This window comes from Cryptomeria japonica, unplaced genomic scaffold, assembly GCF_030272615.1.
Source record: "Cryptomeria japonica unplaced genomic scaffold, Sugi_1.0 HiC_scaffold_507, whole genome shotgun sequence".
In the NCBI taxonomy this organism is placed as follows: domain Eukaryota; kingdom Viridiplantae; phylum Streptophyta; class Pinopsida; order Cupressales; family Cupressaceae; genus Cryptomeria; species Cryptomeria japonica.
The window spans coordinates 27,849-99,937 of NW_026729323.1; the positions used below are offsets into that span (position 1 = coordinate 27,849).

Sequence of the window (72,089 nt, forward strand, 5' to 3'; positions counted from 1 at the left end):
AATCTTCACCTCTCCTCCTTGTTTACCTAAGATATTAGGTTGATTTCACTAACTAATCTTGTGACTATAGAATGTACAATCACTTAGACATCATCAAAGAAAATAAATTGGACATAACTTTCTAATAAAAGTCCACATCTCCTTTGAGTGTGTCAAAATGCCTTCTCTAGTGCTAAACATGAGAAAACAACTCTCCTCTTAGAGTCCACAACATACAAAACCTCAACCAAACATGAATACATTAAATGCACTGATAAAAATTTGTCCTTCTTGAAGGGACACAAAGAATTCCAAGCCTCCTCTTTCCTTTAGAGATAAAAATATGAAATGTGCTTCCCATGTTATAAATCATCCCTTAGTTAGAAGCTAGATCAAGATGATAGATGTCCTCGTCCCTCTATTTCCTCCAATATTCAGTTGGACCTTGATTTAATTTGTAAAGAACACAATCCTCATCAATATCATGGCGTGGTCAATCTTTTCCATGCATTACAAATTCACAATATTGTGTTTCACCGTTAGTTTTAGTGATAGCTTTATATTACTCAACTTACCAATGATAAGATCTTTAGCCTGTTGAATACAATTTGTTTAAAAATGTCCACTTTTTTAAAAATAATAGCATTATTGTTGAAATTTTAGGCTTCTTCTTAATAAAAAAGAAGTTTTATAAATAATTGAATTATTATTTTTAGCTCTACTTTCTTCATCAATCAAAGATGACATCACAATTTTCAATCTAGGATTTGTTTGTTTAATGTAAAAATAATATAATCAAAACTTGAAGACACACTACTTAGTAACCTTATTTTTGCATTATCATCATTGACTATAGAGTTTAAAGTTGCAAGTTGGTTGTAGGAAATAAAATATACTATGTTGAATAATATTATCTCCCTCTTTCATCTTCAAACTAAACTTCTATTTATTTATGGACATTTAAGGACTTGAAGCCTATAAACCAAATAAATATCTAAGCCCCTCTTACATTTTCTTTGATATCATTGTTATGTGAATATGATGTAAATATAAACTAAGATGAATCAATACTATGACCCTACAATATTTATCTATTAATTTTATTCTGATTAATTAAATGAGAGAGAGGGAACATGCCCTTAATATAACTAGGAGGAACTCACAAGCAATGAGACCACCAAACACCCAAAAAAGAGGACACAATTTTAAAAAATAGGTCTTTTTACTAGAGCACCCAACTAATAGGAACAAGGGTCTCGAAGCCTCAACAAACTTTCATTCTTAGAATAGAGGGGTTTTAGAGAGAACCCTTAACATTAACCCAAAGAAAAACCCTTACAATGATAGAATAGTCAAGGAAACTAAAACCTAGCAACGAGTTTTAGAAGGCATCCTGCAACCTTAAAGGGACACCTAGCCATTCCTACAAAACATAAAACATACTCAAATGGACTAATCTAAAAATACTTAAAGGCACCTCAATAAGCCACCTAATCACATTAGAACTTAGAACCAATATCTCAGAAAGGAAGAGCACCTAGGGAGAGGCCCTAGCAAAAAAACAAGAGAAGCAAAGATCCCAAAATGTTTTGCAAGCAAGAGATCTAGAGAGAAAACCAAAAAGGCACAAGTGATAGGGGGAGAAAGGGGTAGAAGTAGAAGCCCTCGACAATGAAAATAACCTTTAAAAGAAGCAATATTATAGTACTATAGAAAACACACAAAAAATAGAGCCCTTTCTAGTTATGTGCTCCTAGATTAACTAGCCCTTAACATCCATCTCAAGTCCACCCACCATAACACAAGGAAAACTACCACCAAAAGAAACATCGCCATCATGAAAAATGAAGACAACAGCCCACAAATTCCCAACATCAAAAGAAACCTTTATGAGCATTACAACTTCAAGGCGCCCCTCTAAGGGTCATCAAAAGGAGTAGAGCAATAGACATATTCAGAACCCAATCCAAAAAAGAAAGGAGGACTGAGAGACAGACTCACAAAAGAAAGGAATAAGCTACCCATTTGAAGAAACCTGAAGCACTAAAGGACACCATCCGTTATAGTACAAAATTCCCCCTCCATAGGACTATCAACACTGAACATAAGAGTTTGAAGCATCACGCAAAAATGGAAGCCAAGCACTTACACTACCAACAATAGGGCATACCCATAGTAGGCAGCCAAACAAAAAACACCCAATGTGACATCCCAACCTAGAGCACATACTACACTGAGAAAGCCTCACAATCACAATTCTTACCCACCCACCAATAGAGAGGAGATGTAGGAAATCACATAACCTCAAAAAGCATTTTCATCCAACCAACAACAACGACAAGAGAGTGGGGAGAAAAACACTAGCATCTCAATTCAGGCAAGCAAAAGAAAAGTGATAAAACTCCATAGAAATGGAGAAACCTCTATAGCATTCCAATAATGCATCCCTCTAGTGAGAGTTCGGAACATAAACTACAAGCAAGGCTAAGACTAGGAAAGAAACTCGACCATTATCCATACAAGCCACAAACCCACAAGGAGTAGGGAAACTCACCTTTAGGAAATAGTAGCAATACAACTTAATGCATAGTAGAATGCAACACCATACCAAAGCGTATTTGAGATAAGCAAAAGGAGAGATTAATGTCCAAAAACCATGAACCCTGCATACGGTGTACAACATGAGTGAGGTGATCAACAATCTTATAGGGAATTAGAATACCCTAGATAGAAAAAATAGAGGAATTCCACACAAAGATTCTACAAAAGGAACTGGAGTACTAATAAGTTAGCACAACCCAACTTTCACCAAATTGATCACATACAAGAGGGTTTGTAATTGGCACACACCAGCAAAGAAGGTCCCACAAAGGAGAAGGGGTAATACCAAGATGAAGGGGCAAAGAATCGCACACCCCCATAGGAGGGCACATCACATGGGCGAGAAAAATGAAGAACAAAGCGGGTCAGTGCAAGAAGCTGAGTCCACATTTTGGCAAAAAAGTGGAAGTGTTTCCCTCGATTTTCAGATTTTGCCACATTTGAGCTAAAAATTTGAAACACTTAGAGATTGAATATTGAAAAAAGTTAGTAATACAAAATATATTACTTCGAGTCTACTTTCCAAATATGTAATTTATTTCAATACCCACAAATAGAAACTGACTTTCAAAATGAATTTCTAAAAAGAACTTTCTAAAAATGTATGTTTTATGACCATACCATGTACATGTATGAAGCAAACTTTTTGACACAAATAAAAGGCTTTTTTTTCAAATCATCTTGGAAATTAATTTGTAATACACTCAAGATTGATGAGCATATTTTTTTGTATTTATTTTTTTGAATATTTAATTTTTAATTTTATATTGGCCCTAATTATAGGTATAAAAACTTGACATGTACGACCCACATAATTTGACCTAAACTTGTCATTTTTTGATTTTTTTTGTTTAAAGAGAAAATAATTTTGTGTAGATTGATGACATATAATTTTTTTTCAAAAGACTTTGAAACAAAAAGTTATTAAATAAATAAAATTAGTTGATATTTCAAGTTTATGGACTAGATTCAGTATAAATTAAATTAAAAATGCAAAATAAATCAAAATTTAAAAAAATTTACATAGTCAAAATATGCACAATTTAATGTGAAATGGGTTTTAATTTTTTGAATATTTTTTCTAATAACACATGTAAAATATTGTAGAAGTTTGTATTTGTGCTTTCAATTATCCAAGTTTGACTTTGTAGGTCCAAGTCTAAGGTCTGGGCATTCCATTCTTATCCCGGACATAAACCCAAGGTAGAAGGTGGGTTGTGGGGTCCTTTTCTTTTTTTTTACCTTAATTTTTAATAACGGACCTCCGTTTTAAAAAAAATGGGGGGAAAGTGTATTTAAAAACGGGTGCCCATTTCTTTTACATAGCAACCCCCCATTTTGAAAAGGAATGGGGGCTTTTTTTTTTTTTTGTCCGGTCCTCGTTTCATTTTGCCTCATGAGCCCAGAGCTAAATGGGTTCCCATTTAAAAAAAATGGGCCTCCATTCCTGGCAATGGACTTCCCAATGCATGGACTTCCCCCTAAGTGGTGCTCATGTTCTTGCACTTACCCAAGCCAAATAGAATAGAGTCAAGGCCCAAGGGGAAACCAACGCTTGCCTCCAAAATAGTAGAAGAGAAAAAACCCACCGAGCAAAGGAAATAAAACCAAGCACCAAAGCAACCCAACGAACCAACACAATTTGATAAGTCCAGTCACCAACACCAAGACCCTATATAGGAATAGGGTAGAATCTGAGAATGCTAGGCCATGGGCTTGTCCATCTCTATCCCCCTTTTCGGAGTTCTCTGGATCTATGGAATATGGTATATGAGTGTCTTTGATCTTGGCTATGATAGATATCAATACAAAGTTTTTTATAATTGAATGTCTTACAATATGAAAGTTGTAATTTGATATGAAATTATGAAATATGAGTACTAGGGATAATGATACAAAATTAAAACTAATCAACATGAGCATATAATTTTATAATTTAGATATGCAGACATCAAGTATAGATCAACAAATGGGATGCAAAGAGGAATCTATGTCTTAAATCTAAACTCAAAAATGCAAATAATGGGGCCAGGACATCTTGTTCCAAATGTGTTTGATGTATATATCAAAAATAGTTTAGGATAAAGATGTCACTTTGAATATATTGCTAAAATTTCATTGAAAAACTTTCAAACTTTGAGACTAGGTGACATTGTCTTATCTTTCTCACTTGTGTGAAATCTAGTCCTACATGTCTTAGTTTTATTTTTTTGGATATGTATTTGTTCTATCTAGAATTTGTCACTTGCACATATAAGAGGGGAAATTTTTTGTTGGGTTGATAGTGGTTTACCTAGGTCAAATCCGGGGTTTGGAATTAAATTCTAGTGATAAATTGAAATAGAAAAAGATGGTATTCCTTTATGGGGTAGATGCTAGATCTAAAATTGAAAATGTGTGATTTAAATGTTATACCTTTATAAATTTTCCTTTCCGTCTTGATGAAAAGTTTGATGTTTCCATGTAGTCATTCATGAATGTTTTCATAAGAACTTGGTCATGGATTTCATCTTGAATGCTTGAAATTTAAATATTTGACTTCTCATTCAATACTCTAATGATGCTTGACTACTTTCTCACTTGAATTTGAATCTTCTCTTGAGGAATTGAATTGGAAACTTGTGGAGAGATTTTTCAAATGAGGTGGTAATAATTGATTTAATACCTATTGTAATGAAATTTGTTGAAAATAAAGAAGGCCAACATAAAAAATTAATTCCCACTAATTTTTTTTTTATCATTAGAGGGTTCAAATATAGACCCTTTTGATCTGATCAAAAACACCAAAGTGAGGCCCAAGTGAGTATGAAATTGTATGCATATATGATTTACAACACTACACTTCCCTATGTCAATGATTAATTAAATAGATAGAAATATTATTTAAGATAACCAAAACTTCCTCTAGCTTTATTATTTTCTAGTTTGTTTAATGCCTATATCTCAAATAGAGAGTCACCACAATTGAGCCAAATTTGATAATAATATTATTGAGGTTATGTGATTTATTCAAATATAAGACAAGTAGTGCCCGAGCCTCTACTTTTCTTTTAGTTTCTTACTTTAATTTTCTTTTTCTTTTTCACTTCGATCACCTTTCTTGAAGAATCCCAAATAATTCATCTAGCAACAAATGGTCTTGGGTTTCCTCAAATGAATCATCATAATTCAATATAACACATCTAGCAGCAAATGGTCTTGGATTTCCTCAAATGCATCATCATAATTAAATTTTTATTTACTTGGTTGAGTCATGATTCATGTGCCTCGTGAGTGATCATATGAAGCATTTATAGGATAAAAAATCCCATGAATGGGAAAGAATAGCTATATGTAATTAATAACATTAAAATTTATTTTTTTTTGTTTATTTTAAAATAATAATATTGTGAAGACAATCAACATTCTTAATAAGCAATCAATAATAATATTATTAAATAAAAGATAAAATTTTATGTAGTTTAATATTACAAGTGAATAAGTGTCTGCGATGACTTGTAAGAAAATTTGGCAAAAAATTTGAAAAGAGGGCAAAACCGTATGCCGAGCTCTCCTGTGTACATGTTGGAGGAGAACAAATTTGAATGTCTAGATCATCTTCCTATCCCTAATATAGGTAGATATCATGTTTCTTAACATTCTTTGGTTTTCCATGGGAGGGAACAGTGGCCTCATAAACAATACCTAAAAAAATTATCCAATGGAAGCAATGGAAATGATTGGCATGATTTCTTAAGCAGGAGATCTCATAGGCTATTGTGGGTTTGAACTGATGTGACCCAGGCCAAGTCCTCTGGTAGTTTCGAGAAGGTGCATATTGCCCCCATATCCTCATTCATACCCATTTTTTCTACAAGTGCCAATGTGATTCCCCATGCTGGGAGACGAACCCCTATTCTTGGTGCTTCTTCGCCCCCTTGTCGTATATCTCAAACAAGATCTAGCAATGATGCTATCATTCAAAGAAATACAAACAAACCAAAAAATGCAAATCCTAGACCGAAGGATGATTTGTTATATGTCTTCAAAGAAAAATTCACAAAGGGTTTGAGGGAACATTGCAAAAAGTATAATTGGTTTGCTAAATGGTGTGGGAAAGGGGACTTAGTGGAATCTATTGTCCATTGGTTCGAAGATACTTATGTGGTTTAGGTAAGTATTACTATCCTCCCTAATGAATTTTTTTTTGTCGATTGTATAAGTAAAAACTTTAAAAATGGATTTGTTAACTACTAAAGTTGTATATTATCATAGCTATAATTTTAATTTCATAGATTGGGAGCCAAACTTCTACCCTAGCACGTATAAGTTTCAGAAAATTTCAAAATGGGTTAGATTTAAATACATCCCAATAGAAATTATGCATGCCCAAATCCTGATAAAAATCAAGGATAGCCTTGGGGGTTTAATTGGCCTTGAGAGGGACTGGTGTCATTATTTGGATATCAAAATGCTTATTAATTTGGACTCTCGCTCACTTCAGCTTTAACCAATCATCTTCACTACTGCTAATTGTAAATACCATTTAGAACCTAAAATTTATGAAGGTCTAGTATTGAACCACTTAGCCTTTAACTTATCACCCTCCTCTCTTGTAATTAAAACTCCCAATCCCTCACTAATAAAGCCCCTGAATTTGGCTAATTCAACTATAATGAGGTAGGGCTCTGAGGGGCGTTGGGTGTCCATCCAGGATGAACAAGGTGGCCTCTGTCCCAAACCTTCCCTCTTAAATTGAAGAAGGAGAATCAGTGTCGGATAAGGTACCTCTCTTTGCTTCCCCACTAGCACTTGATAAGCCCCCCCAAAAAAATGAGACTTTAATTTATGACAGTAATTGTCCTATTATGGGATATGCCCAGCCGAGTCTGGTTAATCCTTTGCATGATAATATTTCAACACCATCATCTCATAAGGAAGACCATAATCAGGAGTTGGACAGAACTGAGGAGGAGATTATGAGCGGTCTTAGTAAAATTTTAGAGACCAAGGTAGGGGAAGGTGGGAGCTAGGAGGCCTTTCCTAAGGACCCCACGAGGGCTATAGAGATAATCAATATTACTGAAAGGGTGGCTTGTGATGACGAGTTGGTAAATGGGCACCCGAAGGTGCTGGAGGGAAGAGATAACATGTCACCAAGTGACAAGGATGTGTCATTTGCAGAAAGGAAGGATGATTCAATCAACCAAGCCTATAATGAAGTCATTAATGATCTTATGGATAGATTTATAGAGAAAATTGCAAATGAAGATGAATTAGCTCTCTAGAAACAAGCCTTAATTGTGGAGATTATGGAATTAAAAGATATGGTAGGGGAGGCTAGAAATCTGAATGAGCTAGGGGATGGGTTGGGCAGCGAAGATGAAGAGGTAGGGGAATTGAGGATGGAATTTTTGGAGATTGATCAGAAGGAGTGGGGCCTACAAATCCTAGATTGTGCTAGGCAATGTAAAAGAAGAGGCAGGAAATATTTATCAGAACTAACAAATATGGATGGGTTTGCAGAAGGCCAGGTAAAATTAACTTTAATGTTTGATACAGGGAAGGGGAAGTACCTTCCCAAGGAGCCATGAAACACCTCTCGTGGAATGTTAGGGGCATGAATGCCCCTAACAAGAAGCGGATCATAAAATGATGAATTACATCCACTAGTTATGAGATAGCTAAATTACAAGAAACCAAGTTGAACTCAGATGATATTGCAAACTTTAAGAAAAAATTAGGCATTAGGGAGGTGGTAGGAAATCTGGCTAGTAGAGCCTTAGGCAGCTTGGTGATTATATAAGATCTTAGAATGGTCTCATTTGAGATGGTTAATAGCCAGGTACATTGGATAAGTGGTTGGGTTAAAAGTATTAAAAACAACTTTCGGTTCATGCTTATAAATGTAGATGGTCCAACACAAAATAAGGATAAGAGAAGGAAAAGGAGGGACCTAGATCTATTTCTAAAAACTATCCCAAACAAGGCTTGTATCATTGGGGGGGACTTTAATGCCATCTTGGACCTAAAAGAGAAATGTCGGGGATTTAGATTAAGAACACAATCAGAGAAGGATTTTAATGATTGGGCACAAAGAACTAGTCTTATGGAGATTAAGATAGTAAAGAAAACTTACACCTAGAATAATAGATGGTTAGGCTTTAGCTTCATAGCAGAAAAATTGGATAGATTTTTTATCTAGGGAAGGTTGATCGACTTCCCTAATTCACGTAAGGTAAAAGTCCTTACCATCTCTGGCTCTAATCATTATCCTATTCAGTTATCAATTATAGAGGAATTCAAACCTAGAAGATGTCCTTTCAAATTTGAATTGATGTGGTTGAAAGAGGACAAGGTCTTGGGAGTGATTGACCAATGGTGGAAAGAGTCAGAGTCCATAGGGTCTAGACTTTTTAATGTTGTTAGCAAGATGAAGGTGGTTAAGAATAATTTGTTGAGGTGGAATAATAAGAACTTTGGTAATATTTTTAAAATAAAAGCTAGATTAGAGGGCAAGATCAGTGCACTCAATAGGATAGTTATGGATAAATGAATGGATTAGACTCTTTTCATGGAAGAAAAAGGGTTAGTAGTGAATTATGAGGATATACTAGCTAAGGAGGAAGTTTTTTGGCACCAAAAGTCTAGAGAGCTATGGTTAAGTGATGGAGATAGGAATTCTAAGTTTTTTCACAATAGCACTAAATAGAGGAGGTCACTAAAAAAAATAACCAAAATTAGATTGGGTGACGGCTATTATACAGAGGACCCTAACCTAATTGTAGTAGAGACAGTCAAGTATTTTGAGAATATCATAAATAATTGGGAAGGCTCTAACCTAAGCTCCTGAGATACTATCCTGGATAGCATCTAAAAAATTATTACTAATGCACAGAACAAGAGTCTAAGTGCTATTTTTATCAAAGAATAAGTGGAAGTAGCCCTTAGTCAGATGAACCCTGACAAGGCTCCTAAGCCTGATGGCTTCCCAACTGCCTTTTTTCAAAAGTGTTGGCATTTTATTGGGGATGATGTAACGAGGGCACTGGAGGGAGCCAGAAACTTTGGTAAGGTGCTCAAGGAAATCAGTAACACTTTTATTATCCTTATTCCTAAGAAGGAAAAGGTAGAGAAATTTGACGATTTGAGACCAATATCTTTTTGCAATACTATTTACAAATTTCTCTCCAAAACTATTGCCAATAGACTGCAAAAATTGCTCCCTCTCCTTATAAGTGAAGATTGAATGGGTTTTGTCCAAGGCAGGTCTATTTTTTATGGTATTATCCTTGCCCAACGGGCCATTTATTCCATCCAATAAAATAAGGAATTAAGTATGCTTATCAAGCTAGATATTATGAAAGCTTATGATAAAGTGTACTAGCATTTCCTTTGTAAATCTCTCAAAGCCTTTGGTTTTGCGAAATCATGGATAAACCTTATTTATGAATGCATTTCCTCCGCTAGAATGTCCTGAGGGCTTGTTTGGAAATTCAAGGGGGTTAAGGCAAAGGGATCCTATTTCTCCCTTCAGCTTTATCATTTTGGCAGAATCTATGGGCAGGTCAATTTCAAGAGCTAGAGAGAGGGGGTCGTTGACAAGAATTAGAATAACTAGGGGGGTAGCTCCCATCACTCATCATTATTTTGTTGATGATACTATGTTATATGGCCTAGGCAAGAGACATAAGGTATGCTTGTTCAAGGTTATTCTTGATTCCTATGCCAAGGCTTCAAGGTAGGAAATTAACACCGAAAAATCTAAAATCTTCTTTTTTAACACTGATAAAAATGAAGAATATGTAATCTGCAATATTTTGAATTTTAGGGCAGGGGAATTACCATGTAAATACCTTGGCTTACCCTTAGAAATATTTTGTAGATCTTCTAAACATTGGGATCATATTATCAACAAAATAAAGCCCAAAGTGGAATCCTAGAAAGGAAAATGGCTCTTCTCCATAGGTAGAGCTACCATGATAAAATCACTCCTCTCTTCCATGCCAATTTATCAACTATCTTGTATTGACCTCCTGACAGCCAAAAATGAGGAGCTAAACAAACTCCTAAGAAATTTCTTCTGGCAAGGGTTAGGAGACAAAAAGAAATAAGCATTAATGGCTTGGGATAAAGTTTACAAGCCTAAGGAGAGTGATGGGGTTGGAATTAAGAACATGAGAGATAAAAGTAAGGCCTTAGGAGCAAAATTAGTGTGGAGTATGCATAAATCCCCTCACCTTAAATGGGCTAGAATCCTACATCATAAATGTTTGAATAGCATCAACCTTTCAAGAGCATCTTTAGAACGACTAACCCCCCAAGAGGGTCACGCATTTTGAACTTCATGATTGATTGCAGAAGTATTATTTTGGAAAACCTCACATGGAATCTAGGAGAGGGCGGCTAGGCCATGTTCTGGTCAGACTCATGGGGTGGCTATCTGATAATCAACAAGATGGCTAATTTCAAAAATGCACAAACCATCCTGGAAGATAGATGGGGAAAACATTTCAAGAATTTTTTTCAAGTAGAAGATGGAAGCATTAAAAAAAAGTGGAGATGGAAATCTTTGGATAACATAGATATTCTTACTTGAGAAAAACACGTGTTGATTTGAATCCTAGAATCGAGAATCATATCTTTCCAGCTCAGCCATGATAAACTAGTGTGGGATGGATCCAAATTTGGAAGCTATAACACCAAGGAAGGCTTTAAACTTCTGGCTGAAAAACAACTAAGTCCAAAATGTGACATTCCATTAAAGTTATGTTGGGATAAAAATTGCCTCCCAAAGGCAGGTATGTTCTCATGGTTATCCCTATAGAATAGGGTCCTTACAGTTGGTATGTTTAAGAAGTGGGGTTATGAAGGCCCAAGTAGATGCCCTCTTTGTGAGAAGGAGGAGGAAAATATGGATCACTTATTATTATCCTGTTATTTCTCACTTCAATGCTGGAATTGGCTCCATAATAAATTGGGATGGGGTTTAGCAATACTAAGCTATGTTTTGAACATGTTTCAAGCTTGTCCTATAAGAAACATGAAGTGCTTGTATGGAATTTTATGGATCATTTCTCCATATATTGTTATCTAGGAAATTTAGAAAGAGATAAATAGGAGAGTCTTCAAAAAACAAAAGTTGGGATGGGAACAACTTACTAACAAAATAGAAGGTGTTCTTATTGAAATTTTCAATAACAAAATAATGAAGGGTCACCATGGGGAGGCAAATAAGTCCTTATAGGATGAGAAGATTAGGGGACACTGGAATAGCTTGAAGATTCCCTCTTACATTGGACCAGGGCCCAAGCTAGGTAAAGGTAAAAGGGAAACTTGTGTTTGGAAACTACCTAAGATGGGCTGGTTTAAGCTAAACATTGATGGAGCCTCCATAGGTAATCTAGGACAGGCTGGCATTAGATGCTACCTTCACAACTGAGATGGGACAGAGGTGGCACAAAGAGATAAACCAGTAGGCATTGAAACTAAAAATAGGGCATAATTCATGGTGCTAATCGAAGGGCTCAAAATGTACAGGGCATTAGGAGTGGATAAATTGGTTGTCAAAGGGGACTCGGCCATTATAATCAATGCTATGAGAATAGGATCCATTCTAAACTGGAGGCTAGATGTGTTTCTCAACAGAGCTTTAAACTTGAGCAAGGCCTTCAAGAAGATCATATTTAATCACATCTTCCACGATGGTAATTCTAAGGCTGATGAATTAGCTAATATGGGGACAGATGGGAAATACATAGACTATCAGTAACATCATGTATATAGCCTAAAAAATTATACGATCATACCTCTCTCTTGCTCCTCGATCTATAAATGGATGGCAAATAAGAGGCTTGCAAGGTGGACATAGATTATATCTCATTACCTTACGTTAATGACACCTTTACACTCCTCCCATTTTTTCTAAAGAGAAAATATTCATTATGTTGATATATAGAAGAACTTTATATATTCCTTCTTTTTCTCATCTCAGTGCTTCTTAGACACATAAAAATATAAATATAAACATATTCATATATATATATAGGTATATATATATAAAATATAGATATAGAGATATATGCATATATATACAATATAGATATAAACATATAATTATAAGATGCATATTTATGTATACATATATTGAAATATATATATATAGAAATTAAATGTTGCATATGTTGATATATATTTGTATATATATAAATAGGTGTGTATATATATACTGAACACATATACATATATATAGAGACACACACACACACAGATATATATATATATATAGTGGTATATAATTCTCATATCACTTGTTCTTAGACATATAAAAATAGAAATATAAACATATTCATATATATCTATATATATATATATATATATATATATATATATATATATATATATATATATATATATATATATATATATATATATATATAAATAGATACAAAGATATATGCATATATATATATATATATATACAATATAGATATATACATATAATTATAAGATGCATATTTATGTATACATATATATATATATAGAAATTAAATGTTACACATCTTGACATATATTTGTATATATATAAATAGGTGTATATATATATACTATACACATATAGATATATATATAGATATATGCACACACACACATATATATCTAATTATATATATGTATAAAAATATATATAGTGGTATATAATCATACATATATATGCTTATAGGTATATATATATTCTTATCGATTTGTTTGTGCATGTGTATAAACATCCATACATTCATATATATATATTAATCTATAAGGTGTCTTGTATATCCTTCTCTTCTACTCAAATTAAAACCTCTATTTTGGTGGCATATACAAAGATGTTGATGTGACCTTCCTTGTCATGCACGCTAGCTATGACTAGTATGTAGAGAGCTCAATTAACATCAACGGTATTGATTACCTTGATCTTGGAGATCAACTTTCACCATTTTCTTTGCATCCTAACCCTTCATTCCTCCCCCTTTGACACTCATAAGTCATCAAACTGGTCCTTTTTTGAGATAGCTGAGTTGTATTTTACGATGCCTTTCATAGCACAATTAATATAGTAATGGCTTCATTTATCCTCCTCTATAAAGAAGCCTATTATCTCAGTATAATCGAGGTTTTCTAGTGATCTAAGTGAGTTGATCTCATTATGGATACACCATTGAAGCTAGTGGGGCTTAAGCGACAAATTGCATTTATAGGGCACATCAAAGAAGATAGATTGAAAGGCATTCTTGTCTTCCCAAATGTCCTAGTTGTTCGGGCTGTCAAGAAAATATTAGTGGAAGAGTATATTAAGAATGATGACCGCACTAGGGCTAATTCTGATATAGCTGCAATGTTTCTAGTGGTGGCCATCCACTTGGAGAGGGATAGGGATGTGGTTGTGAAATTATACAAAAGTGTCTTTAAGAAGGAACTGTTGGGTGAACTAGATAGGGTTTTCATCAATATGGATGAGGATTTAATTGTTCCCAAGCCTTGCAACTATGACAGACTCATATGGAAAAACAAACCAGTGCCAATATTTCCAATCTTGGAAATAGAAGATGATGCAGCCTTTGCGGCCTATAATTCAATAAGGCAGAGGAAATTTTTCCTTCTTGTGTGGCTTCTACATGTTAAAAAAATGCCTTGTAATAGATGGTTGGCTAACTATCTCGAGGCAGAAGACACTGAAGTAGTCCCCAATGATATGGAGATCCCCTCCGACCCTCCCTCTAGTCCAAGTGAACATCTTGTTAGTTAAAGGATGGTGGCAAGTAAGGTTCGGTTGAGAAGGAGTTGGGCTCATCCTAAGTCCTAGGACTTGATCCCTATCTACAGGATAGTTTTTATGTTTTCTTTTTGGTTTACTTTATCGTCTCTCGTGGCTACGACTAGTTTCCTTTGATACTTAATGGTTTCTTATACTTTTAGTTTTGATATAAGTAATATAGACATTTGGATGTTAAGGTTAATATTATATTTATCTTATCTATGTTATTAAGTTGTTTTGTATCCAGCTTTTTGTTTTTCTCACATAAAATTTATTTAATTGTCTCCTCTTATTTGGATGCATTCTCAGAATTCTACATGATAAAGATTTGGCTGATTTAATAGGCCTTGCTTATGGGTTTAAGCGGATAATTTTATGAATATACAGATCCATACAATTATTACCAAAATGTGATTTATTCATCCTCTCGATGCTCACTCTAGAGCAATCCCCCACTTGCTTATCTCTGCTCTATGTCAAAATTCTTTTCCTTTTTATTTATGTACAGATACATACATATATGTGTGTGTGTGTGTGTGTGTAGATATATATACATATGTATATATATTTATATGTATATATATACATATATATACATGTATATATATGTATATATATGTATGTATATATGTATGCATATGTATATGTACATACATATACATACATATACATATATATACATACATATATATATATATATATATATATATACTAGATATGTATATATATAAATACATATACATATGCATACATATATACATACATATATATACATATATATACATGTATATATATGTATATATATACATATAAATATATATACATATACATGTATATATATGTATATATATACATATAAATATATATACATATACATGTATATATATGTATATATATACATATATACTATAAATATATATACATATACATGTATATATATGTATATATATACATATATACATATACATGTATATATATATACATATATATATATATATACATATATATATATATACATATATATATATATACATATATATATATACATATATATATATATACATATATATATATACATATATATATATACATACATATATATATGTATATACATACACACACACACACACACACACACACACACACACACACACACACACATATATATATGTAGGTGGGGATTGTCACTACTTTTACAAATTCTCAGAGACTGGATTGAGAGACATGAGATTGGGATTAATTTTAAAGAACAAGAAGAAATTTGTAGTTTGTTGATAATCCTTATGAAGGTAGCCCTTGGGTTTATAATTAGACATCTCTATCTTCCCTCTTGTATTCTCCATCTCACGATGAATTTCTAGCTAATTTTGAAAAATAAATATTATAATTATCGGACCTACTTACTATTATGACTTGGTTCTCTTAAGAACCAGGGTAACCCTGGTATAAGGTTGAACAAGTGTTTTAAAATATTCTTGATGATTCACACAGGTTGGTACTCTGGGACTTAGACCCTTCACACACATAGTCTTTGAAAAGGATCTGGAGGTCATCCTTTGTGGAAATAAAATGAAATCTCCTGTTAACGGAAACTAAATAGGATTGAAACTTGTTGTGGATGAGTGATATGGTATTTCATCTCTTTAGGGACAATAGATTATCCTTTCTTTTCAGCCCCTTCCTATGTTAATATTCTGTTTGACTTAATGATATAGAAGGTGTTATCTTGGAACTAATGATTTACAAGGATTTATTAATGATCTATTTGACAATCACGACAGGGTCACTTCTCACAATTCTATTGTAACCTAGGTAATCTTTCATCTTGTAGTCAACACTAAAAGGATTTCTTTGTTGTCTCAATATAAAAGATGTCATGGTTGTAATAGTAGTAGGGGAAAGTGTTACGCAAACCATGTTATATGAGAATGGTATATTTTTACATATTTGGGCTAACAAATCATGAAGTGGTGTGATTTAGGGATATGTTGAGATTATTTTGCAGGTGATAGAGCTAGCAGAAAGTCTAGGAGTCAAGATAAATGAGGAAAGACACTAGCGAGATTGAAGGCAGAATGATGAAAGGAGCATTCCCATGATGGGATACTTACACTTAAAAAAATAGATGAGAAAAACATCTGGACCTGTATGAGTATGCTTAATCCAGAAAGAAAGATCCATTATCTAACTGGACTTAATGGAGAATGCAATCTTGTTTATAAAATAATAAAATATTTTGACTTCGGCCTTTTATCGATCAAAAAAAAAATTATTAAATAAATAATTAAGAATAGTAAGATATTTCAATTTTTAATCAATAACTAATTATTAAAGTCAAATGATTTATTATGTATATTGGGCAATCAAGAAACACACCATTTCCTCACCTCACCATTGTGCTCAACCAATTGAACTAAAACACGTTAACAAAAAATATTAAAAAGCTGACATAGCTCTTTAGTGAATAAACTACCTTATATATAAATACACACATACACACACAATATATATATATATACATATATACATATATATACATATATATATATATATATGTATATATGTATATATATATGTATATATGTACATATATACCTATATATGTATATTTGAGAATATCTATTTACCCGAATTTAGTGTACTCGCCTTTCTACTTCCCGTAAGCGAGCCTGAGCTTGCTCAAGTTCATTAGCAGCTCCTTTACATAGTTCTTCAGAACTCTGAATAGTACTTGATATTTTATGTTTACGGTTATCTAATCTATTACTTAATGAAAGTAGATTATCTATTCATAAGTTGAACGAATGAATAATCTCTTCCCAAACTGAACACAAACCTTTCGATTCATTCAGCTCTCTACCTTTTTTTTTATCGAGTCTACCATTTTCATTCATATTATGTATAAAAATAAGATCAATCTATCAAAGACCAAAATCTACGAAGGGCTCTTTTGCCAAAAGGGATTTTTTATTATCAACAAAGTTGTTTTTTTTTTTCTTCTTTTTTTCTTTTCATTCATATTTCCTATTTACTTTTTCTTGAATAAATTCGCTTTTGTGTAGGTCATTGGTTTCGCATTTAAACCCAAAAAATTGGATGGGAGATTAGGAATATTTTTCAGTAGATAGATTGAATAATTCCATTGATATGAATTTTATATATCGGATCAACCTCCAACTATGCCTTTGAACCCTTCTCATATTGAAATTGATCACATGAAAGAAAGAGATCAAGAAATGGAAAACTACTGATATCTTCTACAATCTTTGCTTGATTGTCAATATGATACCAAGGGTATATTTGAAGTATACTAAGTATAGCTAGCCTGCTTCTAACATTTCAATATAATTTTGCCTAACATTAAAAGAGAGCAGGATAGAACCATCCTACTAGCTGCCAGTTACTCCAGCTCTGTTTGATCAACTTAATTCAAATTTTATTTTTTTCACTAAACAGAAATGAGCGAATCTCGCATATTTCAATTTAATAATAGCTTCCGGAAGGAACCCTGTCTCTATATTGCAACAATTGGATATGTGGATCATGGGGAAATTAATTTCATTTGAGCATTAATAATTGTAATGGCTCTCACTTCCACAGGTTACTTTATCACTCGAATACATGCATATCGTTTTAAGAAGATTAAGGAGTATCATTCATTATAAATACAACTCATTGAAAATATTATACTTTTTCTTTTTCTATTTTGTTTTTATGTTATTTATATTGTGTATTTATAATACTATATGAACTTAATGACTTCTGTAGATAGCACTTTGAAGTGTCAATGACTGGACTTCCTCCATGATTCATATAGTTATAGAAGTATATGGCCAGGATGCTTGGTGGTTAGGTGCAATCACTGCGCCAAGTGCTATGTTAACTCATGGTTTTACTACTTTAGGTCTTCCAGATAAGATGCAGCAATCTGCAATGTTAGTACCTGCTTTACAATCTCAATGGTTAATGATGCATGTAAGTATGATATTGCTCAATTATGCAACTCTTTTATGTGGATCTCTATCATCGATAGATCTTTTGGTCATTATGTCCCAAATAAATCAAAAGATTTTTATTAATGTGAAGAATTAATTTTTATTCAATAAAAATGGGAATTCACATGACCAAGAAAAAAAGGAATTGAAGCATACTTTCGGCCTTTCATTTATAAATTATCATAAATGGTTATTTACTAACCAATTAGACCAATTGAGTTATCGTGTCATTGGTCTAGGATTTTCTCTTTTAACTATAGGTATACTTTCTGGGGAAGTATGGGCCAACGAAGCATGGGGATCTTATTGGAGCCGGGATCCAAAAGAGACTTGGGCGCTAATAACTTGGATTATATTTGTAATTTATCTACATACTAGAATAAACAGGGGTTGGAAAGGGGAAAAACCAGCAATTGTTGCTTCTCTAGGATTTATTCTAGTTTGGACCTGTTACTTAGGGATTGATTTATTAGGAATAGGGTTACACAGCTATGGCTGGTTGATTTAGTAGAAATTAAAAAAGACTACATCTTTTTATTTATGTACTCAAATTATGAGTAGATAGTTTATTTAATTTGACTTAGGAGGATACAATTGTTCTTATGGAACGGTGGAGAGCAATCGACATTACTGCGAGCAAATAAAACACCTTTCAGTAATATTAATACAGTCACATGGACAGTAAATGCATGAATATGGTGTACTAAAAAATCCATAGTTCCTAATGGAATAGGTAACAAAGCCACTTTCGCACCTACTTCTACCAAATCACCACCTCCCTAGGTTAAGCTGGTGCTTGCTATTGCATCAAGAGCTGTCAAATTGGGTGCTAAAGCATGAGTGTTTTATACCCATTGAGCAAAGATAGGTTGTAATTATATAGCAGTATCTAAAAACATATCTTTAAGATGTCCTAAAGCACTCATAGTATCATTATGAATATTGTAAAGCAGAAAATCGAACCCTAGGTGTTCCCCCCACTCCAAGGAGAGAGAAAGGAGGTCACTAGGATTGACGGTTTTCACTTAGGAGAGACTTCACATTCAAAAGAGGGGTTGAAACTCACAAGATCCAATCCCACACAATGCAAGATTGAATTCTAAATGAGTTTCAAGGGTTGAGACATCAAGGATACCCTCTTTTGTAAAGAATGTAGATAGAAGGATTGAACTAGGAGTGTATGTAACAGTAAGAAAGATTCGCTTGTAGACAGAGATAGGGAAATGGGATGAAGCTATGGACTTGAAATTAGTAATAAAATGTCGAGATGATACTGTACTACAAGTTTGAATGAAAGTTGATAGGACGATGGCGCCTGGAGTGCACATGGTCCTCCGAAAAATCTGCGAAACGAAGGGGGATCTGTTCGTCTCTGCACAAGGATTCCAGATCTTCAATTACTGTCGTGTACCTACAACCTACACATAGAAAAGAGAGGACGATTGGGGGGTTAGGGATTAGGGGTTTGCCTTCAGGTCAAACCCCAATTTTTGGAATTAACCAAGAAATGAGAATGCTATAAATGTAAATGTTTGTAATGTAATCAAGTATTGATACCTTGTTGTAAGAATGTTTGTATTCTTACATGCAAAGGTGTAATGATGCTGTATGTTGTATGTTATAGGTGATCTCCTCTTCAATGGTTGAATCCTTGTCTTGAATGCAACACCTAGCCATGAATGGAGACTTAGAATGCTCAATTGCTTGAAGGGATGCTTGAATGCTTGAATGTTTGAATGTTTGAATATCTCTTCCGCCTCTTGCACACATATGTTTTCCTGTCCTCATACATATGTTTTTTTCTCTCCTTTCCGGGAGGGGAAATGTAGTTTATATACTTGTCAATTAGGGTTAGGAGACTGATTTTTCTGACCTTGGGCCGACCTAGGAACATAATTTTCCAAATTGCAAACTTGAAGACCCGATGCCCAACAAGAGACTGGGCCCAAAATAGGGCCAGGAAGCAGGGCGCTGGGCGCCATGGTCCTGAGGGACCAGTGTGCTAGGTGCCATGGTCCAGAAGGACCAGGGCGCTAGGTGCCATGGTTCATAAGGACCAGAGCATTGGGCGCCATGGTCCCACCTCCCGGGACAACAGGGTGCAAGGAGGATCAGGCCAAGGTGCAGAAAGATGCAGTTTTTGATGTCATAAATAGATTTCGGGGTCTCCATTCAGGTTCAACATTGTGCCGCCATCGTGAAGACCCAAATGTAGTCGAAATTGCAAGTGTCACAATTTTACAACGCTACATTTAGCCCCCACTTTAGCAGGAGTATAAGCGTAAGCCCATACTTCTGGTAAAGTACAAGGAAACAACATTGAAAGACTTTCAACACGTCAAGGAGGCAAGATACACCAAGCCCCCAGTGGACTAAGGATCTTACGACTTCGATTGACAAAGTAAAAGGGAAGATCACGAGGGAGAACCATGACTGTCAGTAGTAAGGTTCCCTCACTGTGAGTCATGCAAGTAAAATACCAAAAAGTTTCAAGGCAAAAGTAAGTTCGCCAAGAAATTTTCAAGTATCTTGAAGAGATATGAAGGGAGTGTATGCCCCCTACGTTAAAGCGATCGCACATGCCTCATCGGGGGTGATTTCTTTAAGGTAGTGATACACATAAGAAATGAGAAGGGAAAGGAGCATGTTATCACAAAGATTTAGCCCCCAAGTGTGAGATAAACCCAAGGATAATAGACAAAAAACACAAAGCACAAGGTGACTTCACTTTCCTTGGGGTCAGTATGCTATATGATAATTCATGTATATCATATGTATGTATGCATAATTGTTCTTCATTCCCCAATCAAGGAAGGTCACCTAGAAGAAGGGAATACATGTGTCTTTTGAGTCAACATGAGAGAGACCAAAAGAGATCTCAATGCTTGGCATCATCCTCAAGTAGACAACACTAAGGACAACAAATAGAAGAATGGGAATAACACATAGAAGAAGTAACAAAAGAGATCAAGAGAGGAGGAGAGAATCTGCTATGCTAATGAGCTAGTCTAACACGTCATCCACCCCCCGATCTTGCTGATCAATATTTCAGGAAGGCAGGAAACACGCTAGAGGAGGAACATCCAACACAGCAGATGGAGATATCACAAGATCCAAACAAGGGCTATGTTCATGTTCCAAGCTGCGTTGTTCTTGTCTAGGAGCTAGGATAAGTGCTTTAGAAAATTCGTTAGATAAATGGTTATTAATATCAACATATTCATATTCACTATTAGAAGAAAGAGGAGTAACATTTTCATCATGAATAACATTTTCATCTATATCATCATCAAGATTTATAAAAATAGGATCTTTAACTTGCACAGGATCAAAACCATCATGCATCTTATGTTTAGGGGATTTTGGCTCAATTTTCGGCTGAGGAGAAAATGGAATAATACTAGCTGAAGGTGTTTTTGGGGATTACAAAGTTTGGGAAACAGCTGCACGAGCTCTAAGACGATGCTTTCATTGGTGTTTGCACCCAGAACGATTTCATCTAGTCTTAGTAGGAAGTTGAGAAGATTGAGGAGGAGGAATGTTCTCATCCTTATCACTTGGGTGTTTAGGTTGTGGTCTCTTAGGTTGAAAAATAGGAGAAGAGGAAGGTCTCTTCTCTCTATAAGAGGAAGGAGGAGGAACTACTCCATATAAAGGAGGAATATTTGGTTTAGGAAGGAGACCAAGTCCATCATGACAAGGAGGTATAGGTCTACCTTTAGAAAGTTTATTAGTCATAGACATAGTCACATCCATAGGGATGGGTTGGGAAACTTCTTGAGGAAAGACATTAGTTTTATCTTTCAAAGGAAGAACTTCCTTCTCAAGAATGATAGGAATATCAAGTTTGGGTGTTCTAGGTTCACTTAGAGATAGGATCATATCTTTTTTCCACTTTTGATAAGATTTGAAAAGATGATCACTTCGTGGTGGAAGAGATTGAAATTGTTTAGGCCAAAAATAATCAATAGGAACGCTAGAAGTTCTTTCAGCTGGTTTAAAGAGACTATGATTGACAGTAACAACTTCACCATTATGAGGAAATTTCAAACACTTGTGAATAGGAGAAGCAATAGCTTTCATGGAAGATAGCCAAGGATAGCCTAGCTTCACACAAAATTGTTCGGATGATGGAATAATAGCAAAGCTCACATCAAGGGATTTGTTATGGACCTCAATAGGTAATGTAATAGAACCAATTGCAGGAGAAGAAAATGCATCAAATAATTTCACAACCACATTTGTTCTATCATAGATCACTTGATTCAATTGCAAAGTAAAAAGAAATTCTTCAGTAATGACATCAACCATACAAGAGGGATCAATAAGCACTCCACGGCAAGGTGTATTCTTGACTTTTGCAACTATATATAAAGGACCATCAGGTGCCCTAATAGTTTCACTGGAATCAAATGTGATGGAAGGTTCTTTAGGGATTTTCTGCTGCTCCACAAAGTTAATCACATTTGGAGTCATAGACACAAGACCATCAGGTGAGAAAGAGGAATCATTAGTCCCAATCACATTAGAGGTATGAGAAGGTAATGGATCAGTAAAAATCTTAAGATTTTGGTTAGGAAGAGCTACAGATGTGTTGCCTTTATCATTCACACCTGAAACAAAGATAGTATTATTATCAATCAAATCTTGAATTTTACCCTTTAAAGCAAAACATTTTTCAGTATCATGCCCAGGTTGACGATGAAATTGACAAAAAGATTTGTTATCAAAATAGGGTGAATTAATCTTTGCAGGATCTATTTGCTTTATAGGAGGGAGGGTAAGCACATTTCATTCCAATAACTTATTCATAATACTATGCAATGATTCATTCAAAGGAGTAAACTCTCTTTCTTTCTTGAAAAACTTAGAAATAGGAGGCACACCTGATGCTGCATTCACATTGTTGTTGGTGATGTTTTCATTGAACTTAATGAACTCTCTATTCGGTTTAAACTTCCCAAATGGTTTTTGACTACTATCACCCTTATCACTCGGAGCCATAGGATTTGATTGTTCCATTTGACTCATAGTCAGTTGATAATTGTAAAGAGTTGCACACAACTATTGGAAAGAAGTAAACTCAGAAAACAAAAGTTTTTCTCTAATATCTTTTTGTAAATTAGAAATAAAAATTCTTTGAATATCATTGTCAGGTACTAGAAAAGAAATTTGAGCACACAAATGCTTATATCTACCAATGAAATCAGTCACTTTTTCTTTAACACCTTGTTTACAATGCATTAAATCAATCAAAGTAACTTTAGGACTTATATTGTTTTGAAATTGTTGAATAAAAGCATTTGCAAGTTGTTGGAAAGAAGTAATAGAATAGGAAGGCAACGAGCAATACCATTGTGGAACCTTATCTCTTAATTTTCTAGTAAACAGTTTTGCAAGCAACCTTTGGTCATGAGCAAAATTGGTACATATTGTTTGAAAGGTCTTAACATGTGTTAGAGGATCACCTTTACCATTATAAAGCTCCAACTGTGGGACTTCAACATGCTTAGGGGGGATAGCTCGAACAATGTTAAGAGAAAGTGGGCTCGCAACATCAAATGTGGGCACACTAAACTTAGATTGATTCATAGAGGCAATTTGTTGCTGTAAAGAAGAGATAGTTTGTGCAAGATTGTTAATGGTCGCTTCAGTCGAAGAGTTCATATTAGACATGTTAGATTGTGATGAAGGTATTATGTTATTGAAAGAAGGTATTGATTGAGAGTAAGGTGGCGGGACACTATGATAGTTAGTCATAGGAGATGATTGGAAAAAAGGAGCACTACAAGGAGGAATGGAATGGTTAAATGAATTGCCCCCTTGCGTCATGTTCATTTGTGGAGATGTAATAGGGACACTCATTGAAGGAATGAATGAAGAAGTCAGATTGAATGAAGGAAGAGGGTTGATTGAAGAAGAAGGGTTGCCCCCATGACTGGTGATCATAGGTGGAATGTTTTGTATTGAAGTAGTCATTATGTTTGATTTAAAAATAGGTATACTAGCAATAGAAGTTGTCAAAGGGGTAGAATGATTGACTTGAGTAGGAGGTTGTGTATAACCTAAAGTTTCGGCACAACTCTTCATAGGCATCACATTCAAATCCACGATGTGTACAATACTATGCAAAATATCAATTCCATTCTTATCACTTTGAACCATACATTTTAGACCCTTAATTAATGAAAGAGCTTGACTATCAGGGTATTCTTGAGACATCCATTGCTGAAAATCATCAAATTGGTTATCCAATTTTGAAAGTTGTTCTACAGAAACCTCATGGAGAGCTTCTTCATCATTAAGAGGATTAGAGGAATTACCCATGTCCTTGTTAAAAATGCCATTCAAATTAGGTTCCATCTCCTCGGTAATTAAACCTTGGAAAGACTTAATTCTAAGGCTTCATCTAATGGGAATAGTGTAAGTAGGGCTTATTGTTGTAAAACTCATGCACTAGAGAGAGAGAGAAGATTTTGAATTTTGAAAATAAAGTTGGAAAACTTGAATAATGAGATAATGATAATCCAATTTGAATTTTGTGAAAGAAGAGGGAAACAGAACTTCCAAGAAAGGTAGGCACAATTGAAAATTAGGGCCAAGGGGGTAGCACTTAATTTTAATTGTTATCTTGAAAATTGAGATCTTGAATTTTGAATTTATTTTCGAATTTAGAGGTAGAAAATTTCAATAAAATCAGCCAATCTCCTAGATTTAAGCTGTTAAATGCAATCATGACAATCTCCTAAAGTTTCAAAAAAAATGTCGGGGACCGTGGCGAACGGAGTGCACACGGTCCTCGCAACTTTTTTTGAAATTTTTCAGGGATGAAAGTTATGATGATTTTAAAACTAATCTAAAAAAATTGAGTGATTTTACAATCTGTACATAGGCCAAATTAAAGTTGCAATCTCAAAATTGAACCCTGCCAAGATTGTTGAAAAATGCAAAATTTGAATTTTGAAAAAAAAGGGAGGGAAACTGAAATTTTGAATTTTATGATTTTAGAGGGAATACTAAAAGCAATGCAAGATTTGAAATTTAAAAGTTGACTCAATTTCATGCAAAATTCAATTTTGAAAGTGGAAATCAAGGTTGTTGCAATTAAACACTTAATTTCAAAAGTCACAAACTGCAAGAATTTGAATAAAGCATTGAAATTTCGAATGAATGCCAACACACTTTTCAGATTTAGGACAGTAAGAAATACAATTTTAACACAAAATTTCAATTTCAACAATTTTTGAATGATTATAAGCCTTAATCCAAGCAATCAGTAGACCAACTTTGACTTTAATTTTGAAAGTGTTAGAATTGATGAAATCAGCCAAGATTCTGGATTCTAGCAGAACAATACAGTAAGATCTAGCTCCCAAAATTTCAGAAAAAATGTCAGGGAGGATGGCGCTCGGGGTGCACACGGTCCTCGCAACTTTTTTCAAAATTTTCAGGGATGAGAGATATTATGATTTTGTTGCGGAATCCAAAGTTATAGCAGATTTGGAGGTGTTTTGATCAGTGAAATCATTGGTCAAAGGTTGAATCAAGAGGGTTTTAAAAATTAGGGTTTTGACACTTAACCACTTAATTTTACAAATATGATTTGACAATTTGCAATAGAAGGGTAGATCTGAAACAAGCATTCACAATTAAACATTTCACAAGCTCAATTACTAAAAGGAAAATTTAGGGTTTTTATGCAATTAACCTCTAAATTTTGCAAAAGATCAAACATGGAAATGTAATTAAGGAAGCAAAATTTTTTTTCAGATCTAACCATGAATAATCAGAATTAGGATGTTCACATTGGGTTCACCAAAATGTAAAGTGGAAAATCGAATCCTAGGTGTTCCCCCCACTCCAAGGAGAGAGAAAGGAGGTCACTAGGATTGACGGTTTTCACTTAGGAGAGACTTCACATTCAAAAGAGGGGTTGAAACTCACAAGATCCAATCCCACACAATGCAAGATTGAATTCTAAATGAGTTTCAAGGGTTGAGACATCAAGGATACCCTCTTTTGTAAAGAATGTAGATAGAAGGATTGAACTAGGAATGTATGTAACAGTAAGAAAGATTCTCTTGTAGATGGAGATAGGGACATGGGATGAAGCTACGGACCTGAAATTAGTAGTAAAATGTCGAGATGATGCTGTCCTACAAGTTTGAGCGAAATTTGATGGGATGATGGTGCCCAGAGTGCACACGGTTCTCCGAAAAATCCACGAAATGAAGGGGGATCTATTCGTCTCTACACAAGGATTCCAGATCTTCAATTACAGCTACGTACCTACAACCTACACACAGAAAAGAGAGGATGATTGGGGGGTTAGGGATTAGGGGTTTGCCTTTAGGTCAAACCTCGATTTTTGGAATTAACCAAGAAATGAGAATGCTGTAAATGTAAATGTTTGTAATGTAATCAAGTACTGATACCTTGTTGTAAGAATGTTTGTATTCTTACATGCGAAGGTGTAATGATGTTGTATGTTGTATGTTGTAGGTGATCTCCTCTTCAATGGTTGAATCCTTGTCTTGAATGTAACACCTAGCCTTGAATGGAGACTTAGAATGCTCAATTGCTTGAAGGGATGCTTGAATGCTTGAATGTTTGAATGTTTGAATATCGCTTCCGCCTCTTGCACACATATGTTTTTTTCTCTCCTTTTTGGGAGGGGAAATGTAGTTTATATACTTGTCAATTAGGGTTAGGAGACTGATTTTTTTGACCTTAGGCTGACCTAGGAATATTATTTTCCAAATTGCAAACTTGAAGACCTGATGCCCAACAAGAGACCGGGCCCAAAATAGGGCCAGGGACCAGGGTGCTGGGTGCCATGGTCCCACCTCCCGGGATAGTATGGTGCAAGGAGGATCAGGCGAAGGTGCAGAAAGATGCAGTTTTTGATGTTTTAAACAGGTTTTGGGGTCTCCATTCAGGTTCAACGTTGCGTCGCCATTGTGAAGACCCAAATGCAGTCGAAATTGCAAGTGTCACAATTTTACGACGCTACAAGTATATAGACCAAAACTATGGAAACCTAAGAAAATACATGCCCAGTTGAGGTGTGATACGATTGCATCATGATGTCTCAGAACACGATCTGAAAGATTATTGTATTGAGTAGTCAGATCATAGTCTCTTACCATAAAAATAGTTGCATGTGCAGCAGCGCCAACTATGAGAAATCCACCAATCCACATATGGTGCATGAACAGAGATAGTTGGGTACCATAGTTGGTAGCTAGATATGGATAGGGAGGCATAGAATACATATGGTGAGCTACGACAATAGTTAAGGACCCTAACATAGCTATGTTAAGAGCTAATTGAGCATGCCATGAAGTAGTTAAGATCCTGTAAAGACCTTTATGTCCTTCCCCTGTAAATGGACCTTTATGAGATTCCAAAATATCCTTGAGGTTATGACGAATAACCCAATTGGTTCAATACATATGACCAGTGATTAGAAAAAGAACTGCAATAGCCAAATGATGGTGTGCAATATCGGTCAGCCACAGACCCCCTGTTACTGGGTTGACTCCTCCGCTCTAATTTTTTCTCTTGTATCTATGCAAAGAGGTTCATCTTTTTCGATGAGACCTTCATCATTTAGTATCGCTTTACTATTTAATCCTATACTTTGATCTATAGGGGTTCATAGATTCAAAAGATTCAAAATTCAAAATTCTCTACGACATCTTGGAAGGAGAATATCTTTGAAAATAAAAGAACTTGAAATTTTTTTATTGACATCCTCAATAGTTTTTCTTTTTCTTCTTCGTGAAGAGGGTTGCAATATATCCAAATTTGATAGATCAAATCTATGAAGAGAAATAAATTTCTATAAAATTATTATTCAAGGAGATTTTACACATATTCTCCATGGTAACTGGGTTTATGAATTATAGTGAACAAGCAATACAGGCTGCGAGATACATCGGTCAAGGTTTTATGGTTACCTTATATCACATGAATCATTTACCTATTGAAATGGGGTTGAAACTCCCCCTATTCCACATCCCCATATTTATACAATTTTTGTTGATATTTTTAGTATAACTACTAGGGATGTGGAAATTGTTTTTTCCCAGATGCCCTTATTTTTCCCTTTTTTTGACTTTCATTTTCCTCTCTCGCAAACCCAGAAGAAAAAAAATGATGTTAGATTCATTTCCTTTTCTTCTTGGATAAAGAAAATAAATTAGATTAAATCTCTTTAGAATTCAAGGGGGGGAAGTTAGAATAATAAAAAAATATTTAGATCCAAAAGTTCCTCAAATAGTAAACTACTGAAAACTTACAATTAAAGATTTTATTATGAGAATGAATTAAGTAATAAGATCTTTAATCATTCTTTGAAAACTTCTATTCCTTTCTCTTTCTTCTCTTTCTTCTCTTTTTTCCAAATTGAAAAGAAAAGAAGTAGATACAATATCCAAAGTAAGATATATGGCCAAGGGTGGAAATGTAAGAGTAGCAATTACTTTAGAATGTACTAGTTGTACTCAAGATAGTGTTAATAAAAAAACATCGGGTATTTCAAGATAAAATGCCCCTATTCCACATCCCCATATTTATACAATTTTTGTTGATATTTTTAGTATAACTACTGGGGATGTGGAATAGGGGCATTTTTTAGAAAATCTAAATATTAGAATAAAATGAAAAAGAATTAACCGAATTTGCCTGATGTAGAGGCGATTAAGAAAGCTGCATAGGTGAATATATAGCCTACAGAAAAGTGAGCTAATCCAACTAATCATGCTTGAACAATGGAAAGAGCTACTAGCTTATCCCTCCATCGAACTAAATTAGCCAAAGGTGTGCGTTCATGAGCCCATGCAAGAGTTTCAATCAGTTCTTGCAAATAGCCATACCAAGAAATAAGAAACATAAATCCAATAGCCCAAACAAGATGCCCAAATAAGAACATCCATGCCCATACAGATAAACTATTCATACCAAAAGGATTGTATCCACTAATTAGTTGTGAATAATTTAACCAAAGATAATCTCTTAACCATCCTATTAAATAAGTGGAAGACTCATTAAATTGAGTTACATTTCCCTGCCATAAGGTAATATGCTTCCAATGCCAATAGAAAGTAACCCATCCAAAGGTATTCAACATCCAGAAAACTGCTAAATAAAAATCATCCCAGGCCGAAATATCACAAGTACCGCCCCGTCCCGGACTATCACAAGGAAAACTATAACCAAAATCTTTCTTATCAGGCATTAGCTTAGAACCGCGCGCATCTAAAGCACCTTTTACTAAAATCAATGTAGTTGTATGCAAACCTAGAGCAATAGCATGATGAACCAAAAAGTCTTTGGGACAAATTGTTAAGAACAGTGAATTTTTATTATCGTTAATAGCACTCAACCAACCGAGTAACCATAAGCTTTTGCCAGCATTGAATGCTAGATCATTTGCTGAAGATAAGAGTACATCAAAACCATATAAGCTCTTACCATGAGCAGATTGTTTCCATTGAGCAAATATGGGTTCAATCAAGATTTTCTTTTTTGGAGTACCAAAAGCGAGCATAACATCGTTATGAACATAAAGTCCCAAGGTATGAAAACAATTATATATTCTCTCATCTTCTCGTAGATCTTCGAAATAATCCCTTTCTTCAGACCAAAGGGAACAATGGTTTTGCATAAAACCAAGTCTAAAACCAAGTGGATTTATTTTGTTTCCCACACATATTTTTTTAAGTACTTTTTTGCAAGTAGTAGTATATTTGCGACATAAATGGATTATGCTTTCATCTATTTGGATATTTTGTTTCTATTTTTTTACCATAATTGAGTTAGAGTCAGTTACATTCTCCAATGTAATACTTATATGACAACTGGGTTTCTGTATTGGATAACCATGTCCCTGAGCTCTAGGTTGAAATCTTTTGAAAATAGGACATTCATTCACTTCAGCCATATGGAAAAATAGAAAGCCCTTACCTATACCCATATTGTGATATGCATTTGCAGCTGCAGAATGAAGTACATTTAATATGGGATAACATGCTCTATGAGGCATCCAATTCAGTATTGAAAGTGCCTCCATATAGGTACAACCACAAAGTTGATGAGCAACTCTACGTGCTTTATTAGAAGACATACGTACATGTTTAGCTACAACTCGTATTTTTCTAGTCAAAGCCCTGTTTAAAAATTTCATCTTCATCCTCCACAATGAATTAATGTATACTATTTACAATGATACTTTTTTCTTGTTTCTCTCTTTTATTTTATTTTATTTTTTTTGTTTTTTAATTTTTTATCCTTTTTTGCATGTCCCTAGAAAATGGAAGTAGGTACAAATTCTCCTAATTTGTGGTTTATCATACCATTTGATATAAAAATAGGTAAATGTGACTTTCCATTATGAACAACAATGATATGACCGATCATTGCAAGTACAATGGCAGATCTCTGGGACCAAGTTACTATTATCCTCTTCTCTTTATTCATATTTAGATTATCTATTTTACTCAACAAATCATTAGATACAAAAGTATTTTTTCTTAGTGAACGTGCCATGGTTAATTACCTTTCTTTTTATTGATAGAAAAAAAATGGATTTACAACTATTCTTACTTACGTCGACGAAAGATTGAAACATCACTACTTTCATTTGAGTTGTAGATCTTACTCTAGATACCAAAAGACCTACATTAATGCCAAGTTGAATTCCTGCATTGAATAGATCAGCTGATAAGAAGATTTGCCCGTCAGTAATGGAAATTATGTTAGTTGGAATATAAGCTGAGACATTTCCAACTTGAGTCTCCACTATTGGTAAAGCAGTCAAACTCCCTCCACCTAAATGAGAATTTAATTTAGCTGCTCTTTCTAATAAACGAGAATGTAAATAGAAAACATCTCCTGGATAAGCTTCCCAGCCAGGGGGTCTTCTTAATAGAAGAGACATTTGTCGATAAGCTTGTGCTTGTTTGGAAAGATCATCATAAATGATTAATGTATGTTGTTGTTTATACATAAATTATTCAGCTAAAGTTGCTCCTATATAAGGAGCAAGATTTTTTAATGTAGCAGGAGAATCCGCAGTTTCCACTACCACAATGGTATACTCCATTGCGCCACATTCTTCATAGGTATTAACTACCTAAGCTACGGAAGAAGCTTTTTGGCCAATAGTGACATAAACACTTATTACATTATGATTTTTTTGATTTATAATCATATCTGTAGCTACTGTTGTCTTACCGGTCTGCTTGTCCCCAATAATCAATTCTCATGATATATACATATGTATACATATACATATATATGTGTATATATGTATATATATACCTATATATATACATACACACATACACACACACACACATAAGCTACGGAAGAAGCTTTTTGGCCAATAGTGACATAAACACATATTACATTCTGATTTTTTTGATTTATAATCATATCTGTAGCTACTGTTGTCTTATCGGTCTGCTTGTCCCCAATAATCAATTCTCATGATATATACATATGTATACATATAAATATATATGTGTATATATATATGTATATATGTATATATATATATATATGTATATATGTATATATATACCTATATATGTATACATATATATATATATATATGTATACATATATATATATATGTATACATATATATATATACATATATACATATATATATGTATACATATATATATGTATACATATACATATATATGTATACATATATATATGTATATATGTATATATATATGTATACATATATATATATATATATGTACACATATATATACATGTACATATACATATATTATATATATATATATATATATATATATATATATATATATATATATATATGTATATATGTATGTATATATGTGTACATATATATACATATATACATATACATATGTATATGTATGTATACATACATACATACATATATACATACATACATACATACATACATACATACATACATACATATAAAGTAAGCCAAGAGACATCAAGGCTTTAAATTTTTTTGTTAAATAAAAGCTATATTATTTAAGTGGAATAAATAAAAAATTAAATCCTTGATATCTCTTGGCTTACTTTATGCATATAATTTAATATTTATAAGCTAGTAGCATCCAGAGCTGCAACATGTAAGAAACAAAATTAATAAACATTTATTAATTTATCTTTAATAGTTTTTATTAATTATTTTAAAAAATTAAATATAAAATAATATTTTAAATTTAATAAATCTAATTTTATTATTAAATAAAATCTTAAATTAAAATCTAATTAATTAATTTATAATTCAGGGTTATGGTTCAATTTGTCTAGTGTTCAATTTGGTGTTAGAGTCTAATTTGGGTTAATGTTTAATTAACTTTAAGGACATAGTTCAAATTGGTTTCTAATGTTAGGCTTAGGGTTCAATTAGTTTTTAATTATAGATAGGGTTTAATCTAGTTCGCAACTATGGTGTAATATGGTTTAACTTTAGGTTTATGGTTTGACTTGGTCTATGGTTGGGGTAAGATTCAATTTCATTTATTTTTAAATTAGGTTTATATTTAGGGTTCTATGTGGGTTCAAGTTTATAGTTAAGGTTATGGTTCAAAAAATTTTAGGGTTAGGATTCAATTTGGTTTAGTGATAGGCATAGGTTACATATAAAATTAGAGTTAGAATTGTAATTAAAAGACTAACTATAGTATAGTAAGGATTTGCATTCAATTTGGTTTTACCTTTCAAATTAGTTTATGGTTCAATTTGGTTAAGGGTTATGGTTCAATTTAGTTTAGTGTTCAATTAGTTTAAGGTTAGGATTTAATTTGGTTTAATGTTAAATTAGGTTCAAGGTCAGGGTTCAATTGGTTTACTATTGGGGTTAGGATTCTATTTGGCTTAGGTTAGGTTCAAATTGTTTTAGTGATAAGGTTAGGATTTGATCTATAATTCAATTAGGTTTGAGGTTATTATTCGAGTTGGATTCAAGTATAGTGATAAGGTTATGGTTTAATTATTTTTAGGGTTAGGGTTCAATTTTGGTAGGGTCAAGTTACATATAAAATTAGAGTTAGGGTTGGAATTAAAAGATTAAATGTAATATAGTAAGGTTTAGGGTTCATTTTGGTATAGGGTTATTGTATAATTTAGTTTACTATTTTAATTTAGGTATAAAATTAGGGTTTAATTTGGTTTAATGTTTAATTATAGGTTCAAGGATAAGCTTCAATTTGGTTTAGTGTTAAGGTTACGATTACATTTTACTTAAGTTAAGGTTTGATTTATTTTACTGGTAGGGTTAGGGAACAATTTGGTTTAGGTTTACAATTAGAATATATTTAGGTTTAATGCTTGATTAGATTAATGGCTAAGGTTCAATTTAATTTAAGGTTATAGTTCAATTTTGTTTAGTGTCAGGGTACAATTTGGATGAGTATTATTTAGGTGAAATAATTAAAAAAAATGAAAGCCTTGATAGCATCCATAGTCATAACTCAAAATAAGTTAAATAAGGGTTCAAGAAGGGTTTAATTGCGTTCACAATCAAGGTTCAATTAGGTTTAGTGTTAGACTTAGGATTCAATTTGTTTTATAGTTGGACTTAGGGTTCAATTTTTTTAGTGTTTAATTAGGTTTAACATTGTGGTACACTGTTGTTTATTGTTAAATTAGGTTTAGAGTTAAGATTAAAATTGGTTTACTAAAAATAAGGTAACCGTTCAAATTGTCAAATAATATTCAATTTTATTTAGGATTAGGGTTCAATTATTTTTAGCATTATGGTTAGAGTTTAATTTGGTTTATTGGTTTTCTTAAATTTGGTACAGGCATAGGGATAAAATTATTATAGTATCCAATTAGGGTTATGATTTAATTTTTCTTAGTGTTAGGGCTAAGTTATAATTAGGTTCATCATTAGGGTTTAATGTGATTTATTGCTAGGATTAGATTTCAATTTGGTTTATTGTTTAGTTAGTTTTATGGTTACAATTGAATTTTGTTTAGGGTTAGGGTTCAATTTAATATATTTATTTTTCTATTGATTATAATTGGTAACCATTAAAAAATAGTAGCAAGTCCAAGCATAAAACAAATTGTGCTCAGTCTCTCCTTAAACACAGTTAAGGAAACACAAAATAAGAAACCACTGACAAGGCTACACAAAATAAAAAATTATTAACAAGTATATACACTACCATATAACCAGTACAAAATTACTGAGAAATACAAAAATATGATATGAGCAAATATGACATGCACATAATATCAAGGTCTGATATCCCCTACCAGAGAGCTAGAATCCCCCACAATCCCCATCCACATTGTCCAACCTTGTGGTCCTTCCTGCTACCTTAGTTCTCTGCCTGAAAGTATAGGACCTACATATGGATGGATCACAGATACAACCACTAGTAGTTCTATCCTTGTTCCTTGTCTATTCTCATTTCTCTTCTGCTACAAATCCCTCATTAAATTAGGTATCCCTTCCTCAAATGTAGACATCTTGATGAGGAGGCAATAGACTGGAAGGATAACCTTGAACCAACCAACCTCTAAGGTTCATAAACTCAACCAAAACCCTACTACCAAAGGGTCGTTACACAACACAAAGTCAAGCAATGCTTCAATGAAACTAAACAATGCCTTAGGAGACTCAAGGGCTCTCAAATGTCCACTTACAAATAACCAACACTCTCAAGTCTTGTGTGACTACACACACCCTTGCAAACATGAGTGGGTTACTACTAGGGTTTAGGGGTTCGAATGGCCACATTGACTAATTTAATACAACAACCCTTGAAAGGGTGTTCTCACAACACCTTAACACAAATTAAATAGGATGGATTAGACCCACCAAAACATCAATTTTGACTCAGTTCCCCACAAACAGAACTGGTTGCAATTAGGCCTCCATTTGAAGGAATCGGGTGATAAATTTTGACACCCTAAGGATCTAGGAAAACAAATTATATTTTTAGATACCCTTTTGGGAGTTATAAACAATATATTTGTTTTTAGTACCAGACCAAATTGCATATATCCCAACCAATACTGCACTAAGAGACCTAATAGGGCTATTAGGCCTATTTGACTGAACACCTGTCACAAACTTGCTTCATTCTCCTAAAAGATGACTATCCCTAACCATGAAATATTTTTTCAACCTCCAAAATACTCCTCTATCACATTAAAACCCCTTTCTAGTGCTCTACTACTCAATTCTCTCGCACTGCACTCATCAAACTGGTCTGTCACATAGAGATGCTAGACCTAGGATTAGTTCTCCATCCTCTTTGCCTTGTTGTGTCCTCTTAATGGCTCTTGAAATTGACATATGATATAGTGGCCTATCATCTCCTATAAAAAAAGAGTGTCAATTAAGGATTCATAGCACAAAACCCATTGTTATAATCAAACCCTAGGGGTTTGAGGGTTTTAGGCTACTCGGTAGAGATTTGCTTGTAGAATGGGGTAGAGATAACTTCAAGGCTTCACACCAAATGAAGTAAAAAAAAGGTAAAAAATTCTAGTTTCAGGATCTATGTGATGATCATTCTTGCCAATCCACCTTTAGTATGCAATCAACAAAAAATAGACAATTTCTTGCTTTTTCAACAGTTTGATGCTTCAATTTCCTACTCAAAACATTCAAATCAGCACACACTTACATCTTTTAGGGTCAGGGGTCCTCAAAGGTGTCACCTGAAATGAACACAACCTCCTTCAACCATTTTTCAAACTGAACTGGCTGTTGGGGACATAAAACTGCCCTTTACAAAGAAAAGTTGCTCATGACAATATTTGTCAAAAATGAAAACTTCCAACATTGTGCTAAACAATGACCTTAACCACATTTAAATAGGTCCAAATTGACATGAAAGGATCGTTGGAACAAAATTTTATATTATTAATTAATTTGACCCATTTTGACTAACTTGCACAATATTGGTCAAATGAGGACCTTCCTAGGACCATCTAGACAACTTGATTACATGAATGGTCAAGTGAACTTATTACAATGCTATTGGTCTCATTAGACCTTATTTGACACAATAAACCATGTATAACTCAAAATTTTCATATTTGACCCCATATAGGTCATTGGAATCAGGAGGTACACTTGGTTCACTTGGTGCTCCTGCACCATACTCCCCCCCATGAAAAATCCTCATGTCCCATGAGGGATCATCAACTCCAGCCTTCTAAAAATTTGCAAGAAACTAATAAAAACTAGAATACAAAAACCAATTAGTCCACAAAGGAACTCCAACCACCATAGTACTTGGTGGATACCAAGAATCTTCAATAGGTGCTTGTCATTGCACCTTCTTCTCCACTTCCTCGACCTTTGTTTGTTGTACCTAATACTTCTTACCTGCAACATCAGATTTATCCTTAACCATGTCCTCTATAAATGTACATAAAAAAGAACCAACCATTATACCTTCACACAAATTATCATTTCCAACTCCTTTTATCCATGACTTGACTACCAACTCTTCATCCTCAAGCAATTTCTTCTTCCCAAACATGACTATTTTGTTCTTACCCCTAACACCATCATTCATTGGCCATAAAGTGTACTTACCCCCATCCTTTTCAATAGTATAAGTGTTTCTCCTACCATCATAACTAGTATGGTTGTCATATTGCCAAGGTCTACCAAGTAAAACATGGCTACATTCCATGGGTAAAATGTCACATATAACACTCTCCTTATATTGACCAATCTGAAAATCAACCCTTTCTTGTTCCTTAATCAATAGGCTAACATCATCATTCACCCAAGAAACTCTATAAGGATTATTATGAGGGAATCTTTCCAAATGTAACTTGTTAACCATTTCAGTAGATTCCATGTTATCAGTGTAACTAGAACAAGAGTAGACACTTTAGCTTTACATTGACACCTTGTTATAAAGAGGCTTCTTCCTTGTCTGGGTTTATGTACACAAAGTAGCATTCTTAATCATCAAACTTTCACCATCCTTTGAATTGCACAGAACATCCCTTGGACTAATATCAACCCCCTCCTCCTCATGAGAAAATGCAACCCTCTTGTCAACCTTAGATGAAGATGGTCTTATATTTTCAAGACACATAAAAGAAGGATGACCATATTCATTTCAATTATAACATTTTCCTAAAAATTGACTAGAACCTCTACCAAATCTACCTCTATTGTTACCAAATCCACCTCTAAAATCAGAAAATGATTGTTCTTTACCTTTTATTGTACCACCTTGATCCTCATGGGTTTTTTTTTGTGAAGGAAATACACCTCTACTAATGTTATTTTTGTTCCCTCTTCCTCTTGTGGATTTCTCTTGCCTTCTTTTGACTTTCTCCTCAGTCCCGAGTGCCAATTGGAAACATTCTTCCACACATTTGGGGTTGGCAATTACCAACTCATCTTGAATATTGAATCTAATACCACAAAGGTATCTAGCCACCTTTTCAACTTCATCTTCATCCTTTCCTAATCTTATACTCAACTTAGAAAACTCATTAGTATATGCCTTCACATCTAAATCACTCTTATTTAAATTTGTAATTTCTTAAACATTTTAATTTCATAGTCTCTAGGAAGAAATTTACCTTTAGGTTTTCCAACCATCATGTCCCAAGATATGATCTTGGCATTGCCTTTCTTCCTTCTTTCTGCTTGTTCATAATCCCACCATACGAGAGCATGTTCTTTCAAATATGTCTTTGCCACTTTGACATTTTGATCCTCTGGCACATATTCACTCTCAAAATAGGTATCCATGCCGCTACCCAATAAAGTAACTCTTCTTCATTTATATTCCCACCATACATAGGTAGGTCAACTCTTGCCTTGTATTGTTCACCTTTTAATGCCTTTAACAATCTTAGTCTATGCTGCTCTTCAGGATGTACTTGTTCTTCCTCCTTTGATTCTTAGAACTCCTCTTCTTCTTCCTCTTCATCACTCACATCTCCTATATCAACATTATTTATGTGATTGGACTCTAAGACTTCAAGCCTTTCCATCACTGCATTATAGGATTCTTGCAACCTTGCATTTTTCTACTTCAACTCTTGTAACTCTCTAGTAGTACCCACACTCTTAGGTGGCATCTTGACTTCAACCTCTTACTTACACTTCTATCAAAACCCAACTATCTTCTTATGGACCTAATAACTTTCTCTGATACCAATATGATGAGGAGGCAATAGACTAGAAGGATAACCTTGAACCAACCAATCTCTAAGGCTTGCAAACTCAGCCAAAACCCTACTACCAAAGGGTCCTTACACAACACCAAGTCAATAAATGGTTCAATGACACTAAATAATGCCTTAGGAGACTCAAGGACTCCAATATGTCCACTTACAAATAAGTAAAGCTCTCAACTCTTGTGTGACTACACACACCCTTGCACACATGAGTGCACTACTACTAGGCTTTAGGGGTTCGAATGCCCCACTTGACCAATTTAATAGAACAACCCTTGGAAGGGTGTTTTCACAACACCTTAACACAAATAAAATAGGATTTCATGATTTAGAACCACAGGAACATCAATTTTAACTCACTTGCCCACAAACAGAACCGATTGCAATTAGGCCTCCATTTGAAGGAATTAGGTGATAAATTTTGACACCCTAAGGATCTAGGAAAACAAATTATATTTTAAGATACCCTTTTCGCAATTCTCAATAATATCTCAGTTTTTGGTACCAGACCAACTTGTAGATATCCCAACCAATACAACACTAACAGACGTAATAGGGCTATTAGGCCTATTTGACTAAACACCTATCACAAAATTGCTTGGTTCTCCTAAAAGATGACTATCCCTGACCCTGAAATGTTGTGTCAACCTCCAAACTACTCCTCTATCACATTCAAACCCCTTTACAATTCTCTACCACACAATTATCTCACACTGCACTCATCAAACCGGTATGTCAAATAAAGATGACAGACCTAGGGTTAGTTCTCCATCCTCTTCACCTTGATGTTTCCTCTCAATGGCTCTTGGAATTGACATTTGATATAGTGTTCCAGTATCTCCTATAATGATAGAGTATTTAGTTAAGGAATGATAGGCCAAAACCCATTATTACAATCAAACCCTAGGGGTTTGAGGGTTTTAGGCTACTCGGTAGAGATTTGCTTGTAGAATGGGGCAGTGATAACTTAAAGGCTTTACACCAAATAAAAAAAAGGTAAATAATCTAGTTTCAGGATCTATGTTTTGATCACTCTTTCCAATCCACCTTCAATATGCAATCAACAAAAAATAGACAATTTCCTACCTTTTCAATAGTTTGATGCTTCAATTTCCTTCTCAAAAAAATAAAATCAACACACACTTACATATTTCAGGGTTTTTAGTCCTTAAAGGTGTCACCCCAAAAAAACACAACCCCCTCCAACCATTTGTCAAACTAAACTGACCATTGGGGACATAAAACTGCCCTTTACAAAGAAAAGTTGTTCATGACAATATTTGTCAAAAATGACAACTTTCAACATTATGCTAAACCATGATATTAAACAAATTGAAATAGGTCCAAATAGACATTAAAATGACCGTTGAAACCAAATTTTACATTATTACATCAATTTGACCCATTTTGACTCATTTGCATAATATTGGCCAAATCAAGACCTTCCTAGGACATCTAGACAACTTGATTACATGAATGGTCAAATAACCTTATTACAATGATATTGGTCTCACTAGACCTTATTTGACACAAGAAACCATCTATAACTCAAAATTTTCATATTTGTCTCCATATAGGTCATTGGAATCAAGAGGTACAGTTGCTTCACTCGGTGCTCCTACACCACATCTCCGCGGTGGTCCTAGTCTAGGAGGACTCCTGTGCTATGTCTTATGTAAAGACTGGTTTGTCCATCCTACATAAAGTTTTCAAATTTCCTCCATGCTAATCTTATAGTTAGTGTGACCTAAACATTAATGTTATGCATAAAGAGCCTCCTCAGAGACTCAGTAAGGGATCTATCTCTGGCATTAAAAACACTATCATTCCTAAACTTCCAAATGAGCCATAAACCTTTTAAAGAAAAGATAGACCAAAAAAAAAATTGTATCTTTTTTTAGGCTATAGATATGACCAGAGATCACCTCAGAAACCAAAATATTGGTGCCAATAGAAATCCCAAAAAATCACCAGACCTCCCTAGCAAATAAGTAATCAAAGAAAATAAGCTTGATAGTCTCAGGAACTTCACAACAAGAGAAAATAGAGATCTCACCATCGGACTTCCTAATGGGGAGTTTATGTAATAACACTAACCATAAAAAGCATTTTTTTATTGTGCTCATTAAGTCTAGTCCACAAGTTGGTGAAAGATTTCTTCCAAAAGTCATGACCATGATTCAAACTCCAACAAGACTCAAAATGGGACAATATAGAGGAATAATTGGTAAGGACAACATAAACATTTTTCTCTTTAATATTAGGCAATGCGGATCTATCAAGCCACTGAAACAAAAGATATATGGAGTCATCAGAAAGATAGGTTTTAGGTAGGTCAAGGGAGGAGCAAGCATCTCACAAAATAGTGTAAGTCTTGCAGTGAGAAGGGGGATGGGAAAGGTATCCCTCAAAACATTCCAACTCAAAAGGTTCCCATCATTCAAAATATTAGTATGTATTGATGTCTAAAGCATCCCAGGCCTTAGCGGAACAACCTTGCAGTTGGGCAAGAGGTACTTGTCCTTGTATTTCACATTCCACTAGATCGACCGTTCTCCACACACCTCCCCATTAACTCCCACTAAACCATTATGGGAAATGTATTTCCTTACTACGTCCCAAGCCTTCCAGATATATTTAAAGACTGTGGATCCTAAGAGTGTCATGCAATGATATCACAAAGCAACAATCCTTTCCATGTTGGACTTTTCTTGGGAGTGGCCTTGGAAAGGTTGTGTCTAATTAGGATTTTCTAAAGGTTATTCCCTTGAAGAGCTTTGAATATCCACTTTTTAGCCAAAGAAATTCCTTTCCAACACAAGTGCTTGAGATCTAGCCCCCCATATTCTTGCTTAGGGTACACCATTGCTATTTTATTGCATATTTTTTCATGCCCCATTTTCTATCTGACCATAAAAACTTCTTGTTTTGCTTCTTAATGTGGCAAAACTAATAGTTAATAAAGAGCTAGGCAGAAGTGTAATAAATATTGTAAGAGGAAAGGATCTAATAACATATCTGCACTCTCCTTGCTAATGAGAGGAAGTGTCTATTCCATTCCCTAGGTTTTTATCAATATTTTCTCTGACCTATTCCAACATTGCCTTCAAATTGGGTTCTATGGCAAAGGGGATTCCCAAATATCTTACGATCTTGTCCAATTCTCCCCAAGAGACAGATAATTTGTAGCGCCAAGGGGCTAGGCTTGCTTCCCATCCTAAAATGATTGATTTAGACAATGAGATCCTTCTCCCTAAAGATTTGCATGTTAGATCTAATTTAGCCATAAGTGTCTCCATGTTATCCTATTCCAACTTAGTAAGGATCACCATATCATTTGCAAACTGAATGTTGGAAAGATTCTCTCCACTTGATAAGGTAACTCCCTAAAAATTGGGAGATGTCCTACAGTCCCTCATGAGGTAGTATAGTACATCGACCAAGATAAAAAAATTAGCAGGTGCTAAAGGGCAGCCTTGTCTAATGGATCTTGAGAGATTAAAAATCCAAACTTCTTACCATTAATATCAACACATGCTTTGCCATCCTCCATCAATATATTCACCATTTTACAAAAGTGTTCTGGAAAGCCTAAAATTTTCATCAGTAGTCGTACAAAGCTCCATTCTATTCTATTGTAAGCCTTTTCAATGTTTATCCTATTTAGACTCTCTTTCCCAATGCATGGGCTCCCAACAAGTGAGTAAATTTTTTAGCATATATCTACCCTTGAAAAAACCTGTTTGGGTAGAGTTAATGACTTTGGGAAGAATGTTTTCTAATAACTTTGCAAGAGCTTTCGCCAAAATCTTGTAGGATAAATTCAGTAAAGTAATGCACCTCCGATTATTGATTTGAGATCTATCTCCCTCTTTGGGAATCAACTTTATGAGACCTTTGTTAATGTCCTCCCCTAATGAGGCCTTGGTAATAGCTTTTTTAAATACACCCAATAAATCTCCCCCAATTCATTCAATGCATTCTTTGTAAAAATAGTCGGAAGACCATCCGGTCGTAGAGATTTTCTATTGCTAAAGGTATTTATGGCCTTAATTTCCTCTAAAGAGAGCTTTCTATCCAACAACTAGGCATCCTCTGGGCTGACTTTTCTAGGGATGATCACTTTAATGTACTCCCTAGCTCAAGCTTTATTTGTCTGATTGTCCTTAGAGGAGAAAATATTTTTGTAAAACTAAGAAAAAGCTTCCAAAATACCTACTTGGTCAGTAATGGTTGCACCATTATCACAAATACTGTCAATTCCAATCCTAGCTTCCTTAGCTTTAAGAAGATGGAAAAAAAAATTCGTTCCTTTGTCCCCATGTTCCAGCCAGTTAATTCTTTCTCTGGTCTTAACTCCCTAAATACTCATATTCTATATCCTCTAAAGAGATTATTTTGCAAGGCAAATAACATTTTGAGCCTTCACATCATTAGGGTTGTTCTGGAAGATTTCTTTAGTCCTCTAAAGATTGCAGTGAACTAGAGTCTTCTCCCTTCTGCTATCCTTGGCCAATTTCCTTCCCACTAATTGAAACAAGAACTTCCAACTAAGAATATTTTTGGTTCTATTCCTGACTGAGGCTACTATGCTTGCAAATGTTCTTAATGAATAATCTGATAATGGAAGTCGCCTGCATTAATTATTTCTCATTTCGAAGATTGGTATTAAGTGTGAAGTTCTCCTTATGAGAAAAGAATCTGGGGGGAATATTATTATGAGAGAACCTACCCTAAATGGGGTGGTGGTCAGAAAGACTGCAGGGGGTGAATTTCACACAAAACCCCTCCTGGCTCTTGACAATTCTGAAAAATTCTTTGTTCAAGTAAAATCCGTCAAGCCTACAAAAGATCCTTTTGTTACCTTTCTAAAATTACACCATGTAAACCATATGTTTTTATATTCTCGAGGAGAATTTGCTAGTTAGGTTGACAATTAGGTTCCATTTAGTTTAATGCTCGATTAACTTTAGGGTTACAATTAAGTTTAGTTTAATGTTCAAATTCAATTTTATTTAGGTTTATGATATAATTTGGTTTAGTTCTAGTGTTAGGGTCTAATTGGTTTAGGAATAGGGTTCAATTTGGCTTAATGTTTAATTAGGTTTAGGTTTATGGTTGAATTTGGTTTAGTCCTATAGATATGATTCAATTTGCTTTAGGATTTGGATTTACTTTAGCTTAGCTTAGGTTAAGGTTTCAATGTTGTTTAGTTTATATTTATGTTTATGGTTACGTTTCAAATTATTTTAGTGTTCATTTTAGTTTAGATTGAATTATATTTAATCTGGGTTTAATTAGGATTAGTTAGCTTATTATTTAATTATTTTTAGGATAAGGGTTAAATTTGGTTAATTGTTCAATTGAATTTAGGGTTAGGTATTAATTTGGTTTAGTAATAGGGTTAGGGTTTAATTTCATTATTTGTAGGGCTAAAATTTAATTTGGTTCTAGGTTATCATTCCATTTGAATTAATTGTTGTTAGGCCTATGATTAGGATTTAAGTTGTTGTAATTTTCAATTAGGTTTAGGGCTAGTATTTAACTTTGATTAATTTTAAAGTTGGGTTATATATAGGTTCATGATTAAGATTAAATTTCATTTAGTGCTATGGTTACAATTTTTTTAAGTGTAGTGTTAGGATTTGATTTTGTTTAGGTTTAGGGTTTAGTTTGGTTTAGTGTTAGTGTTAAGGTATAATTAGTTTAGGGTTAGATTTAAATTTCATTTAATATTCAATTAGGTTTAGGGTTATAATTTAATTAATTTTGTTTTATAGTTAGGGTTTAGTTTGGTTTAGGATTCAAATTAAATTTAGTTTAGGTAAAAGGTTAAATTTTTTTTACTGTTTAATTATGTTTATCATCACGATTCAATTTAGTTTAGTGTTATGGTTCAATTGTAGTTGATATAAGATGGAGGTTAAATTTGATATAGGGTTGAACTTAGGTTTTATAAGATTTATTATTAATTTTAGGGTTAAGGTTCATTTTTTTGGTGTTTAATTAAGTTTAGGGTTTGGGTTTAATTAATTATAATGTACAATTAGATTTAAGGTTATGATTTAACTTGGTTTGATGTTAAGGTTAGAGTTTAATTAAGTTGATGATTAGAGTTCAATCTGGCTTGTTTTTAGGATTAAGGTTGAATTTGGTTAATTATTTTTATAAGGTTTGTGATTAAGGTTCAATTCATCATAATTTATATTGGTAGTAGAGTATAATTGAAGGAAAAAATACATTTATTTTTGAAATACAAAAATCCCAACACTAAAGCTATAAAAATAGTTCCATAGAATAAAATAATGAAAAGAAATTAAAAAATTAATAAGATCAAATTTTTACTAGAAATTTTAACTACATGTTACATTTCTATCATATATTGTTTTTAAGTTTTAAAAGGTTACAAAATAAATATTCTTGTTGTAAAGATGTATCTATAAATCTATATTGTTTGTTAGTTAGAAAAATATATTTTCAATAAGATTTATTTGAATGTATCCTTGAATTTTTTAAGAAAAAGTAACAAAAAATTAAATTTAAAAATATTTTTTTTAAATATATAAGAACAAATATTAAATTTTGAATTTAATTTATCTATATCTTTATAAATACATAGGGTCAATGCAAAAAAATTTAAAATAAAATCTATTGTATCTTGAGGAGATAAGAAAAACATAGTAAATCATGTCAGATTCTCTCAAAACAAATGATAATCCTGCAAGAGCACACATTTGTGGTTAGATACGTTGAAATAAAGAGAAACAATCATCTATCCTAAAAGTCAATCATTACCACCAAGAAGAAGATACACTCATCACTCAACAAATGATAATTAATTTCATAAATGTTATTATATCTAAGTTAAAGTAATTTAAATTAGTCGGTCATCAACCAAACACAGAAACCAAAATAGGGGAGCACCCAGAACAGACACAAAAGTAAAAGAAAGAGTGCACCAGCTCCTTGCTCTTTTGAATGGTATTCTTATTGATTTCTTCCAGCTTTTCCATAATGAATCTGGGGGTGCCTTTTTTGCTTCTCCTGCTTCTAGTCGTAGAACTAGGGCCCATAGTTTTGTTGCCTCCAGCAGCAATGTCTTCTCCTCCAAGATCTTTCTCAAGATCACTGTGACTTGGCCATAGAAATCATCTTGTTGCTAGATTTATATTTGTTGGGTGCCCATTGGCGAGATTCTTAGTGATAAAAGTACCAAGGGTGACCATCATCTCACCTTCTTCTACTGGCTTATAATAAGGGTCATCCAAAGGAATGGCACCCCCACTATCCTCCAAATCCATTTTTAAATCAGATACTTCCTGAATATTAGAATGTTGGCCTTTCTTAGATAGAGAGGGCACAACCTCAAGGGCCTTAGTGTACTCCATGATGAGAACAATAAGCCCTTCATGGAGAACAAGATTATTTGGATTCTCCATTTGGTTTCCAAGACTATTCCCTAAATAATTAGTCTAGATAAGTTATTTAATGAAACTTAATTATATTACTTTAAAATAAATTTACTAGCTATAAAATAGCTCTTTAGAACAAAATATATCTTCAGTATTATAACTTTGAGAGGTGAAGTGAAATGTGAGCATGCTAACAAAAACAATTTAACGAAAAAATTAAAGAGCCAATATATATATATATATATATATATATAAAGTAGTATAAATTAAAACTCTAGTCATATAATTAAATTAAATAAAACAACTTTAAAGTAAATATACTACCTATAAAATAGGTATTAAGTAAACAATATAACTGTTCAATATACTATTTTTTTTTGTATTAGAAATCGAGAGACTGATAATTGGAGAGTTTATACAAAAGGGGTTATAGGAGGTAGAACCTCAACCACCAAACAGTAAAACCAGAGAGACTAAGGAAGTAGCATATACAATCACCAAAAAACCACATCAAAAAAGGGGAGACGTTGAAGAGTACATAAGACTATGTAGCTAACAGAAGGCACTATTGTAGAATCTCATCCTAGTCCTCCAACCATGTGGTCCAGCCTCATGTTCCTTCCATCCAGACCACTTTCTTCCTCTCCAGGATCTGGGAGCACATTTCCATCTTGTTGAAGGGTGGAGGCCTGCTATCTTGTAGTTCCTTGATCACCTTCTTCACTGCATCATCAAAGGTGGTTTGGTTCTCTACGATCCTGGCCCATTCATATCCATTTTGTAGGAACTGCAAACCAGCAAGTTCACTTTCATTACCTTAAAACTTCTCCTCATTCCTAAGTTTCCAAATAAACCATAGTATGAAAGAAGATAGAATTTGCCAGACTAAGTAAGCATCCTTCTTAAGCCCATGAATAAAACTAGTAATTATATCAAGTGTACAGACATGTTCAGTGATAGAGATTCTAAACATTAACCAAATTTCTCTAGCAAAAGGGTAGTAAAAGAAAATGTGTCACACAGTCTCAAGTTTCCTGCAAACAAAGCATAAATTGAATGTAGCCAAGTTATTTCTAAGAGGCAGTCTATCTAGTATGAGTTCCCACCTGAAGCATTTTATCTTTGGGGGGGTGGGAGATCTCCATATCTTCTCAAAGATTTTCTACCATGCGTAGGAGTTATGGTCAACATACCACAAGGTGCTAATATGATCAATCATCGAGGTGTCATGGTTGACTAAGTTGTAAATAGTTTTGGCTTTGATCTTGGGGAGGGTGGAGCCATCCTTCAATAGGAATGAGAGGTATCTATGAGCATCTACATGAGTGTTTCTAGGGAAATTGAAGGGAGCACATGCATTTTTAATCATATTGTAGGTCCTCTTATGTGAAGCAGGGAGATCATACTTATTACTAAGATTCTCCCAGCTGATAAGATTATCATGTTCTAGGATATCCATAAGATACTTAATTCCCTTATTGTGCCAGTACCTAGCAGAGCAAACTTGGGTTAAGGCAAGGGGTTTAGAGTTATGATATAGGTTCAACTATATCGACCTTTCACCATGGAGAGTACTATCATAGTCAACGCTAGAGTTGTCAATAAATCTACGCACATGCTCCCAAGCTTTCCAGATGGATTTAAACACCTAGGTGCCTTGGAAAGACATGGAGAAACCACCGGCAATTAAGTCACTAAATAGGAGGGCTTTCCAGGATTTGGCAGTCTTGGGGACACCATTTTGTATGTTGTTTCTGATGAGAATCTTCCAAGGTTCTTGACCTTCTAGTGCATGGAATATCCATTTGGCCACAAGGGAGATTCCTTGCATTCTAAGATCCTTAAGACCCAACCCACCAAGTTTTTTGTCTAAGTGGCACCAGGTCCATTTGACCACGTGGGCTTTCCTTTTGCCCTTACCATTAGACCATAGGAAGTGTCTAATAGCCTTTTGGATTTCAAAAACTTTATAGTTACTGAACATCAAAATAGAGGAGTAGTAGATATTGTAAGAGGAGAGGATTTTCTGACAGACTTGAATCCTGCCAGCTAAGGAGAGGATCCTATTGTCCCACTTATTGAGCTTTCTATCAATTTTTTCTTTGACCCAACTCCACATGTGTCTAAGAGAGGGAGATATAGAGAAGGGGACACCAAGGTATTTGACTATCTTATTAGGTCCTCCCCACGAATATCCAAACTGTTGAAGCCAGTCTGGTGGTTTATCTTTCCACCCAAGTAGAGTTGATTTGGAGCTAGAGATCTGGGCGCCAGACGCTCTACCAAAGGTGTCAAGTTTTTGATTAAGAGAGTCGATATTATGCCTAGAGAGCTCCAGAAAGAGCAAGGTATCGTCGGCAAATTTAATGTTGAGCAATTCAGAGTCATCCGGCATCTTAATGCCATGAACTCTAGGAGATAGGGTGTCATCTCTAAGGAGATAGTATAAGGCATCTGATGCAATGACAAACAGAGTAGGGGAAAGGGGGCAGCCCCACCTAATGGATCTAGAGAGAGGAATAGGATGGGAAAGAGTCCCATTGACTTCAATCAAGGCAGACGCATCTTTGAGGAGGATCCAAACATAATCATAGAATTCACATGGGAAGCCAAAGGCTTTGAGCATCATGAGGATGAATTCCCATTCTACCCTGTCATATGCTTTCTCAAAATCAACATAATGATAAAAATTAAATATACTAGCTATAAAATAACTTGTAAGTAAATAAAATAACTCTTGAACATTACGTGAAGGTAGAAAGGGATGAAATGTAAATGTGTTAACAAAAGAAAATTCAAAAACCCACATTAAAATATAAAAAATTAAAACTATAAGATATAAATTGTAAACATGTTCAAAAAGAAAATGAAAAAGCCCACATAAAAATTAATAATTAAAACTATAATATCTCTATGTGTTTTAGATATGTTGGATTTGTAACAAAATAAAGTTATAAAATCCTCATTGAATAAGAAAACCATGAATATAAATAATAGATAGAAAAGTGTGAAACGTGAACATATTAACAAAAAATATATTAAAAAACTCACATAAAAATAATAAAAATTAAAACTATAATATCTCTAGGTGTTTTAGATACATTGAACTAACAAAATAACTTATAAAAGTTATAAAATCCTCATTCAATTAAAAAACCCATGAACATAAATAATTGAAACTTAGAAGTGAAAATCTACATCAAGTGGTTTTATTGTAAAAACATCCAATTAAATTTCAATTTAGAAATATTTAAATTTAGTATTACCAAATACCAAGTCAGAGTTAACACAATGGGAGACCGACTAGACTTTTAATTTATTCCATTTTAATAATTAAACTAATGTAAAGTCGGCCTATTTCACTTGATGAAAAATCGGGCAACTTACGCGAAGGGGATTTGATAAAAATATGTTCCCTCCTGTTATCAATTTGACAATTTGATAACATTTCTAACATTTCCTTTCCGCGTTGCTATCAATTCCGTGAAGAACAAAATGGCAGCGAATATCATTACATTGAGGCTGTGCAAAGGTACGAAAGACTCTGAAGATTTCGATGTGGAGAAAATGGTTGCAATGGAATCAGAGGTCATAAAGAACTGTATCCAAGACACACATCATGGGATGGAGCCTCTAAAGCTTTGTCTTCCTTCCGGTCACACCAAACCTGTCAAAGTTCTGGAGAAAGTATTAGAGTATTGTGAGTACCATGCTCATGCAAAATCCAACAGTATATCAGAAGAAGATGTCAAGATGTGGGATACGGACTTTGCTAAAAATATTGTGGCTGCCGATCGAAATCTGGGGTCAGTCTGTCACATTCCTAAGGCTGCTGATTTTCTTCAAATTATTGGCTTGTGTAATTTGTTATCTAAGACTATTGCAAATTTCATTAAGGACATTTTTTGAAGAGATGGAACAGAATAATTTCAATGAGGAGGTATGAGCCGCAATCCTGTGAGAGACCAGGTAGGGATATGAATAAAGTATATCTGAAAGCAGTTTGCTGAGACAATCTTGATAAATTAATTTTTCACTATTCATGTTTGAAATTTTTGTGATTTCTTTTGAGCTATACTTATATCTGTAAAGAGATTTTTTATATTATTGAAATCACATGGTGTTGGAAACATGAATTGTTGGAAAGATGGATTATTGGCCGTGGCAATTAAGGACTTTATTGACAATACTATATATTTTGGACTTATATAAATCTACAATGAGATCCAAAGTATTTCTCGTAGTTTCACATTTCAAAAAGTATTTAGCTCCATTTGTAATTCATTTAGTTGATTACAGAATTATAATTTTTCTTTTATTTTTTATAATTGTAATGATAAGATTTGCAATTAGTGAGATAGACTATTTAATGAGAACATTGCCAACTGGCAAATAGACCAAAGTCATTGCAGAGCTCCGCCATAAACTCCTCCTCCCCCAATTTCTGCGCCATCACTGGCAAATAATCTTCAAATCCCTCGAAGAATTTTCTGCGTCCCTTTTGAGTCCTTTTGCTTTAAAGATTTATTCAGAATCATTGCAGGCACTAAATAGGAGGCAGTTGGCAGGCAAATTTTAACGAAAGTTCTTCTGCGGTTAAGAGATGACAGCGGCCAGCATACAAGCAAATCAATTTTGGGAAATAAATATAAAATAGAGGGCTTCAGAGAAGCTATTTGGGAAATAAATATAAAATAGAGGGCTTCAGAGAAGCTATTTGGTAAATAAATATAAACAAGAGGGCTTCAGAGAAGCTATTTGGGAAATAAATATAAAATAGAGGGCTTCAGAGAAGTTATGTGGGAAGTTCATCTTGTCAACGTACCCATGAAAAGAATGTACAGAACAGGATCTCACGTCAACAGATATTATTGAAAGGCTACAAAAGTTTTGTCTCAAAATCAAGAATCGATTCTAGTTTCTAATTTCTAATTTCTGCTCTGGTAGGGTTTCATGATACTTTTCTTAAAAACCTATCGATTCTTCTCATTAACACGACACAATTTTTGAAATCAATGGTTTGTGTAATTTGTTATGCAAAACAATTGCTGATTTCATCAAAGACAATTTTTGAAGAGATGCACTAGATTTTCATGGATTAGAATAATTTCAGTGAGGAAAGCACAACAATCCTGTGAGAGACAAGGTAGGGATACGTTTTCCTATTACCATCCTGATTAATTAATTATTTACTGTTTATGTTTGAAACTTATGTGATTGAGGTATACATATAGTTTTAAGGAGATTAGTTTATATATATATATATATTTTATAATTAAACTATCGATTACCAATCCCTTTCATTAATATAAAATAGAAATATATCATTGTTAAGTTTCATATGAGATAAATCTTCCATCTGGTATTCTCATGTTTCATATAGCAGAAAACTACATATTTGTATCTTAACAAACACTTATATTATTACAAAATTTGCCTCCAGGCCCACGTTGTTCATTAACATTTAACTATATAGACATTTTTTCACCTTCTAACAGTGCCTACCTATAATCCTAATCCATCTAAATTGTTTAGTCTAAAACATAAAGGATCTTATGCCACAAACTCAAAACAGAGGGCTTTACTAAACCTCTAACCTTCAGAAATGACCTCCATTTCTTCATATTCCACACATACTGTCTTCATTACTCTGCAGCTCCAGACCTTCTAGCTCGATGAATTTTGCTTCCGCATTTGTCCAATTTACGAGGAAATTTAGATTCCTTATTCCTTTCTCCTTATAGTCTTGATATTCCATTTCATCATCCAGAAGAATGATTGGCAGTTTTTGGATTTCCTATCCGATTTGTTAAAATCCGATCCGTAGGTAGAGGAATTAAAAAATTATAGCAATTCCCCAGTATATCTTCCATGCCACCCAGGAATTGGGATTCGAAAATGGCCTTGCTGAGATTCCTAGCCACCTCCTTGCTTAGTCCTCTGTCTAGAGCTAAAGCCAGAAACATTCAGGACATCTGTGTTAACGCGGTATAAATTACTAAAGGATGCTCATATCTCAGAATGGAACTCAATCTCCCTTCAATCCAAAAAAGGAGGTGGTTTAGATCCAGACAAGCGAAGTATCCGATGCGAGATTGAGCTTGAACAAAGGAATACCAGATCCCTATGTCTAGTGAAGCTATGGTGGCTCCATCTATGAACCCAAGAAAGGAGATACAAAAAGAAAAGTTAGAATTAGACAATGACCTTAGGATCGCATTTGCAGAGGACACTATTAACCCTCAAATACAAGACATCAAAGAATGTACATTAATTTGTAAGTTATAGAATCTTATTCCTTATAAATAAGATATATTTGACTGGGTTGAGTATGATTAGGAAGGAGTGTACAATGTTTTTTCTTTGATCACGATCTAGGTTTTTTTAACCATTTTTTCATATATAGAATTTAGAGACAAAAAATTTAGAGGGAAGACTTGGTTTCTAGATGGTGTAGGATTGCACACACAACCTTGGGTCCCACACTTTAAACCCTCCCTATCCCATATTAAATCTATCTCCTTCTAGATTCAACTTCAATCTCTCCCTTTGTTGTTTATGAAATGGGAAATAATTGAAACCCTAGGTAACAACATAGGAATTTTTATGAAGAGACATGATGTCTTCTCTGAAGACCTAGAAGCCCCTATTCATCTTTATGTCCTGTTGGATACCCAGAAACCTTTTTGTGAAACCATAACTATCCATTCTAGAATGGGTGTCTAGAACTAGAGGATATTTGTGGAGAATCTAGAATCAATTATGAGGGTCATTGAAGAGAAGCTGATTATAAATTTTTTCTCCAATCTTTGGTGGAATATACACAAGAGTAAACTCTTGAGATCAAATTAGTAATATACCATCTTATGTTCCCTGAAATTACATCTAGCATGAAAGAAGAAAACATCAAAACGAAGCCCTCTTACTTCATATTGATTCATTGCCTATGGCCAGACATGATCAAATTACTATATTAGCTCTGAATGTTTTAGAGAAATCCACCAACTCTCATAATGATTCATTGATCATGGCCAGACATGATCAAATTACTATATTAGCTCTGAATGTTTTAGAGAAATCCACCAGGGGTAACCAACTATATATTCTGGATAATAACATGCAGATCCTTCCCATGGATAATCAAATATAGATTATAGTATCCTTGGAAAAGAATAAGATGGATTTAAAGAATAAAATCTATACCATTAATGGGCAAAAAATTGGAGAAATCTAGAAACTCGGGTGGATTATAACAATGACACAAATACAAAATCAAATACAAAATCACATATTAGGAAATAGTAAGATGCTATCTTTCAAGAATCCATGGTCTGGAGATAATCAACCACCTTACGGAGAATCTCACTAGACCTCTCCCAAAAGGTTTAGATTAATCTAAAGCTGAATAACAAGTTTATTTGAGCAGTGGTTGTTGAAGATTCTGAAGAGTTTTAGAATACTTTAGTGGAATTACCCTTTAATGAATCTCTTACTCCTCAAACTAGCAAACAAAACAAGGGAATGAAATGGCAATAAATTTCATATGGCAATAAATTTCATAAAGAGGGAAGGGTGGATAATCTTGTATTATAAATAGCTATTGAGACAGTATCTAAAATTGTAGTTGAGATAGGCATGGAGGACAATGACTAAGAAAAGGAAATTGGGCATATAGAAAACATACCACGGTGGGATATCCAAATGGAGGACAATTATTTAGAAAAGAATATGGAAAACTCACCAAATCACTTTTAAACATAGTGAATTTTTTAAAAAAATTATGGGAGTACTTGAAAATATTGCAGTATAGCTACAAACTTTTCTTATAGATCTAAAACTTTTTCTCATCCTTTATAAGGTTATTTTAACAAAGTTGTCACCTCTCTTTGTAAAGGAATAGATGTTAATCTAATTGGTATTTCCATGAGAGAAAGCATATACAATCTATGTATTCTTTCCAAAACCTATTTTCAACAACCTTTCTATTTTACCTTGCCTAACACAAAATTTTAAAACTGGTCGAAATGAGAAAAAATAAGATTCCCTTCCCTTTGTTTGATCTGCACAAATATTTTCCCTCCTTTTTAACTTTTCTTCCAATTTGCAAATTCTTTCTTTTTTTTTCAACATAACTGTGTCCTTTCTACAATTACTGGAATCTTTCCTATGAAATAATTTTTCACATTAGAAAAAATATCATTTGACAATAATAATATCCTTGATCTAATGTTTATAGACAACATTTCATATTTGTGTATAACAATTTCCATGATTCAACCCACATGCCAACAACTGAACAACTGAATTTCCACGTAATTATTTCAATGTTGCCTCAAGTAATTATCCTGCTTGAAATATTATTCACTTAAGTGAATTAAATTTCCTTTGCATTTTCTCCATTTGTATACCATTTTCATGAAGTTTTTACTCCTTCCATTTATCATTTACCATCTCCTGTAAAATATTTCACTCTTAAGTGAACCATTTATTTTGTTGCACTTTATTTTGCAATAAAATACTTTTCTCTTCTTTCATAGAATAACTATTTTATCCTTTTTGATAATTATATGAAATCATTTTACATCTAAATGAAAATATATATCACGTATCTCACTGATGAACATGATATGATATTTCCTTAAGAAAACAACATTCTATCATACACGATCACTCATTTCTTTAATTGTCCCTAAAATCTTTCTAAGTCTTTTCCAATTTTATTGGAGATGAAAAAAAACATGCCCAACTTTAGTCACTTTCAAAAATAGATCACAGTACCATTCAGAATTAAAATGTTCTTTCTAGGCACAAAACACAAGTGCAACTGAAAATGCAACCAATAAAAAACCAACAATGAACTCCTCCAACTATTACTACAATACTGAAATCTAAATGTTTAACATCGTAGAATGCATCAAGGAAGGCATTTAATGATTTCAAGTCACATTGAATGATAGATAGATCACAGTGCCCCTGCAACAATAAGAGAAATCTTTAGACACAAATGCGAAGTAAGCACAATCCCCTCTATCACATTTCCATATTCATTTGAAACTTTCATAAAATGCAAATCCACAGGTTCCTACGTGAACGTACCCTTATAGCATATGTGTATTTTGTAAAATGAAACCAACACATATTGACAACTTTCAAGCCCAATCATACTCAACTTGCAACACTTGATATTAATCAACAAACAAAAACAATAAATAATACTCCAAAGGCTTTTTCCATTTCAGTCCCCACCTGGTTTCAACTGTCCAAAACCCAGATTCAAAGGCTCATCTTTCGTATAGCCACTGAATAAATGAGAATGGTGATACACATAAGCCATCAAGCACATTACTTTGAGCCTGAGAAATCAACAAAATAGAAGGAAAACGCATTAAGTTGTGCTAAAAAAAGGAAAACTTTTTCATGTAACATGCCCTTGTTTTACCAAATAATTCTAATTCTTCTTTACATTAATGGAGTAAATTGTCTAGATAGGATATAAGAAAATGGGGGGAATTGCAAGCCACTGCAAAATCCATTTATAATACTGTTTCTAGAGAGGAGACATCTTAACTCGCAAAATTCTCTCAATTTTAGGGGGTAAAGACTTCTTAGCATCTTTGATGACTGTTCGTAGAATATGAGGCCATAGTTCTTTTTGTAAATTAGTGATTTCATTCTCACCCAACTCAAGTCCTTGTATTTCTCCATAAATTCATCCTTATTGCCGAATTTTTCTCGATCTAGGAAATGGAGTAGAGCCCACTAGGTACTTTATTATACACAAGTCCAAGAGAAACACCAACGATAAAGAGAAAAAATGTCACCACAAAGTTTAAAGTGTAACACCATTCTAAGTAAAGTGAGTGATAGCAGGTAGAATCCCACCAACATCATCAACTAATATCATAAGTGTAGTCGTAAGACGGACATCGATTGAGGCAAGGCGCCTATTCTTTCCCACCCCCTTATCGTTCCTGGCAATTGGAAATTGATGAGCTCCACTCCATTACAAGTAGCACCTTCAGTATGCAAACATGGTGTTTAAAACAAGGCTAATCAGAGAACCACATCACTAGGTAGGCTGTAATCTTGTGCCCATTCCTCACCAAACCCTAATTTCCTTGTGGGATAGTCGGGAATATATAGCTTTGGTAAAATTTTTATTTATTTTTATTTCGTTTACTTTATTCTCCACAAGCCTAACAAGTTCATGACCTAACTACCCATTTTAACATTGCAAAACACTCTCTTACTTGCACTTTTAATTCCTTTTCCCACTTCTATATGCGGGATAATGATTTTCTTAATCTACAAATACGAACTTATCTTTCACAACGTAACAGCATGCATTTGGGAATATTCATTTGGCTCTCACCATTTCCCCACAGTTCTACAGCATGTTTTGGCTTGATTGCTTTTGTTCAGCAAGATTGCAAGAGTAATAAAAATGAGCAATGCATATGCTATATAAAGAAGAGCTGCAGGGCAGCAGAGAGTGCAAGGATTTTGTTTATACTAAGATTTGCTAAAACTGGTAGCATATTTGTCTTGTAACAAAGAAGCAAGTTAGTAAGCTCAGATCGCATTTGCTGTGTTGGAATAGGATATGGACAAGGAATCCAGAGAATGCAAGGATTGTGTTTGTACTAAGATATGCTAAAACTGCTAGCAAATTTGTCTTGTAACAAAGAAGAAAGTTAGTAAGCTCAGATTGCATTTGCTGTGTTGGAATAGGATATGGACAAGGAATACAGGAATATCATAAAATGATGTGTGACACAATTTGTTGACTGGGCAGTAAGTGATGTTTGGATGAATTGCGTTGTGAGCATTTGTGTGCGGTTGATGGCCCTAGTGGAATGGCAGTCTATGTGCCACAATAGAGGACTCCTAAAGTGTGGGGAGTGCCGTTAGTGCCATGGCTGCCCTCACTGTCATTTGCAATTAGTGTGTTCCTCATGGGGTCTATGGAAAGCCAGACTTTTGTTAGGTTTGGGTTTTGTACAGCTGCCATACTTATTTATATCTTGTTCCGAAATCTAGATTCTGATTCTAATATCAGATACATAATTAATCACGTGCTGTAAAATAGCCAATTCAGGCACAACGATCTTACATTGGGAAGTTCAAAAACATATAATTATATTGATCATTAAGGTAGTGAAACACTACAATCGCAGTAAATTCTGCATACATAGATATATCATCAGAACAGTCTTCATTGGACTTTATATTTTTCTTTCTTTTGGAAAGAATACGTTGAAGTTTACAACAGATTCAAAGGTTATATTATTCATATAAAACCCATTGATTGAGTCTTGTCGAAAGTCATCATACATTTCCAATCAAGTCCATAAGAAGCATAAGCATTATTGTCGCATTAAACTGTAAAGATAGGGGAAATCTTATAAGGAATATTACATTACATTCGAAATTAAGTCCTCTACGAATCTGATTACACTCAGCCAAATGCAATTGGCAGTAGTTTCCCTTAGCACGCTTCTAGTCTTTGGTAGAAATGGAGCTTTGGAACAAGACCTGGATATTCATCACAATATAATCAAAACAAGTTTCTCCATAAAATGTCTCATCATCGAGGATTTGAGTCATTGCAAATAGGTTTAGGATCCAAGCCCCAACAAGTCTTGATGGCCGTCAAAATCAAGGCCTGGAATAAGAATATGAACTAGCTAATTTTTCAACCTCTGTGTGCTTCCATAGGAATTGCATTTCTTTGATCCAATAAAACTTATGTAATTTCTAACAAAAACATAGTTTTTCTATACTCTCATTTATGTTTATGCCATTTTCCAAGGCTGTAATGACTCTGTGCTTCCACAATCATTGCAGTTAACGAAATTACATGTCTTTAACCATTTCCAGAATAATCCAATTTTACAAACTTATCCACCAAACAAATGAAAAATCTTACATAAACTTAATTTTTCTATATTAACAGAAATGTTTGTGCTTTCTTCCAAGGACAAAATTTTCCTACAAACTAGAAGAGTGCTGGCAAGTTTGAAGTCGGTCTCAACAACCTTATCCTGAATGTGTCTAGTTCCTGGCAGAATTAGAGCTTTGGAAGAGGGCATGAACATGCATCACGATATAATCAAAGCAACTTTTTAACAAAGTTGATAAAGGAATTATTACTGCATCATGCCATGGGGGCAGCATATGCACAAAAGTTACTTATGGAAGATGAAGAAGCATATTTATTTATTAAATATAAACTTACTAAAAATATGTTAGCATGGAAGATTTATTTATTAAATATAAACTTACTAAAAATATGTTAGCATGGAAGATTTTGTTTACTGCAGAAACAAAGCATGGAAACAAAACTAGCTAATTTTTGTCCTGACTATAATATTTAACGCTATATAACACATATAGATAAAGACTGAAAGTATACCCAAATTAATGTTCCAAAGCAATGCAGCAACATCAGAAGAAATAGCAGATCTCATCTGTATAAAGGCTTATACAATAAGGCAGAAAATATTATGACATGAGAGCCTTTAAGATTTAACATATGAAATTAATAAACTCAAAGCTATTTTAAGAGGAATAACATGAATTAGCAAATGAAATCAAGAAAGTTGAAACTATTTTAAAGAGAAATTGCTACTTATGTGGCATTTTGAGTAGACAACAACATATTGAGAGTATCAATATCAAGCTCATCTCCAAAAAAATGTTAGGGACAAACAGCAAGTACAATACCACAAAGCTAGTTAACAAATGGATGTCAAACAAAATATCCAAAGAATTAGATACTTATAGATATAGCTAATGGAGCAGCAGATCGAGGAACAACTAGGACAAGAGTGTAAACAATAATAACATGGGGATGGGAAAACAAAAATTTGCTTGGTGAAAAAAAAAGTCCCCCAGATGTGGATGCCAGTGATGGAGGACACCATGGAACACAATTATATGATTACCAAAATAACTCTGAACAGTGAAAAAGGATTTGAATGGGACTTAAAATAAAATAATTAATACCAGAGTTGGCTTCATCACTGGTGTCATACAGCGCAGAAGCTGAAATTTTGTATTTTCATCCCCATGAGTCCTTTTCTGCATATTAAGCTTTAATGAAAATACACTGCATGTTATCAGAAGCATCACACGGTGAACAACCCTAAAAGAATGGAAGTTAAAAATAAGTACGAGTTTGTTTTCATTTTATTTGCTTTCAGAAATAAAATAAAATATTGCTGCTAGGGAATCTTGCTCACCTTAACCATGCAGATGAGTGGGATAATGTCTGGCAGATCCTCTCTCTACGCTATGAATACAATAAAAGCGCCCAAAGGAGAAATACCAGCAGCACAAGCAACATTTGATTGCAATCAATAGGTCCAAAAAGACCATACTACTAAAAATTCCAAAATCCTCTTTTTGTTGCGTCCACGGATACATGTTGCAGAACGAATTTGATCCTCAGGCTAGCAGCCGGGGCCGGGGCCTCAGAGAGAAGAGAATAGAAAGCGCCTTCGCTTTTTTTCGTTAGCAAAACCTTCCACCGTTCGAAAAAAGTGGCATGCCATGCCCGTTGCATTCTCTATTTTCTTCAGCTTTATGCCTTGTCCTATTTGAAATATCCAATACCTAACGTGCAAAGAGCTTTCAAAGTTACACAAAATATTACAGAACACACAGAACCTAGAAAGACCCTCAGTCACTTATCTGCCCTGCACCCTGCATTTTCCTGAAAATCTGCTGTGCACTTTGGTAATGGTGAGTTCTCTAGTCTTGGTATACGGGAGTATGTCTGCAAACCCTATGCAACACCAATCAAAAGGAACCAAAATACGATATAGAAAAATTTCTACTGAAAAATGAGCAACTTCTTTCTAAGAAATAACTGAAAATAAAGCCATACAGAAGTTTCTCGCAAATCCATTGGCTGAAGCATAAAAGATTAATCACCATTTAAAAGCTATGCCTCCGCTATAGTTCCCTAGCACACGAACTAATAAATAAAATAATTGATTTAAGATATAAAATCATTACTAAACCAACCAACATTATATGTTTTACTATTTAAATCATAAATTATAAGATGATTTAAATAATAAGCATCTTTTTAAAATCAAATTTTATGTTTGGTTCTCTTGTAAGCTCCACTAAAAAATGTTTTCAAACAAAGATAAAGTTGGTATTTTATAAGATACCTTTTTATACTTATTTATTTGTATACACTAAAGATGATTTTTGATAAGGTGTTTATAAAAATTCAAATGAAATACAATATCTTGAGATGGTCTTTTTAAAAATTACGAATCATTGGAGCAATGCTCTTTTATTTATTTTCAAATTATTTGATCCCTCATCTTCCCCTCATTGATGATGCTAGGAAGATCATAGCTAATCTATCAAAAGATACCATATTTTTCATTTTTTGTGGCTCTCAATCTTTACAAATAATAAATAATGTTGCAATCATTGACCCTAACTTTCAAAACTACAATTTCCTTTTCTCATGGACATGGTTCTCTTAGTATGTCAGTCTCTAACAAGATTCCATTATTGAGGCTAACTATTTTTCTAATTTGTGCTCAATAATCTTTTGAAGACACTCTTATACAACATTATGTGGTCATTGGCTTGTAGTTAATTGATATTAGTCCTACCCCTAGTGATTCTTAGGGGAAATGTAATGATAAGGACTCCCCTCCTTCTACAATTGCTTTAGCTATTTAGTTTACTTATGTTGAATTTTTTCTCAATCTACCATTTAAACTTTATAGATGTGTCTTTTTATTGAAGATTTGTTTTAATATTGTATTACTAGTTTTTATTAAGTTTAATTAATTAATTAAAAAAATCATTATATAAATAAATAAAACAATAATTTTCAGTTAAACTAAAATAAACAATATAAAAAAATAAAACATTATAAAAAAAGAATTATATCTCAACATACTAAACAAAATAAATTTTTTTTATAATAACTCTATATAGTATTATTAACCAACTCCAACAATAAAATTAACCCAAAAGTCGCATCCCTTAAAATAGTGAAAGGGGAGGCTATAAATTAGGAACCAGATGTTCCGTATTTAGATCATACAATTTACATTTCCTTTCAAAATTCAGCAACATTACAATGCCTTCAACTTGTCTTATGCAAAACCTCTAAGGCATCAAAATATTTATAGAGCTCATCACAAAAGTGGTATGTACACATGGTTTCCAAAACCAACTTCAAAGCATGAGATGGATTCTATTGGATTTACATGATGTATGTTTATGATCTATATGATTATGGATTCTAGCCGTGTCATGATGGATTTTGTTATGATGATGTCTGACTATGCATGGTTCTATAATTCTATATGTGATGATGAATGATACTTATGATGGATACAAATGATTCTATTTTTATGATTCCTTTTATGATTTTATGCATAGTACTATGAGATGGATGCAATGTAATACAATGATGATGTAATTCTACATGATTTGAGATGATATGAATGTTTTATAGAATGAATGATCTAATTGATTGAATGAATGATTGGATGACCTATATGTGCAAGATGGATAAATTGATTATTTTTTTTTATTTCTAATGTACTCAATCACTTAATAAAAGAGATAACATCACTTGACCTTAGCCTCTAGAAAATGAGATTCGATCTTGTATGCACCTTGAATGCAACATGCAATCTAATCTAAATATGCAAGTATGCCAGTAATGTCATGTTATCATCAAACCGAACACTTTGATCATTCTTTTTATCATCATTGAACCATTAAAATGTGGTAGGTGAGTGCAAACATCAATGGTATAATTAAACCATGATGACCTGAGCACCAGTTACTTAGATTTTGATATTGCAAGTTAACACAAGCATCAAGATATAATGGACCAACATGATTTGAGTGTTTCTTGCGCACAAATAGACAAAAGTTAATCATTCTCCTATGCAAACCCAAAATTTCATCTATGATATTTGATTTATCATGTCCCATGACAAATTTTCATAGTAATAATGATTAACTAACATGCAACAGACAAAGAAAAGATCATGCTCTGTCCTTGGTTTCTCTAGTACAAGATATCCTTGAGTCACTTAGGAAGCATGATAACAAAAATCAAAACACAACAGTTGAACATTCAAACTAAAGTGTTTCAAATGTGATTTAGAGTATATTATCCATTGATTTGGTGTTAAGTTGGATTTTGATACTCATGTCCAATGTTGAATTTCTCGATCTTTGCACTTCACAACTGTTGCTTGTCTGATACGTTTAAGCTCAATGTAGATTATTAAAAATGAGGCCTGGTTAGATACAACAGGCTTTACTGTGGATATGTACAATGGTGATGGACATATGTGAGAGACATGACTAAATAGATGGAGAAGTTGATTGAAAAATGGCGTCCATTTCTAGGTTTTCACCGTTTGTTTTTATTGCACTTTTTCTCATATTTGATTTTACTTTTTTGGATTTTTTGCTTTTCTGATTTTTTAATTTTTTTATTTGTTTTTGGATTTTTTTTGTTTTTTGGATTTTTGTTTTTTGGATTTTCTTTGATATAGAACTTTTTCAGATGAATTCTATTAATGGGTTCCTCGAGCTAATCTCCTTCAGGTACAAACAATTGATAAGCACTAGATCCATATGCATCTGTGACAACAAACGGACCCAACCAATTTGGCTCGAACTTCCCCTTCTTTTCACGGTCCTACTAATTACGTGGATTATCCTTAAGCACAAGATCACCAACTTGAAACATTCTAGGCTTGACCTTATGATTTTAACTGTGGAAACATCGTTTGTTGGTAGACTCTCAAGTGATCAACAACTTTTTGTTGATGTTATTGCAATAATTAAAGTTCTTGCAATCTAGACACCTGTTGTTCCTCATCTGGAATGAGACCCTTTAGTGACACATGGAGAGATGGTATTTCAACCTCCACTGGTAATATTGCTTCAGACCCATAGACAAGGGAATATGGTGTGGCACTTGTCAGGGGTGTGAATACTAGTGTGATATGCCCATAGAGCAAGGTTTAATTGAACATGTCGGTCTCTGCTAGCATTATTAACTGTCTTCCTCAAAAAAATTCAGATTGTTTTGTTTGATGCTTCTGCTTGACTATTTCCTTGAGGGTAATAAGGTCTGGAAAACCTTTGGTGAATCTAGAACTTTTTGTAGAGCTCTCTTACATCTTGATTTTTGAATGTTTGCCCATTATCAGTGATAATAGCCATAGGGATACCATAGGAATATATGATTTAGTTCAAAATGACTGCCGCAATCTACGTCCCTATGACATTGGTGAGTGGCACTGCTTCAATCCATTTTTTAAAATACTTAGTAGCTCCATTGACAAAACAGCCATGATGTTGCCAAAGCATGAAGCTCCTGTGCTAGTGTTTGTATGAGATCACCATGAACTTGACATTGTTTGCACTTTTTGGTGAATTTAAAAGAATCTCTTTCCATAGTAGGCCAATAGTAACGTAATTGTATGAGTTTCTTTGAAAGAGTAAGACCACTCAAATGAGTACCATAAATACCATTATGGACTTCATTTAAAGCCTTCTCAGATTCTTCCTGCTCAAGACATCTGAGGAGAGTACCATCAAGACCTCATCTATATAGGGTATCCGCGATAAGGGTGTAACGAGAGGATTATCGAATTAATTTTTTTTGAATTCCTTGATAGGTTAGAAGGAAGGGTTTCATCTTTCAAGTAGGTGTAAATTTGGCCATAACAAGAGGAATTGGGTACTACTAGGTGACATATGATCCAAGAATTAGGACAATCCTAACTAGGGTGAAACAATTCTTCCACTGGGAACTCATAACAATCTCAGTTTTCTTTTGTTTTAAGTAGAGAGGCAATTGTGGCCATGGCATCAACTACTTTGTTGTCATTCCTCAGGATTTTCTCAAGAGAAATATCCACAAAGTACTTTCTAAAGTCATCAATCATATCCTTGTAAGGCATTAACTTTTCATCTTTGGTTTGATATTCATCATTGACTTGATTGATGACGAGCCGAGAATTTCCAAAAACTTGCAATTATGTGACATTTCATTATGAAGCCATCTCGATTTATGTTACCAATGTCATATACTCTACCATATTATTGGTGCAAGGGAAAATGAGTTTTTATTCTTTTGGAATTGTATGACCTTGAGGTGTGATAAATAGAAAGCCTACCCCCGATCCATGTTGTGTGTAAGAGCCATCAAAATATAATTGCCATGTTTGCTTAGTTACCATGAGAATGTCAGTATCTGGAAAGTTAACATGTATTGGATGATCATCCTGGAATGGTGCTTCTACTAATTGGTCAGCGATCACTTGTCCTTTTATAGCATTTTTTTCAATATATTCAATATCAAACTCACTCAGGATCATTACCCATTTTGCTAATCTACCAGTTAAGGCTGCCTTGCTAAGAATATATTTTAGTGTATCAATTTTCACTATCAACTTTACTAAATGGGTTAGCATATAGTGTCTCATCTTCTAGGATGCAAATACTACTGCTAAGGATGACTTCTCAATAGATGAGTAGTTGATCTCATATCCGAGTAAGGTCTTGTTGATGTAGTAAATAGCTCATTCTTTGCCTCCATGATCCAATTATGCTAACAAATCTCCTAATGATACATCAGTGGCTGATATGTACAATAATAATGACTTGCCTTCAATCGGTGACATTAGAATAGGTGGGTTCATTATATATTACTTTATTTCATGAAAGGCTTCTTCACAGGTATCATCCCATCTAAATGGAACATTTTTATGCAATACATGTGTGAAAGGATGATATCTATCAGCTAGTTCGGATATGAACCTTCTAATGGATTGAAGTCTTCCTTGAAGCAGTCTTAGCTGACTGATATTTTTGAGAGATTCCATTTCCATGTTGCTTTAACTGTGGTTGGATCTACTGTAATGCCTCGTGCTGAAACAATATATCCCAGAAGTCTACCAGATGTGACACCAAATGCACATTTCTTTGGATTTAGCCTTAATTGGTATTTCTCCAAGTGGTCAAAGATCTTTGCTAGGATTTTCAGATATGCTTCTCTAGTATGTGACTTAGCCAATAGATCATCAATGTAATATGCTATGAAGGTATGCATCATATCATGAAAAATTGTTGATTTCTCTTTGGTAGGTAGCTCCTACATTCTTGAGTCCAAAAGGCATTACATTACAGCAAAAAGTACCCCATGGACATGTGAAGGCTATCTTCTCTTGAACTTCTAGTGATCTTTTGATTTGGTTATAGCCTGAGAAACCGTCCATGAGAGAGAACATTTCATGTCCAGTTGTCAACTTCACAATGATATCTATATTAGGTAAAGGAAAATCATCCTTGGGACACGCCTTTTTGAGATCTCTGAAGTCTATGCACACCCCGATACTTTTCTCTGGCTAAGAAATAGGAACTATATTGTATACCCATTCTGGATATGCTACTGGTCTGATAAATCCTACGTCTAGAAATTTCTTCAATCTTCTTTGACCAATAAGGCTATATGAGGATGCATCTTTCTTAGTTTGAGATTTTGCCAAGATCAAGAGGCAATGGAAAGCACAAATAAGAGAGACAATAGAATGACAAGAACAAACTGTATTCTCATCAATATGCAAAATGATCAACTGGATTCACCAATACAATGAATATAGGCCTGCTTATATAGGCAAGGCCATATGGATGTACGCGCACATAAATATGACATGTGGCTCAATGAGAAACAAGGGTAGGTAAGAAATACTAGGGGTAGGTAGGAGAAATAATATAATATTCCACAAGAGGTGGATGACCTACTGAATGTAGAGTGTAACAGCAAAATAAAACCACAAAAGGTGGAATTTCTCCTACAAGCTCTACGAGGAGGGGCCTGGAGTGCCTGTAGACACCCGCAGGTACACTGCGGGGTCGCAGAGCCTGCGGTTACTCGCAGTGACTGTAGGGCCACAGAGCCTGCAGTTACCTGCAAGTACACTACGGGGCCGCAGTGTCTGCGGTTACTTGCAGTGATTGCAGGGCCACAGGTACACTGCGGTGTACCCGTAGTACCTACGGCATGCAGCCCACCCCCCAATTTTTTTTATTTTATTGTTTTTGCGATTTAAAAATAAAACAAAGAAAAAAACACCCCCCCCCCCCAATATTTAATTTTTTTGATTTTTAATTTTCAAAAATTTAAAAAAACTGAAAAAATTAAAAAAATATTTTCAGACCTGTACCTACAAGTCCGTACGACGGGTTAAGAGGGGAGATTTTTTCAACTCGGGGTAACGGAGGCCGATTTCGATGAATTGATAGTTGATCTTGGGCTTTTTGGGCCTTCTGAGCGCAATGGCGATGACGGATTTGACCAAAAATGCTCCAAAATTGCAGATCACTGTCAAGACAAGTCACCACCCTCCACCTTCAAATGGCTCTAGATTTGGCCTTGGATGTCGGATTTGGATGAAATAAAAGGAGATTCTTACTTTCTCAAACCTCCTCAATCTAATGGTAACCTCAGATCTAACCCAGCAAGCTCCAATAATAACCTACAATAGAAAGCTCCAAAATGCAAACCCCAAAATTCTCTCAATTGGCAAACCAATGGCACTCTAATGGCTCTGATACCATGTAGGATTTTGCCAAGATTAAGAGACAATGGAAAGCACAAATCAGAGAGACAATAGAATGACAAGAACAAACTGTATTCTCATCAATATGCAAAATGATCAATTGGATTCACCAATACAATGAATTTAGGCCTACTTATATAGGCAAGGCCATATGGATGTACGAGCACACAAATATGACATGTGGCTCAATGAGAAACAAGGGTAGGTAAGAAATACTAGGGGTAGGTAGGAGAAATAATATAATATTCCACAAGAGGTGGATGACCCACCGAATGTGGAGTGTAATAGCAAAATAAAACCACAAAAGGTGGAATTTCTCCTACAAGCTCTATCCCTATGTGCACACTTCCCTAAGTGTCTTAAATCCAAACTACAAAGAGATGCATTATCCTAAGTTAACTTAAGTAAAGTGTAATAATATCCATAATGAATATTTATTTACACCAACACTTAGCTTTTGCTTCTCTAGTTTTACTCCAAGAGGAACACTATTGTTTGAACTAGGAACACTGCTGTTTGATTTAGGAGTTCTACTGTTTGAACCAAGAACTCTGATGTTTAGACCAAAAACTCTATGGTTTGAACTAGGAATGCTCCTGTTTGAACTGAAAGAGCTAATCTGTTATGAAAAGTGTTAATCCAATGGTTTAATGTTTGAGTTTGAAGTTTCTTTTTGGCTTTATCAATGGATGATGTGTCCGATTTATCATCTAAGAACATAGAAGACAAAATTTCAAATAGTTCTCTTGTTTGTCCCTAGCATCTAAACATCAAGTGTATGCTCCAAAGGCTCACAAAAAACCCAAATTCATGTTGGTTTTTCACAAATAAGACACTTCAAGTAGATCTATCCTAAGGAATTGGTGACAATGTAATAACTCATCCCACAACTTGAAATCTCTATGATGCAAGTGTAAAACCCCTAAAGGGTGATTTCCACTTTTGTCGTTGTCGAGAGGTTACAGATAGGGACCTCTAGGACTGGAAGAATGACCCAATCACCCTCTCACTGGAAGGATACAAGTAGCCTATGCAATGCCAAGGATTCCTGCCTCTCCTCCAAGGAGCCAACTGGTGAGTGTCTTGGGGGAAATCCTTCTATCCCCAGATTTATTATCATTAATCTTGGGGGTGAACAATTTGCCTATCTTGTTGAAACCCTACGCAGCCTTAATGCTTGTTTTCTGTGTAGGAAGGAAGGGCATATTATAATATTTTTCCTTATCTAGAATGCTAGGAACTGGGCTTCTAAAAGCCCTACCAACATTTTTTCTAAACCCATCTCTAACAAAGGTAACCACATTATGCTATTTCAGAAGCCATTTAGCAGTTGGAGGAAACAAAGGATAAGGGATTCCAGGTGGTAACTAGGAAGGATAAGAGGTCAACGAGGAAGAATGCACAATAACTCGCATTGGAAAAAATTAGAGTGTGTGGACATGAGCAGAAATGCTCATCTGCGTCACTCATGGAAGAAGACGTTCTGGAAACTCTGCTTGAGATTAAATTCTCTGTTAATAATGATAGGAATTCTCTCGTCAAATATATCATTAGGAATTTTGAGGGTGTAGAATGGGGTACTAGTGACTTGGGAAGGATGGGGATAGTTTGCCCTCCTCCTTGCAATTACCGCACTCTACCAAAATCCAATCAATTTCAGATTCTTTCTTCTCAACCTGAGCCAACAAAGGAATTGGTTTATCCTTTGGATTCCTGAGAAGAGGGAGATTTCCCCCACCATTGTCAAGACACTGATACTATAATGTCTGCCCCTCCTGATACTAACAAGTTGATTGATCCTGACAATGTTTTTAATGAGATCATCCCTACTTACCCAATGGTAGGCAAGTCAAACCCTAATGACACCCCCACTCTCATTGAACTTGGCATAAATGAGGGAGATACCCTGCAGGATGGCTCCTCATTTGGAAATCATGAGTCCGAAGTAGAGATTGACCTTATTTCTAACTACTATGTCACTAGTGGTGAGGGGGTCTGGGAGAGGAATTTTGGATGAAGAGATTTCTAAAATAGAAACTAATGCGAGGAGAAAAAGAGGTAGACCTCTAGGATCCAAAAATGCATGTTGTGGAAATTTCAGAGGTTGGAATCTCCTGACATGAAGTATATTGTTAGAAGAATGCTTAACCAACATAGAGAATTGGACATTGCTATGCTTTAAGAAGTGAAGGCCATTAGTTTCTTGTTGGATGTAAATTTGAACTTTGTTTGGAAAGATGCTCTAAATTTTTGTACCAAACATGAAAAGGGGAAAGGGAGAGTTGTGATCCTCATCAATCCCAAATGGAAAAACTCAATTGTGTGCTGTGTAATATTTCCATGTAATAGAGAAGTCTGGGTTTCTATTAAAAGTGGTGATAACACATTTCATATTTGTACAATTTATGCCCCTAATGATTATAGGGAGAGAGAGAGAATATATTCCAATGGATCACTTTCTTACCTGACATCCCATGGATCATGGGAGGAGACTTTAACATGATTCAGCACCAGGAGGATAAGAGGGGAGGTTACAAATTTGACTAGAAAGGCAAAGAGAAGATTAATTGGGACACACTGAAAGGGATGAAGAGACTGTATGATCTATTAGAAGGTATGAGATCTTCCCACAGAGGTATTGGGTTTACCTGGTGCAACTACCAAAAAGGGCAAAATAGGATCTACTCTAGACTTGACATATTTTATGCCAACAAGGATTTCTTTTCCTTTGCACATGATCAAAATGGCTTCCTGGTGGGAGTCTGGCCTTCCTCTCTCTCTGAACATCACCCCATTATTGCCCATTTTTCATTTAGAGATGGTATCAAGGTTCAGATTAAGGGCAATAACAAATTTATCCTCAACACAAAACTATTAGAAGATCAGGATGTTCTTGCTACTATACATATTGTCAGGATTTTTAACAGATGAAAGTCTCACTCTAATTCCCATATTACAAGATGGAATGCCTCTATGATCGGTTGGCAAAACATACTTAACACTGTGGGAAAAAAGAAATCCAAGGATGTGAGACAAATTGAACTTATCCTCACCTCCATTCTGGACAAGGTAGAAGAATAGATCCAAATTGACTAGAGTAGTGAGGTACTTCCCCAGTCGATGGCTTTGGCTAGAGATAAAATTAGGAAGCTGCAACATGATAGATCATTAGGAGCAAGGGAAAGTGCCAGAATAGAGAGGCTGTAACAGGGAGATTCGGGTTCTAAGTTTTTCTTTCAGTACCTTAAGAAGAAGCAAGCTAAAGAAAGAATTGATAGGTAGAAGACAAAGATATCTCTAATGGGAAAGGCATCATAACAGTATTCTTGACCTTTTACAATAAGCTTTTCTCAATCGAGGACTCACCAACCTCCATTCTTGCTAGGGAGAGGTGTCGCTCTCTAATCCCTAAGCTTCTTTCACCTGAAGATAATCAAAGGCTAAATCAACCATTTTCTGTGGAGGAAATCAAAAGATCCATTAACTCACTTGGCAATGATAAGTTCCCAGGCCCAGATGGGCTATAGATTGAATTCTACAAAGCCAATATCGACTAGATTGTTGACGACTTGTGGGAAGTGTACAAGAAAGCCACTTGGCAAGGTACCCCTGGGGCTAATATAAATAGAGGCATTATTAAATTACTTCCTAAAGAGGGGGATAAGGCTCTCATAAAAAAATGGAGACCTATCACTCTAATAAATGTTTCCTATAAAATTCTAACCAAAATGCTAGCTATCAGATTTTAAAATATCCTTCGTAGGCTTATATGTGATACTTAGATAGGAATCATTAAAGGCAGATACATACTTGAAAATTTGATCACCCGCTGGGAGGCAATGGAGTTGGCCAATAAATCAGGTCAGGAGGTATCTATGTTTCTTCTTAACTCTGAAAAGGCCTATGATAGGGTTTAATGGAAATTCATCATCACGATTCTTGAAGCATTTAGTTTTCCTGAGGAATTTTGTCACCTTGTCTAGGTCCTCCTCATGGACGCCCATGCATAAATTGAAATTGATGGTTCTATCTCACACACATTTCAGCTTAGTATATTAATTAGGAAAGGTTGTCATCTTGCCCCTGCCCTCTTTGTTATTGCCTTGTAAGCATTATACTACCTGTTAAGAGATGACACCTTATCTCCTAGAGTAAAGAGAATTAATATACCGAATAAATCTGATATACTTAATATTCAATTTGTAGATGATACTGCACTATTTCTTGATCTAGCTAAGAGGAATATGGACTCTTTATCCCTCAAACTTAATATGTTTTGTGATGCATCTGGTGCAAAAATTTCTCAGTCTAAATCCACCCTGCTCAATTGGTTTGATCACCCTTCTGATTGGCTTGTGCTCGATGGGTTTCAGTGGGGAGTTCCTAACAAGATTGTCAGATACCACAAAATTCCATTCTTTGTCTCCCCTTGTCTTAAGCATATGTGGAATTGGATTAAAGGCAAGATTGAAGGTAAACTCACCAAGTGGAATAACTAATACCTCTCTCTTGCTGGGAGAGTCTATCAAAATATTCTCTCCTCATATAGTATTTACTATGCATCGGTGTTGATGTTCAGTAACAAGCAAATTAATAAGTTTCAAAAAATCATCAAAAATTTCTTGGGGTCATATGGAAAAGGGAATAGAAGGTTCACTTAGTGAAGTGGCAGTGGTGTAAAGCTCAAGGGATTTCCTGTTATGGGACTTTTTCCCATGAAAGAATTTTTAATAAAAGAATATATAAATCAAAGAAATTAAAAAATATTATTATAATGAAATTATATAAACCTATGAATTAATAGAGAAGGTGGAGATGGGAGAAGAAGAGAAGAGAAGGATAAATTAAAGGAAGAACAAGAGAGGGGATAGTTAAGGTCTGGTGGGTGGGCATTGGGCATTGGAGAAGGGGCATATAGTGTGTGTCCAACCTGAGGTACAACGTACACCCGGGAGTGTCCTGGCTAGGGCTGTGTTTATTTCATGCCATGAAGGCATGAGGGGTTTTGTGTAAGAACCGTGTCCTCCTGGAGTTCTCCCTTGCCTGGAAACCCTCCTCTGCGTGCAGGAAAGAAGCCTCTCAGTGATTTACAGATATGTATTAATCAATTTCATATTGTCATTGCCCGAATATTTCATTTCTACAAATGATTATCTCAATGTTTTATTATTGATTATTGATGTACATACATTTCTTTTAAATTTAAAAGCTTAATTACATTAGGTTTAACTTAATATTTGATTTATTTAATCACTACAAATACTTAATTAATCATAGGGGAAAAGTACCATTACATTTTGGTATCAGAGCCTCAACGATCTTTACTCTACTAGTTATTAGTTTTGGGTTACTATTATTTTATATGTAAAATTTTACCAACCCAAATTAGAACCCTAATCCGTTGCATAAAGATTTCTATTTGATAATATAATTTAAATAAAATTATTTCATGAAAGATTTAAAGCTAAAGACTCAAAATTCCACTTGA

At 34.3% G+C, this 72,089-nt stretch overlaps 1 protein-coding gene across 1 annotated transcript; it reads right to left on the minus strand.

Moving 5' to 3' along the window:
- Nucleotides 1–29,110: 29,110 nt before the first annotated feature.
- LOC131035430 (photosystem I P700 chlorophyll a apoprotein A2-like) lies at nt 29,111–38,119 on the minus strand. Its single transcript, XM_059216027.1, has 2 exons — nt 37,948–38,119; nt 29,111–29,787 (listed from the first exon to the last, which is right to left on the minus strand). The coding sequence occupies exons 1-2, from the start codon at nt 38,117–38,119 to the stop codon at nt 29,111–29,113; spliced, it is 849 nt and encodes a 282-aa protein (XP_059072010.1).
- Between the last annotated feature and the right edge of the window lie 33,970 nt (nt 38,120–72,089).

Excerpts from the sequence above, each read along its gene's own strand:
- LOC131035430 (XM_059216027.1), bottom strand. The coding sequence starts at position 38,119 with ATGGATACCTATTTTGAGAGTGAATATGTGCCAGAGGATCAAAATGTC. Across the intron at positions 29,788-37,947 it reads GATGGTTGGAAAACCTAAAG|CAAATGATCTAGCATTCAAT; the intron begins GTAAATTTCTTC and ends TCTTATCTTCAG.